The 72,089-nt window shown below is 37.6% G+C and overlaps 2 protein-coding genes across 2 annotated transcripts; both read left to right on the plus strand.

Annotated features, from left to right (window-relative positions):
- Window positions 1–283: 283 nt before the first annotated feature.
- On the plus strand, window positions 284–22,178 carry LOC121385853 (ubiquitin carboxyl-terminal hydrolase 3-like). The gene is made up of 15 exons (XM_041516644.1): window positions 284–532; window positions 6,287–6,347; window positions 6,823–6,957; window positions 8,362–8,466; window positions 8,761–8,842; window positions 9,434–9,522; window positions 9,941–10,057; window positions 10,622–10,735; window positions 11,556–11,776; window positions 13,640–13,720; window positions 14,314–14,432; window positions 15,036–15,155; window positions 15,941–16,014; window positions 16,894–16,934; window positions 19,642–22,178. The coding sequence occupies exons 1-15, from the start codon at window positions 445–447 to the stop codon at window positions 19,782–19,784; spliced, it is 1,590 nt and encodes a 529-aa protein (XP_041372578.1). The 5' UTR covers window positions 284–444; the 3' UTR covers window positions 19,785–22,178.
- Window positions 22,179–62,421: 40,243 nt separating this feature from the next.
- LOC121388620 lies at window positions 62,422–65,074 on the plus strand. Its single transcript, XM_041520038.1, has 2 exons — window positions 62,422–63,579; window positions 63,707–65,074. The coding sequence occupies exons 1-2, from the start codon at window positions 62,422–62,424 to the stop codon at window positions 65,072–65,074; spliced, it is 2,526 nt and encodes an 841-aa protein (XP_041375972.1).
- The last annotated feature ends 7,015 nt before the right edge of the window (window positions 65,075–72,089 follow it).

The following is a 72,089-nucleotide window of genomic DNA, read 5'->3' on the forward strand; positions in this document are numbered from 1 at the left end:
CATCACGTGACTATCTATTTTAACTATACGGCAATCTTCGGATGTCTTCGTAAGCACGAACTCCGAAGGTTTCCGATAAAAATGAATTCATTGCGCCAGAAAATACAGTTCCCAAAATAAATTGCCATCTGTCTGCAATATTCCATTAGACAGTGTAAAATAATGTCATACACTTAACAAAAAGAAGACGAACAGGATCTACTTTTCGTTTAAAATGTTTTGTCTTAAGAATAAGACTTTGATATTTGCCGTTGACATTTTAATGTATTAGTGAGCCGGCGGATGTGATGTCGGAAGCAAAGTCAATGCAGAAAAATCACAGAAGCTGTTAAAAAACTATTGTTATTACGTCCAACAAACATTTATATTACAAAATAAGCCCCTGTACAACTTATAACTACATAGGCTACTCTTTGCAAAGAGATCAAGCATTTTCTTTTGTAAATGGAGTGCCCACATTTGGAAGAAAGTGCAAGGATCACGGCGCCCTCTGTAAACTGTGAAACCAGTCATCCAGTGTTTTGTTGTTCTGGTAAGTGCACACTGAGGAAAATAACCCGGATTCCGACGATTTTAATACGCTTTTATTTTGTAAATTTGTATGTTTTTATAATTTTTGTAATCATCATTTTATAGCATTGTAATAAAAACAAAGAAAAACATTGACAAATTATCACCCATTCATTCATTGTTGTTTCCAAAAATAGCATTTAAAAGTTAGAAATGTGAAACGTTAACTACAGCCTAGTCTCCACTGTGACGATGTTCCTGACACCACCATACAATTTCAAAGAATAACTAAGGTTAAGAAATTAAAATAGTATGATGGCAAGATTTTAGATTACAAATAAACATCACATGCTAACTTTTGTTAGTCTGATACATCTGTCAACTGAGCTTGACATCTGATCACTGTTAAACAGGGAGTGCTTGTAGCCAATTATAAATAAAACAGGGAGTGCTTGTGACCAAGTTGGCCACATCATATTTCTGTGATATTTATCGTGAAAAACTGAACTGGGCTGCCCCATAAACCGGTCTTATTTACGTTTTTAAGGAATCGGAAAGAGTTTGACCTATACCCGTCTATATCAAAGGTTCTAAAGACTAACCCTATACCTAACACTACCTTAACCATTGAAAGGGGAGTACAGATCAATCTCATTCCAAGGAATCTGCATGCGATTGAACAACCCCTGCAATTGCCCATGGCAATCGGCAATGCCGTGGAGATTGCTACGGACATTTTCATTATGTGCAGCATTTTTTTTTACGTGGACTTTATTAGAATAAAATATAGTAAGATCCATGGTCTAGTGGATAAGCTGCCGGACAATCAAGCTGACGACAGTGGGTCAAAGCTGGCTCACACATTTGATTCATCTTTCTCATCTATCACCCTCTGCCTATCATTCTCATTATCTTAATACTTTATAAAACACTTTCCAATTTCTCCCACGATTTCAATATATTTCGACCCTTTCTGTCAGTTTCCTTTGAGCTGTTCACACCATCACCTACCTGTCTCAACTTCCTTCACGGGTGCAATCTCTGTGTATTTCGCTGCATCCACCTGGCATCCTTGTCTTCTGCTGCTAATAAAGCTGGTCTGAACCACATTACTAACTAACAACCGCTGGTAGTAGGGTTGCATAGTAGGTGGTTACATGTGCCTCTTAACAATGCTAGAAGTAACTACTGAACACTCCCCGAGGTGGTCAGACTAAGCATACAGCTAAAAGCTGATGGGGAATGGCAGGTGTGTGGCACAGGTAGCCACAAGAGACAAGCACCTGTCACAGTTGGAGAGACTGGGATGTGGAGGTGGACACGAAAGAAGTTGGAGGAGTTCCCACATTGGGAAGAAATGAGATGGAATTGAAAGAAGAGAAATATGAAACTGTTAAACCAGTCTGGTGGACTATTTATGCTCGGTCAGGCTGAACTCTATCCAAATTTAAGGAGTTCCAACTAGGTCATTGAACTCTGTTGGCTGTTCATAGCACATGCATTGCAGAGAGGTGACAGTTTATAAATTGTTGAACCATGGCTGTGGTGCATTGTGAGTGTTTTATTTTCAGTAAAATGTTCAACATACACTCCTACAAGCCTGATGATGAGATATTTGTCGATATACATATAGATCGTTCCGATAGTTTAATAAAAATTTCTAACCCTCCCCCAAAAAGATTTTAGCAATTTTATTTGTTTTGAAAGGGGGGCATTCAGTCTGTTATGGAAAATCAATTTTAATTCTATATTGCATTAAATTATTCTGACACTTTGATGTAATATAATAAAACAAATGCAGATTGAACTGGCACATCACTGCGGACTGACTACGCTGTATGCAATAAATTGTCTTTTCCTTATAACCCCATTGTTCTTGATTAGATTAGATTAGATATGTTTTAAACGTGCTCACATACCTTTATGGTTTCGAGCACGCCTATCCCCAGTCCGGCCTCCGATATAATCGGTGGTCTGACTCGGGGCAGGAAAAACCTAACTATAATAAAATTTTGAAATTTTAAACTGGAGGTCAAAAAGAGTAAATATATTATGTTGACATTAATAATTTTGAATGCGTTCCCAAAAGAAATACAGAAATCCCTACTCTACACCTATATAATTATTTAAAATTAACGCAAATTTAGATGGGGAAGTCTAAAAGTAAAAATACAAACATTATAATTTATTTTAAAAAAAAAATTGTTCTTGATCATGCATGTGTCATTCATGTGTTAACTATTAATTACTGCCACTGGTGTAAATTACTGCGTATTGGTAAACAAAACAGATAGCAAACTCTTCATTCTCATTCACTTACATTCCAGAGTTGCGAACATGTTGACGTTACAATTGCCGTGGATGCTGTTTTTCTGTGGGGAAATGTCTTGTTGTGGTCATTTTTTCAAATGCAGGGGTTGTTGAATACTAACGTCAAAATACTTTTGTTGAATTAAGAATACCTTCCCAAAGACAAAGTGCTCAAATGAGAAAAAGAAAAGTAGACATTGAAAATAGTTTTATACATAGGGAAATGTATACACGCAACCCCTGCAATTAAGAAAATGTCCACAGCAAAAAAAACATGCTGTTGAAAAAAACTCACAAAACAACACTTCTTAATCAATAAAAAAAACATGCAGTGATTTCAGTAGAATTCAGAAGTAATTGGCAGAGTAGCAAATGTAAACGGCAAAAGACCTACATACATCATACTTCCATCTGTATAAATAATTGAATCAGCAAGATTGAAAGTAGACAGCAAAATAATTTAATTAGGGTAACATAGACGTACAATTTCGCACCATAGATTATAAGTTGTCAATGCCGGCACCTATTGAAAACAGTAACATGTGACATCCAGTAAAAAAAACCCATCAATTATCTGCCAAATAATTTAATTTTTATCACTTTTTGACGAAGCATAAACTTGTGTTTTGCATGATAATTAATATAACCACATCATGAAAACATGTTTAAAAGTCTATGGTGTGAACTTGTTATGATCTTTGGAATATATGGAGCTGAAGTTATTGTTGGTACAATATTAATGTTCTGTCTGATGAATTGTATGTAGAGTTATTTCTTTTATTTGACAACCTATATTTTTCTGCTTTTAGGCTTATTTTTAGTATAAAGGCATACAATCATGTGTTTATTTACATATTTCATGGTCGATATTTTGCATGTATAATTCATATTTGGTCAGTTGCGGCAATCAATGTATGCCATTGTGTGTGTTTAAACTGCTTCAGTGGTGCATGCAATTTAATATGCATTAACACATCAGATATTATATATTCGCACCATCACAACCTACACCGACAACTTTTGACCTCCATTCATCAATGCCGAGATCTCGGAATGCTTTGTCGATAGCATGATACACACCATCAGCATGTGCATATTCTACCGGCTGGCAGCGCAGATATTGATAGTGGGCTTGTCCATTGATGACATAGCGAACACAGATGAGTTCAACTTCACTAACACTTGTGTCAGTTGTTCCATCAAACATGAGCCCCATCACTTAACAGTTTGATATCTGTTCAATGGTTGTAGCCGTGACATCTTCGTAGAGGTACTTGATGAATCACCGACAAGCATTGTCACATTGTTACTGGTTACCCATCTTAGCACCATTCTTTTCATGGAGTGACAATAACTTCGGGTAGACAGTGAAGGGGAGCTCCTTAACAACGAAGTAAGCTATATTAAATAGCTTTTCCATTGTGGCAATGTTCTTTTGTACTTGTGTATGACATTGACACTTCCATATGAGATTTCAATTTTAACTTTGACCGTTCTATCATGTTGATTCATCTACCCAAAACACATGTGACTATCAATCAGTTGATATTTATAATTTAATTGTGTGTTTCTTTGTAACTTTGATATAACTACAATTGAGGATTGATTGTTTGAAACTGGTGCTGAGGTTCATCTTATTGAGCACATGGACCATCAGTTGACTTTTGCCATTTGAATGTTTTTATAACTTTGATATGTGATTACATTGATTATTATTTGTTTGAAACTCATCTTATTGAGTATATAGTTGATATGTCAGTATGTTTTATTTGTTTTTGTTTCTGTGATATGTGACTAGATTGGTGAACGATTGTTTGAAACACTGGTGCTGAGGTTTATTTTATTGAGCATATCAATCAGTTGATTTTTTTTAAACATTTTATATTCTTTGTTTTGTTTATTTGGATATGGATGTGACTACAATTGATGTTTGGTAATTTGAAACTCGATTGCTAATGTTCATCTTATTGAACATAATATTCGTCAGTTGATTGTTGTCATTTGAGTGTGTGGGTTTTTGTTTGTTTTTTTACTGAGATTTGTGACTACATTGAAGATTTTATTGTTAAGTTCACAATCTTATTTTGTGATGCAATAAAGATTCTTCTAGTCGACTCCTGGATACTGATTTCTAACTCGTGTTATGTGATGAATGCGGGAAAAAAAAAAAAATATATATATATATATACATGGACATGTGGTATATCTGATGGGACAAGTAGTTTTATTTTTTGCATGTCCTACAGGACAGGTGCCTTAAAAAGTTAATGTAGAGCCCTGCAAAGTCTCATCTGCTTTGCAGATTCATTGCATAAGAGTTTTGGTGACATGCGGCACTTGAAAAACAATAGCCCTGTTTATGGACTAGCTGAAGAATGTCAACATTAGACTACGACATGCATTTAATCTATTCACAACAGAAAATGGCATGGATATTAACATTTGTTGGTTGATTTTGATTAAGTGAACAAGGTAAATATTATTTCATCAAATCATTACAATGCGCATGTGCAGAAACCACTTTCCGTTAATAGGCCAGTTCACAGTTACTCGGGGATAACCAGCAAACTCAATGTTTTTCATTGGTCAAGAGTTAAGACAATATTCCACTAAACTACAATGAATTACTCTCCTACCTTTATTTTTCGTTAGATTTTGTCCAGACAGAAATCTTGAAAAAAAACCCCATTACAGTGACACAGATTCCACATACTAGATGTCACCTATGGTGACTTTGGTGAGATTACATAGGGAAAAAAGGATGTAATTTTGTGCCGACTGCCATTTTACCTTTTTATGGAATACTCTGAAAGAGGGGTGAAAGGATGTGTCTGAAATTAACGTCATAACATGTTTTGATAAAAGCAAACATGATGACGTCATATTAATTATACTTAGCACTTCAGTCTCATGTGTGAAATCTGTGTCACTTTAATGGTTTTGTGTCTGGAAAAAATTTGGGGGAATTGTAACAGTAATTAAAGGTAGGAGAGTAATTTATTGTAGTTGTTAACAATTTGGTTAGGTCTTTAGTTGTCGATCACAATTTTTTTTAAGTTGTTCCAAGTTCTTGAGTATTGGTTCGTTGTTTTTAATAGAAGCATTTTCTGCTAACCAATTCACAACATTACTTTCAATTTGCTGACCAATCACACTGCCAACCTCTTTCAAATTGGCTGATTCAGTTCCTGTCAGGAAGTGCACATGATTGGTTAACTGTTTTGAAAAAAAGGTTGAGTTGGCAATCTGTATGGTCGACAAGATTGAATGCGATGTTGCTTAGTGAATAATATATCGAGAGTAGTCAATCACATAATATTACCAACCCAGAAATGGCACTTTATGAACTGTTTTGCATTTATTATGTACTCTCAACTTATTTTCTGGCAGAAAGCCTGAAAAAAATACTCATGCAAACACACTCGTATTAATTTTTAAAATTATTTTAATTTCTTTTATCTTTCAGTTTGCAAGGTTGAAAGTAGTCCCTGGATTTGCTTGGCTTGTGGAGTGGTTAATTGTGGAAGGTATTGTTTTTACACAACTGAATCGTTTTAATGTACACTGTCTTAAAGGATTTTAGCTGGAAAAAAAAAAAAAAAAATTGGTAATATTTTTGACATCCTGTTTTGAAAACCCATAGTAGGTGCTAGAAAACTGTTGGAAATTAGCATCTTTCAGGCTTTAAGCTGTCATTTGTCAAATTGCCAAATGCGAATTAAAGTTGAATTTGGCAGAACTATTTCTTTAATAATTCTCCAAAGAAGCTCATAAGAAAATGCCTCCCTATTTGTAGATCTGCAACCATTTTGGCTGTTTGGCAAATTGAAATGTTTATTTGGATACAAATTTTGTTAATTTTTTTTCCTAATTGTAAATAATCCTTTTGGTCCGGCTTAAACCTTGATGTTTATTTCATTAAATAGAATTAACACTGAATAATGTGAATGAACGCTCAAGTATTATTCTGTTTATATTGTTTTGATGTTAAAATCTGTTTAGGTTTGTGAACGCACACGCGAAGCAGCACCATGAAGAAATGTGCAAAGATGTACAGTCTGTATCAGAGGCAGGCCCTCTTCCAGGATCAAACAAGCATGCTGTTTGTATGGACTGCCATAGTTTTATGGCGTACTGGTGGGTTTTTAAATCACAGTTTAATCTTATTTGTGGGGAACTTTAAAGCTGCCGTCTCACATCTCCATCCTAATGTAAAATGCTAGCATTCTGTCTGTGCTAAGAGCAAAATTAAGTTGAACTTGAAGATCACTCTTCTGAAATGATCCTAGGCAAACAATCACGTGAAGTTTTAAATAAAAAATATTTAACAAATTATTGCGAGGCAACCAATTTTCCACACTGCTAAAAGTTTTCATGTGCGTGTAGAGGGGAGCAGGAGTGATCACTCACCTTTCCTGATGAAGACTAAACATAAATTTTAATAAATACATGTGATTTCGCAATCAACAGATATCAAATCTGTGATCAATTTTTTTTTAACATTAAGCTGTTAGTTTTTTATTTTCTGTCTTATTTGTCCATCCTGTTGTCTACTTTTTTCTCTCAAAATTAGATTTGAGAAACTTAACAATAATTTATACATACATACATACATACATACATACATACATACATACATACATACATACATACATATGACTTGACCTCTGACCTATGGCACTTATCCTTAGTGAAAAAGAATGGAACTACGGTAGAAAGTGTCAACCTACCTCTCAATCTAATTAAAATTAGCCCCACTATTACATGTGGATCTAACACCAGCCTGTTGGAGCTCATGTCCACCAATCAAAACCTTACTTGCAGAATCCTGCCAGTGATTTAAAAATAATTTGAAAGCATTCCTAATTATCCTGAGGGTATACGATATGTTTCATGTGAATTACGAATGCCTTATTTAGACGAGTAGAACTAATTTTAATCGGATTGCTAACAACACTGCGTAATCCCCAATGTCCAGGTAACATTTCGTCTGTAAATAATAATTTAAATATTGACCAATCACACTTCACCTTTTATAACGTTATTTGGGAGCATACAAATTCTAAAAATATTGGGCGAGTCTATTTTAGTAGCCGCGTACAGCGAACCATACCAATACATACGGGGTGGGTTGTCAGTCTTCAATTTTACATTAAAATTTATTTATTTATTTATAAAAAAAACCCTAACTAAATCAGTCTTCAGTTTTACATTACAAATTATTTATTTTATAAAATAAAACATGTTTTAAGGCATTCGTAATTCACACGAATAGTATACCCTCAGAATAATTCGGAATGTTTTCAAATTATTTTTAAATCACTGGCAGGATTCTTCAAGTAAGGTTTTGATTGGTGGACATGAGCTCCAACAAGCTGGTGTTAGATCCACATGTAATAGTGGAGCTAATTTTAATTAGATTGAGAGGTAGGTTAAGTATTTACCAAAATGGAGAACAATTTATTTTTACTTATCTGAACTTAGTGAACTATTTTCTACTTGTTTTTTCTTGTTTAACTGTATTATTTTCTTGTGTTCTAGCTATATCTGTGATGATTTTGTGATCAACGATACTGAATCAGGATACTTAAAAAATCTCAGGAAACAATTAGAATCCATATCTCCGCTGGGCTGTCACCCACAAAGGTAACATTATGTTGACCGTAATATTCATTTATATTGTATCTAGGGAGCAAATGTTTTGTTTCATAAATTAATTTGATACAGTGCATCTGGCAGTGCAAACATTTTCTATGTGTGGCTGAAATCAGACATAAAATCTTTGTCACTTACATGGAAAATTTAGCAAAAAGTCGCACAGGTTGATCTGTAGACTGGAGTATCTTTATCCCTAGATGTCAAATTTCATTCCCCAGTTAGCCAAAATGATAAAGGCAGGTGGTGTGAGCCTAATAAATGTTTTGTGTTTGTTTTGTACAGTGCTCAAAATCACAGGAAAGAAAGAAGTAGGAGAAGAGATTCAACCGAGTCTATAGAAAATGTGAAGAAAAAACTTAAAAAGGTTTGTACTTCTAATGCTTATCACTGTGTTTTCATGTCTGGGAAAGTTATATAAAACGTTGCTACTATTAGTACTAATTAAAAAGTGTAGCTTCTGTGTCGGCACCAGGTATTATTTCTAGATCAAAATTGACAAATGCTTTAATAGACGCTAATGCTACTGTCCAGTACTATGGTGTGTAACTATTCTTTTCTTTGTCGTTAATAGGTTTAGTTTGTAGAGCTTATTTAATGTCTTTGTCTAACCATTGTTCATAAGTTTTCTGTTGATAGCCCTATACATTAAAGTTTCCATCTAGAAGCCAGATGGCACCTATTTTTTTTTTTTATATAGATAGTATGAAATGTTTTAGTGGCAAAATGAAAACAGTGATTGCAGTGTAGAAGGCTGTATTGTGCTCTCTTCTTTTTTCTTCTTTTGTTTTATACGAGTTGACCTAACAATGGCAAGCCTATTGTCTGTATGAGTCCTAAGTTACTGATTAGTTTAAAAATAATTTTGAAAGTTTACGTTATTCATTCAATAAAGATCTGTGTGAGGCTTATTTGCTTGTTTTAGTTGTATCTGAATTGGTTTTAAAATTTGTTTCAGGATGAAAAATCTCAGCGACCTCACCGATCATCAGGCTTAAGGAATTTGGGAAATACTTGCTTTATGAATGCAGTTGTGCAGTCACTGAGGTTAGTGCTACAAGTTTTTGCCAAATTATCTATTAAACTTCAAATATAGCAAAATCCCAGTTATTGTGTATCAAAATATAAATTATAACATAAAATTATTTTGCCAAATTAAAATAAAATTCGCCAGTTTTTTAATTTCGCAATTGGCGAATTTGGTGAATGCCAGAGCTAGCCCAGCATGATTTTGCTAATATGCTACCAGAAATGATTGTTTCCATGAAATTCTGTTGCTCGACTAATATGTAAAACAGCTCGCACAACAAAGCAATGCACTCACGATGACCATCTCTAAGAGTTAGTTAAATCAAAAAGGGTGAAAAGGATCCTTGTTCTAATACCTGTTTGGGAACTGGTGGTGTGTGTTTCATTAGTATTCTTATGGGCATTAGTAATGTGTTGTTGATTTGTTTACTTTTAGTAATATACAAGAGTTCTGTGGCTACATCAAACAGCTGCCCTCGCTAGAAGACAAGGTGATGAAGAGAAAAACTCACCACACAAATAAGAAACGTGATATGGTCAGTGGGGAGACAGTGTAAGTAAAAGGTCTTGTTCTATTAGAATGATGGGCATTTACTTTTCCGATGGCATCTTTGACAATGTCAGCCTTTGAGTTTAAGTTTGACGTTTAGATCCGTTTCTCACAAACTGTAAGTCATATATCAATGAAACTTGGTTTGTATGTTTATCACAGTGCACTGAAAAAGTTTTTAGTAGGCGAGACATTTAATTCTTGTTACCACAGTGTGCTTTACCATGCTGTTCACAATTATCCACATTTAAACAAGTGTACAAAGCATACTGTTTTGTTTTTTGCTACACTTACCCCATCCTAAGAGTGTACATGAACAATTTTTGTATAAAAATATTGCCAAATGTTTAGCTGTTATAAATGTTTAGCTGATTTTTTAAGTTTATTTATTAAAAACAAAGAAAACGTCAAATGCCCTCATGGTAAATAGCATAACTATCAGCAGACTTGTGTACAAAATCTATTTCTGTTAATGTGAAAAGTGGCCTTATACATTGATGCTTTTAGAACTATCGACTTGAGGTGTGTTAAATAAGTAAATGTTTGTGGATTATTTTTTGTTTTCAGATTGCTCATTGAGGAGCTCAGAAAGACCCTGGTGTCTTTATGGCAAGGACAGAAAGCTGCCATCTCGCCAGAGTCTCTCTTTAATGTGATATGGAAAGTTGTGCCAAGATTTCGGTGAGTGCATCACTGAAGAGTTATTGGGGTTTTTATTGTTAGGGTTTTGTAAGTTGTGGGGGCGAGACCTAGCCCAATGGTAAAGCGCTTGCTTGATGCACGGTCGGTTTGGGATTGATCCCCGTCAGTGGGCACATTGGACTATTTCTCGCTCCAGCCAGTGCACCACGACTGGTACATCAAAGGCCGTGGTATGTGCTATCCTGTCTTTGGGATGGTGCATATAAAAGATCGCTTGCTGCTAATTGAAAAGAGTAGCACATGAAGTGGCGACAGCGGGTTTTCTACCTCAATATCTGTGTGATCCTTAACCATATGTCCAACGCCATATAACCGTAAATAAAATGTGTTGAGTGCATCGTTAAATAAACTATTTCCTTCTAAGTTGTGGGGAAGGATTTAGCTCAGTCGGTCGAGTTCTCGCTCAAGGTACTTTCGTCGCAGCATCGAACACCTCAATGGATCCTTTCAGCTGATTGGGTTTTTTCTTCATTCCAACTAATGCACCATAACTGGACAAAGGCTGTGGTATGTGCTTTCCTGTCTGTGGGAAAGTGCACATAAAAGATCTCATTCTGCATTAGGAAAAATGTAGCCAGGTTTCCTCTGATGACTATGAGTGTAATTACCAAAAGTTTGACAGTTGTCTCCCTTTGACTATTGTTAAAAGTTAGAGGTGTGTGCTGAGCTAGTATTTAGTTTGGTTAGTATTTAGCTGATTGACTGCTGTTTGGCTTATTAAATGCTGCCAACAGCAGGATGTTTATTGTTTGTGTTTAATTTAGTCATTGCAGTACTTGATTGCTGCTTTGTTTATCAGGGGCTACCAACAACAGGATGCTCACGAGTTCATGCGCTACCTGCTGGACCGCCTACACACAGAGCTGCTGCAGCTGCTGCCGTACCCCAACAACAACAGCCCCTTCATCGGACCAAAGGGCAAGTCGACCATCGTCACGGCAATATTTGGCGGTTTGCTGCAGAACGAGGTCAACTGTCTTATATGTGGCATGGAGTCAAAAAAACATGACCCTTTTCTAGGTGTGTAATACAATATTACCACTGGTCTGTGCCATATAGTTTTAGGGTTTTTTTTAAAAATATATATTTTTTAAATTGTTTTCAGACTTATACTACACTGGCCCCAACTTCTTAAAATTGTTAGTTGCTATATAAATAACTCAGGTTGGGTGTACGTTTTAATGGAAGATTTCAATATTTAAATTATTATTTACAGACGAAATGTTACCTGGACATTGGGGATTACGCAGTGTTGTTAGCAATCCGATTAAAATTAGTTCTACTCGTCTAAATAAGGCATTCGTAATTCACATGAAACATATCGTATACCCTCAGGATAATTAGGAATGCTTTCAAATTATTTTTAAATCACTGGCAGGATTCTGCAAGTAAGGTTTTGATTGGTGGACATGAGCTCCAACAGGCTGGTGTTAGATCCACATGTAATAGTGGAGCTAATTTTAATTAGATTGAGAGGTAGGTTAAGTAGCTACCTCCTTTCTTTTTCACTAAGGATAAGTGCCATAGGTCAGAGGTCAAGTCATATGTATGTATGTATGTATGTATGTATGTATGTATGTATAAATTATTGTTAAGTTTCTCAAATCTAATTTTGAGAGAAAAAAGTAGACAACAGGATGGACAAATAAGACAGAAAATAAAAAACTAACAGCTTAATGTTAAAAAAAAATTGATCACAGATTTGATATCTGTTGATTGCGAAATCACATGTATTTATTAAAATTTATGTTTAGTCTTCATCAGGAAAGGTGAGTGATCACTCCTGCTCCCCTCTACACGCACATGAAAACTTTTAGCAGTGTGGAAAATTGGTTGCCTCGCAATAATTTGTTAAATATTTTTTATTTAAAACTTCACGTGATTGTTTGCCTAGGATCATTTCAGAAGAGTGATCTTCAAGTTCAACTTAATTTTGCTCTTAGCACAGACAGAATGCTAGCATTTTACATTAGGATGGAGATGTGAGACGGCAGCTTTAAAGTTCCCCACAAATAAGATTAAACTGTGATTTAAAAACCCACCAGTACGCCATAAAACTATGGCAGTCCATACAAACAGCATGCTTGTTTGATTGATTTTTCTGAATTAGTAAAAGGTTTAATGGTAAAAGTGACAACAAGTGGTGCACACAGTAATACAACAATTATTCAGGGTTCGTAGCGGCCTTTAAATTCCTGGAAAGTCTTTGAATTTGAAATAAAAATGATTTTTAGGTCTTTGAATTGTAGTAAAAGTCTTTAAAAGTATTTACATTTTCACAAATTATGTATGTCCATTCCTCAAATAGTTTTTCGGACTTTTTTTTTGACAGTCGTAATTGAGATATTGAGCTGAAATGTTTTTATGGGTTTATCATGTAGAGTTACCGATCAAATTTTTACTTTTGTGGGGATTTGCCCATTTTTAATGCAAGATCAAGTTCAGTCTTTCATGGGAATTTATTCAAGGACCATAACTGTAAACAGAATTTAATTTATCCATGATTGACACAGTTATGGCCCCTGAACTTACAAGAGTTGTGGGACCCAACAGGAGACGTGTATTGCTTTAGCAGTATTCAGAATGCAAATGTGTTAGAGTGCGTCATTAAGTAAAACATTTCCTTCTATTTAGAATGCTTGTATACTTTTCTGAGAGAACTATTGTTGTATTCTGTGAAAGAACAGCTTTGTTTTTTTAAAGGGAGGAAATTTGTGGTGCTTTCTTGATGTTGCAAAGTGACATATAAGCTAAAAGTGGTCTAATATACAATACCTGTAATACTTGTTGAGAAATAATGGTTTGAAAAAAAAACACATATTTGTATGAGTAAACATTTGAATGTGTGTGGTTCATGTTTACCAAATGGTTTTTTTTTGTCAGATCTTTCGCTTGATATCCCGACTCACTTTTCTATGAAATCAACAAAACCCAAAGAAGGAGAGCCAGTGTGCACATTAGTAGGTAAGAAAAGATGTCACTGATTGTTCCATGCTGCATTGTTACTGTCAGTTTGACCAGCTCATAGCAAAGCTTTATGTGCCTTATATTTGTGACATTATTCTGAACCCAATTTTGGCATTTTAATATAGTCTTTTTGAGAAAATCATGGTCTTGTTTCAATTTTACATATTGTTTGTTACATGAAGCACAGTGTCCAGTGGACATAGTGTTTTGATGGAAACTTTTTCATATTGTTTAGTTGTAATAACATCAATAGACCTTCACTGTTAATTATTCCAAAACCTGCACAGAGACGTATATTGCATTGTGGAAATTAACTCTTTATATTGTCAAGCTAATAATAGAGATCATATTGATATAGGAAAAGAGCTAATAAGTCAATGACTTTAATTCTGCCATTTTAATTTTTTTTTTTCCCACATAAAGTTAAAAAAAGTAAATAAAAAAATAAATATAGTCATTGCATGTGTTTTCTAAACATTGTTAAATAAACACAGAATCAAAATGTAGTGGCCTAATGTGCATTATTTATTTTTGCATTGTGATATCCAGCAAATTTGACACTGTTGATTTCTTGTGTTTGCTCTTTTCAGACTGTCTGTCCAGCTTCACTGATGTGGAAGAGTTGGAGGATTCAGAACTCTACATGTGTAGCAACTGTAAACAGAAACAAAAATCTACTAAGAAGTTCTGGATACGCAGGCTGCCAAATGTAAATTATAAAATTATTATTTATAACTAGTTATCCTTTTCCCACTAAAGGTGGTTACAGGGGACAGTATTTCAAAATCTTATGTAATAGTAAATATGTTTTGTAATGGTGGTGGGTGGGCATGGGAGCCACTTTTTAATATTTGCCTGTGCTATGTGTTTTAAAGCAGTGTGGGTGGCAAACAGTTTCTAATGTAAAATAATCATGGTACGTTTATCAACTATAGACTGTCCCATCCTCTTCAGGGTTTCTGCCAGAGGGTAAAATGGGTATGGTGCCATACCCAAATTTTAATTTTTTTTAAGTTAATATTTTGACAAAATTAATGACTCTTATCATTATTGTATGATTTTCTTAAGCGTAACCCTAAATGTAACACATTTTCTTTGTGGAGGAGGCCCCCATAGCCCCTGTTGATTGTGGTTGCATTCAATAACATAGCGCCATACCGAAAAATTTCTTTCTGGCAGAAACACTGCTCTTAAAAAAATGTTTTTTGTAAATAATTTCAGTTTGGTTTGATGTAAGAAAAAAGTGAAAGCGTAAGATATATTTTTTGTGTGCAATTTAGAAGGACTATAGTTTCTAATGTATGTATTTCAGGTTCTCTGTCTTCATCTAAAGCGTTTCCGCTGGGGCACCTACCATCGGCTGAAGGTGGAGACCTATGTGGACTTTCCACTACTGGGACTCGACATGAGCAGATACGTATTAAATAATCTGGTGAGTTGGGCCTACAGTAGTAACAGTTAACGTAATGCATTTGGTGTGAACAATCAAGGCTTCTAGATCATGGTAGCTCCACTCCCATGGCTAGTGATATTTGATGTTGGGCTAGTAAATAACTACTATTGCCATGCCCAACGGCTAGTGAAAAAAAAGGGGTCAAATGTCTATTTTGTAAATATGAATATTCTGCCCCCACCCAACCTCCAATGTTAGTGTTTTTAAGGTCTATTTCCCTCTGTAGGTGACATATCTGATTATTACTATTATTTAGTAAAATTGTATTAACTTAGTAGTAGGTCTAGTGAATTGTTAATTGTGGCAGTAAATTGTTTTAATCACTGATCCCATGGATAGTGGATTTTATAAAAATTCTAGAAAGCCTGGAACAAGTTTGTACTGCTTCAAAGTTCGTCATGTACCACATTTTCATGAATTGGGAGGCAACATGTGGGGATGGAGTTATTTTTAATTTTAACAAAAGCATGATGATGCATATTTATTTCACTTTGTAAACTTGAATTGAATACCCAGTGATTTATTGCATACATAAAATTATCTGTATGGATTTATTTTTTAAGTTTCTGTATAATTTGATTCATAGCTTCTTGAGACCAGTTAAACACTAGCCCTCTTTTGTGTTATGTGCTTTGCCCGCGATATTTAATTCACAACCTCCTGGCCAGTTTATAGAGATGCTTGTAATCTTTTGTTAGCGTGCTGCTTCTCATACACTCGCCTGGCAAGGAGATTGATCATACTTACTACTGATTATTTTGCAGCATGAAACTAGAGGAAGTTCTGCAGGAAGTAACTTGTATGATTTAGCTGCTGTTGTTGTCCACCATGGATCCGGGTATGTACTGTGGTCTCAGCAAAACAATGTACCGTCCGTGTGTTGAAAAATATTGTAAACTGGTGCGAGTTCAATGCAGCTCGAATAGTAATATTAGAAATCATGAAGTGTCATACAGGAAAGCTAACATTTATTTCATGGCAATTTTAAACTACAGCTATTTGGTTTATGATCATGGTTATCAGGAATTGAATTGGGTGGTGGTGGTGGTATGATTACATCAGAATTGTAAAGTGATGTAATATGGATAATTAATTTGAGATTCCATCTGAACCACTGAGCTACAATCCTTGAGTCATTACACATGCAGATATTACTGCCCTGGACAGATGGTCCAGATAGCAGAAGTCTGTGCTCAAGACTGTGCTTGAACCTTGATTGGATATAAGCATAAAAATAAGTTTAAAATTATCGATTTTTCTGAATTAGTAAAAGGGTAAATGGCAAAAGTGACAACAAGTGCACACAGCAATACAACAATTATTAGTTCCCTACCGGTCCAAATGGAGGGTACTAAGTTTTATCTGTCTTGTCTGTCTGTCCATTCTTCAAATAGGCCCATTGGGCTATTTCTCGCTCCAGCCAGTGCACCACGACTGGTATATCAAAGGCCGTGGTATGTGTTATCCTGTCTGGGATGGTGCTTGCATATAAAAGATCCCTTGCTGCTAATCGAAAAGAGTAGCCCATGAAAATAAGTAAATGAAATGGATCATTAGGAGATAAATATGGATGGCAACTCTCTAAGGTGCACAAGGAGTAAACAATACATATTGATACAGGGATCAAACGGTTAATATCACCGTGCCAGCTTTAGTCTTAAGTCATTCCTAGTCGAACCTATTTGTATTTGTATGAAAACTGATTTTTGTTTTTCAGGGCTGGTTCCGGCCACTACACTTCATACGCATCACATGATGGTATGTAAATGTATATTTTTCTTTCAGTTCCTTGGCATTGTAGGTCTGATCAGTCTATTAAATGATCCTGTGATAAAAATGCCAACACTAGCTATATGGATTTTGGTATATTTATTAATTCTTCGCACAACATTTTGTGGATAATAATGTTTTTAATATCTCGCTAGACTACAGGGCTAGCTCTGGGTGACCAGAAAATTTCACCAAATTGTCTATTAAACTTAAAAAATTGCTGAAATACAGTAATTTACTAACAAAATATTAATTATTACATGAAATTATTTCGCCAAATTAAAATAAAATTTGCCAATGGTTTTTAAAATTCGCAGTTGGTGAATTTGGTGAGTGCCAGAGCTAGCACTGGACTATCATAGTGTTTTCCCTAGCTTGTTTTAGCATGGCGCAACACCATGCCTCAATAGTCTAGGGCCATCTTGCCATAATCAACACCATGCCTCGATAGTCTAGGGCCATCTTGCCTTCATCAACACCATGCCTCGATAGTCTAGGGCCATCTTGCCTTCATCAACACCATGCCTCGATAGTCTAGGGCCATCTTGCCTTCATCAACACCATGCCTCAATAGTCTAGGGCCATCTTGCCTTCATCAACACCATGCCTCAATAGTCTAGGGCCATCTTGCCTTCATCAACACCATGCCTCAATAGTCTAGGGCCATCTTGCCTTCATCAACACCATGCCTCAATAGTCTAGGGCCATCTTGCCTTAATCAGCACCATGCCTCAATAGTCTAGGGCCATCTTGCCTTAATCAGCACCATGCTGCCCTGAGATTAAAGAAGCTTTTTTCAGTAGTTAATTCTAAAATTGCCTTGATAAAACACCAAAAAAGGTATTATTAATTAATAAAATATGCCTTTTATATCTTTTGCCTTTCATTTATTAAAGCAAACACATAAATTACATTAATGCTTATTTCAATTAATTTTTGTCTATTTTTAATGAAATACAAGTGCCCCGGAAATGGTAAAAATGCCCCAAAAGTGTTTGGTCTACCATGCCTTGCCTAATTTCTAGGGAAATCACTACTATCAAGTTGGCACTTTTGGACAGATTAATTATGTGTGTTGTTGCATTGGAACATTAGCAGGGCTTCTAGATTATTGTAGCCCCACTCCCATAGCTAGTGATATTCAATGTTGGGCTAGTAAATAACTACTATTGCCATGCCTGAAGGCTTGTGAAATAAAATTTGTCCAATGTTGCAGTAAGTCTTATTTTGTAAATATGAATATCCTGCCCACACCCCAAACCCCCAATATTGGTGTTTTTAAACTCTATCTCCCTCTTTAGGTGACATGTCTGATTGTTATTATTATTTAGTAAAATTGTATTAACTTAACCTTTAGACTACTGGATTAATTTTTAACAAAAACCACGTTGAGTGGGTACAAGTTTATAATTTTTTACTCACATATATTCACTTAAATATTTTATAAATACATGAAATAAAGTTCATATATGAATCGTTAAGTATTATTTTCGTGAGTTTTTTGTAATTTTTATTATTTTTAGATCAACTAATGGTGATTAAAATTAGGCAAAAAATCGAAAAAGTTGCGTTTACTTACGGGCATTTGTGGCCAGCTGTCCAGTATTCCCGATAACAGTGGTTTTCTGACCAGAATTCTTTTTTAAACCCGAACTATGATTCATATTGCAATATTTGGTGATTTTCGTTGGTGGTAAAACGATCAAATTTATTATCAAATTATCTGTCACAATCAGCTATCGATCCCTGAAAATGTGCCGCCATTGTTGTCCAGTAAAAATACTTGCCAAAAACCACTTTTTGAAGTCAAAATTTCAATGTATTTTCAATTGAAAAAATCAAAACAAAAGCCACCATTTTGAAAACAAATTAAAATTATTTTATTATATTTCCGTTTCCGGTGAATGTCGTGTGCAAAACGGCGGGAAATACGAATTGGGGAATGCACTGTATACAGTATTTCGACTGACATGACGTGGGTCTAGATATCAGAAGGTTGAAGTAAAGTAGGGCTAGTGAATTTTTAATCGTGGCTAGTAAATTTTTTAAATCACTGATTCCATGGCTAGTGGATTAAAAAAAATTCTAGAAGCCCAGATTAGTTTACAAAAATGGGAAACGTCAGGGTTTTTTTTTCCCTCTGGAATTGTGGGTTTAGTGCCACCCAAAAACTGTTACTGTTTTTGTACTTTAAAATACGCTCACAATAACCCCTTGTCAAAACCTTGCAAAGTTTTCAAGAATTTTTGTACAATGTAATTTTTATCTCTGAATTTAAACAACCGTGACCATTGTTATCAAATTTTGTATAGTAATAGCTTGAGAAAACGCAGATATAGAAATGCATACCATATGTCCGATGCCATATAACTGTCTGTTTCTCGTTCCAGCCAGTGCACCAACACTGGTATATCAAAGGCCGTGGTATGTGCTATCCTGTCTATGGGATGGTGCATATAAAAGAAACTTTGCTGCTAATTGAAAAAGAGTAGTCCATGAATTGGCGACAGCGGGTTTCCACTCAATATCTGTGTGGTCCGTAACCATATGGTCGACGCCATATAACCGTAAATAAAATGTGTTGAGTGGGTCGTTAAATAAAACATTTCCTCTATTTCCATATAACCGTAAATAAAATGTGTTGATGAGTCGTTAAATAAAATTTCCTTCATTCATTAATTTGTTTGTTTTGTAGGTCAGTGGTACCACTTCAATGACAGTACGGTGACTCAGTGTGAGAAGGAGACTGTGGCCAAGTGTAAAGGATACATCCTCTTCTACGTGCGCAGGGAAATCAAGCTTCCAGAGTACCTCAGTATAAACGGGAACAAGAACTGACTTTCTCCTCAAGGGGAGACAACTTCGATGCTGTGCTGATCCAGCAAGCTGGCTTGTTGGAAATGTTGTCCGTTAAAGCATTTTCTGTTTGTGTGTAAATTAGTACTTAAGTATTTGGGGTTCATGGTTGAAATATTCTGTAATAACTGCCTGTTCTATTTTTTGAAGTATCTCATCTGGTAACCGGTGTGAATAGATTTTTTTTTATATAGTTTTTACTATTTCAGTTTTAAAATGTGAATACAAAAAGGATTTGTCGATACGCACAGTGTTCTCAAAATGTGTTGAAATTACAAATGAAAGACGAATTTACATTACATTGCACTTTCATAAGACAGACCGTTTGTGGGTTGGAGGAAACATTTTTCTATGACGAAATTTAATATTGTTCACAGTAGTCGAGACAGTCCAATTTTCTCCATTCTTAGTTTAATTTCTAAACTTTTATCTTATATAAATAGCCACGTCTTTTCATACTAATTTCTATAAGTGTATGGGACAAGTAATGTATATAAACAGGAATACAGGGTTACTATTTGTTTCAGTTTTTTTAATGTCGCCTAATCATAACAAAAATTATCGTGTTCCTTTAGATTGCAGAATAAAAATTAACATTCAAATACAAGTGATACCTTCATTAGCTTGGTGACCATTGTTTGTGCATTCACGATGCTGTTCATGTAAATAGTATTAAAACAGTGATGTAAATACTAGCTAGAAGCTGGCAGTAGCCTTACTATTGATACATGCAGAACATTTGTCCAACCAGATTCAAATGTAGATTGTGTTGGTGTTGTTATTGTCACCAGATACGCTTATTTTTGTCCCCTACATATATAATGTTAAAAAACTCCTGTTTAATTAAGTTATTGTGAAGTAAATCGGATACTTGAGCGACAGGTGATTTTGTATTTCAAACTGGCTAATTATTATTAAACACTCTGAAAGAGGGAGTCAAAATTTAGATTTTAGCAAGGCAAAATAATAAGAATGGTTGCTGGGAGTGTGTAAAGGTAATCTCAGTTCACAAAAGAGTTGGTGGTTTTATTGGTTACTGCAGGCATCAAAATAATGTGTCTGGTAACATAGGTTACCACACATCGGTATTTTCATTATTGTCATTCTTCTTCTTATTATAAAATCCCTTCAGAGACTCATACTTTGTTACTCATTCCTATCACTGTTCTCACTGTCAGTTCAGTGTTTCTACCAGAAAGAAATTTTTGGGTATGGCGCTATGGAATTGAATACAACCACAGTCAACAAGGGGTATGGGGGACCTCCCCCAGAAAGAAACTGGGTTACGTTTAGGGTTTGGGTTAAGAAAATCATACAGTAATTATCAGAGTAATTAATTTGTCAAAAGGTTAACTTAAAAAAAAAAATCTATAACTTTTTTTGGGGTATGTGCCATACCCATTTTTACCCTCTGGCAGAAACCCTGACTGATACTGTATCGGAGCAACGTTTTGTTCAGTATCGCATTGCGATTCGCTACACAAGTTTCGGAGATCGCTACACAATTTAAAATATTAAACAGTAGTTTAGCTAATCAGTTTTTCAGTTGACTACAAATACTGCTATACAAGATTTTAAAAACAAAGTGTTCCTTGTGTATGTGTATGTAAATAACATTCAGGTTATCAGAATTTATGTGGTATAGTTCAGTAATATGTCGAGAAAGATGTACCGTTCTGGACTTTCTTGACAGGTAGTAACCTGTTGGCAACCTGAAGGACTTTAATCAACTTATTTTGATGACCGTTACCCTGACAGTGGATGTGGGCATATGTTAAAGTAAAATTTATATGCCGTATATGTGCAGAATTGAGGGCAAATTTCTTACATATTTTTCAAAAAATACCAACACACTTTTGTGTTTGCATTTTACTGAAACGGGTGGACAATCTTGTTTATTGAGTAAATTTTACACAGATTCCACCTGCATGGTTGTGATTTTAACAACAAGCATACATGTAGCTATGTTGTCTTCTTCAGGTTTATTTGGTGTTTGTTTTATAGGGCGTCATACATTGCCGTTTTGGAATGCTTGCCTGACATGGGGCAGACCTTAAGTATCTCTATTTTGGAACGGTGCAAAAAATGTTCTCGTATTTAAAATTAACTGATAACCTGTTTCATTTTTGTTTTTTTCTTAAGCTAAAGATTTTTTTATAACATTTTGAATGCAGGTAAGTCCTGGTAATATAATAATGTTTGTATGTTATTTTAACACTTGTTTTGTATTTTGATCTGTTCACATGTTCTTTGTTCAGTGAGTTTCTGTAGTTATCTTCATATATAGCCATTAGCAGAGGTGTGCAGTGCAACAGATAGCTTGCAGTTTCGAACATTTTTTGCAAGTATGGGGCTCATTTTGAAGTTAGTGTGAACATATGCCAGCAATGAACTGGTATCTTATCACCTTCAGCAATTGTAGGGCCAGTAGATATGCCAGCAATGAAGAGTTTGACCCAATTTTAATGATAAATTATGCCATTGTGAATTCTGGTCTGTCTTAGGATTTGGGGTTAATTGTTTTTTTAAATTATAAATGAGTGGTGTTACCGGAGTCCCGATTTATATGATGATGATGATGATGAGAGTTTAAAAAAGGCCAGACTGGTTTTTTACGCCCAACAAGAATCCTTGTTCATTGCTTAAAGAGACCAGTCTAGACATTGTTTGGATGTAAAAATACCTAAACAGTCTTAAACTGCCTTGAATAATTTTGTTTTTTCGATTTCATATATATTGGAGTCATAATCCTTTCTTAACTTCTATTGCAGGCGAAATTAATAAAATATTTAAATTGTGTTGCCAATGAGAAGGAAAGAAATTTAATTTGTAGACATTTTTTAGTTTTGACACTTCTGGGCACATTATCACATAATTATTTTGAAAGAATCACCGAGAGTTGTGTATTAAGTAAGCTTCTGTATTGGTTAATACTGCATAGAGATTACCTGGAACATTGCTGGTTTATGGTTTGTAATAAGACTTGAAACCAAACAAAACTGGTGACAGATTATCCGGTATTTTGCTAGTTGCCCGAGTGTAATAAATGGGGAAACCAAATACGACTGGTTTCACAGCAAGTACTTTTGTTTAAAGGTCTGTATTACTTAGTATTGTGTGGTTTGCTGCATTGTAAAAACAAATTTGCTCAGAACCCTTTTGCTCTTTGCTGTAAATGTTAAATGTAAAGTGGTAAATTGTAATGCATTGGTCAAAGCTTGTGATGGGAGGAGTTTTACAACAAGGGAATGATTTTTATTTTGATGATGACTAAAACGTTTTATAGTTTTCTAGTTTAAATGAAAGGGCAGTAGATGTTTTTATTACTGCTACCGACAAATGTCATTCAGACTGTTATTATTATTTTTTTTTTTAATCTTGCTCTTCTTTTTTTGTTTTGTGGATAATAAAAAAGGAGATGGGTTTATTCCAAGTATTAAAAATATTTTGAAAATTAAAAGCTCTAATTCTTCTTCTTTTTTTTTTTCTTCTTTTTTTTAATAAACATTCCTGACAGTGCACCCAGCCTGGTTAATAGTTACTGGTATTGTAGTTACTATGTAGAAATATCTGGTGGATTGCCACAACTGTATAAATGTGTACAAATTGTAGAAATGATTGTTCGTACAGAAGAAGGAGAATATATGGAACTATTTTTCTGGATGCATGTGAGACTGGAAATATTTTTCTGTGTGTCGTGTCGGTTGGTACAAAGCTTATGTGCATGCGGTTATGCAAGTGTTTTTCTTTGTGTGAGGTATTCCATATTGTGACAAACTACATGAACAAACTTGATATATTAGATCGGTTTTTAACAATACACCTGAGGCATCGTCGGGAGACTGGAGCTCTTTGTGGTCATTTACTACACTGGTTTGTGTGTCTTAACATTAAATGTATGTGATGGGATAAAAGACGATGGAAACCAGTGAAATGATTCACTAGTGTTCTCCCTGCTGAATATGCTGATTAAGCTATTGATGATGCATTATTTTTGAATGATTAACCACAACATACTAACTGAACAGCCAGAGTTAACAACATGGTAAAATTCCACATAGCTGTTGCAAAAAAAAAAAAACTTGTAGAATGTTTGATGAATCGGTACAGCTTATATATTTACATGTGGAACATTGTAACTTTTGTTTTCTTTTCAGTTAACACATGTGCCATTGTGGTTTACTTAATTGAATGCAAGCTGTGAGTGAATTTTGCTTGAGGCAAATAAAGAATTGTGAATCAAAAAAACCTTTGTTTTTTTATTTTTTTTAAAGTTACATTCTCTGGTTACCATATTATAACATCATGTACAAATGTGAACTACAAGCACAAATGCACTTGTTTAACGACATCAAAGATAAAGCATATTGATTTAATAATCATCCGACCCTATACAACCGTAAATAAAATGTGTTGAGTGCGTCATTAAATAAAACTTATCCTATCCTTCTGCTGTTAGATGTCTAACATTTGGTAATTTGACATATAATCTTAGAGAGGAATCGGGTGCATGTGCAGGGGGAGGGTATTGAAGGTCGAAACCCTTACTTGCCCAAGCTTAAAAAAAATTGAAGTGTATTTTTTGGGGGAGCATGGCCCCATATAAATTTCGCTCAACACGGTCTATAACCCCAACCCCGCTGAAATCCTTGCACACGCGCCTTGGAAACCCGCTACATTTTTTTTTTTAGCAAGGGATCGTTTATATGTACCATATCACAGACAGGATATCACATATGGTCTTTTTGTATACTCACCGATGGGGATCGATCCTAGACTGACGGCGCATTTCCAAAAAACACCTTTTTAGGTTTACCGCCGTCGTGTTAGGCTATCGGTCTACAGGCTGGTAGGTACTGGGTTCGGATCCCAGTCGAGGCATGGGATTTTTAATCCAGATACCGACTCCAAGCCCTGAGTGAGTGCTCCGCAAGGCTCGATGGGTAGGTGTAAACCAGTTGCACCGACCAGTGATCCATAACTGGTTCAACAAAGGCCATGGTTTGTGCTATCCTGCCTGTGGGAAGCGCAAATAAAAGATCCCTTGCTGCTAATCGGAAGAGTAGCCCATGTAGTGGCGACAGCGGGTTTCCTCTCAAAATCTGTGTGGTCCGTAACCTGATGTCTGACGCCATATAACCGTAAATAAAATGTGTTGAGTGCGTCGTTAAATAAAACATTTCTTTCCTTTTTAGGTAATGAATAAAAATAACATATAGTCTTGTAAAATGTTACGTAAATCGAACACAGTACCCTCTTCCTCTACCCCTAGAGCGTTACGTAATTAGTAACACCCCCTTACATGTAACGCGTATGCCAACAGCTGGCCACTGTCAAAATTTCATGGCAAATCCCCCACTCGCCGACCCCTGGAAAGGCGTTGTACCATACCTCTATGGATATAAATATGTTTTGGAGATATGAGACGACCCCTCAATCAAGACAGTTAAATTTGTTCAAAAATTGCGAAATCTCACGTGATCTCTTGTTGGGGAATTCTATACTTGTGATAAGCCAATGAAAACCGAGATCGGTACGAGCCCGTCAAAAGTGTCCCAGTTTCAAAATACTGGCTTTGTTTTTGACCTGGATAAGCCAGCGGAGTGCGGTGTCATATATGCACAAAACGTAATTGGATTTTCTGTTCTATATGCTTAAATAATACAAATATGCCAGAGAATGTAGTTTTAAACTTGTTTATAAAATGCGAGTTTTACAAGACGGCTCAGAATGACACAGTATTATTAGATTTATACATGTGTTGGAACTTTTTTTAAATGTCCAATTTTTTAAAACGATTCTGATTTATTTCAGTACTTGTGCAAGCGTGCCCTAAACCACATTCATACAGCTATGTTGAAATGTTTTTAAATCGGGAGCGTCGGAAGTAATTAAACGTTGATATGATGAGATCTATACTATGCGAGCGCCATAGGAAGAGAAAAAAAAACCCGTTCCTGACCCAAAAAATTGGTATGGCCATTGCCGTACCGCTTCCGACGCCCCTGTAAATATTGAGGCTTTCGTTGAAATTATCGTACCCAGCCCGTCTAACAGGAGGGGACCATAACTTTCATCTCTGTCTGTCTGTCTGTCCCACAGAGTATTCCAGATGTTTTATCAGAATGCCTCGAGATCGTGAGTTGGAATTTTGTGTATAGCTTTATCATATACTACTAGAGATCTAATGGCCCTTGAACTTAAAAGATACAAACAAATTTTAAAAAATGTGTGGACTTTTTTTTTGGGGGGGGGGGGGGGGTTGGGGTGGGGGTAATGCTACAAGATCTAGAGCTAAACTTTTGTGTATAGCTTTATTATGTACAGAGCGGGACGTAGCCCAGTGGTAAAGTGTTCGCTTGATGCACGGTCGGTCTAAGATCGATCCCCTTCGGTGGACCCATTGGGTTATTTCTCGTTTCAGTCCGTGCTCCACAACTGGTGTAACTAAGGCCGTGGTATGTACTATCTTGTCTGGCATGGTGCATATAAAAATATCCCTTGCTGCTAATCGAAAAGAGTAGCCCATGAAGTGGCTACAGCGGGTTTCCTCCTTCAATATATGTATGGTCCTTAACCATATGTCCGACGCCATATAACCGGAATTAAAATGTGTTGAGTGCGTCGTTAAATAAAACATTTCCTTCCTTCTTATGTACAATTAGCTCAAATTTGACTTTCCTGAAGATTTACCCTCCTAGGCCCGTGAACTTGGGAGATACAAACATTTGTTGGGCCCAATGGACATTTATTGCTTTAGGTCTCACTACACAGATCACTTCCAGGTGAGAGTTCATTGATGACGGTCCACTATAGTTCCTAATTGTGACACATGTTATGGTTCACATATTCACTTCTAGGAAATGGCGAAGAACTAAAACAATATGTATGTTTAATGGTAAGCCTTCTGGCTGTATTTTACCCATGTTATTTTGTAATATTGTGCATCGACCTTTTAGGACATGGGTGTACAGCGCAAGAGACAGCCGGAGTGAATCGGTTAATGAACCACCTGTTCGGACCGGTACTACAGCCAGATGCGGTCATATAGCAAAAAAATCAGACGGAAATGTTCTCAATTTTGGAGTGAAAATAAATGCTTATATAATGTATGTTCGCAATGGTGTATGTTGTTAGTGCCAATGAGAACACGTTCTATTGGCAATCTTCGTTTGAAGTTGGGCAATTTAACATGGGTTTCAATGGCAGATGACATCTGTGTAGTGAGACCTTAGCAATAAATCAAAACTCTTGTTAGTTAGTCCTCTTCCGGTCCAACCAATTTACTTCCTGCTCTGTGATTAAAAAGCCTGCTACATGTAATACATTTTGTGACTAATATATAATTTAAATATACATGTGTGTGTGTGTGTATATGTATATATATCTATATATATATATATATGTACATACACATATACATATATACATATACATATATACGCATATATATATATATATATATGTACATACATATATTGGTTTATTTATTTGGTTTATTTTAATTTTTTATTGTTTTTATTATTATTATTATTATTATTACTATTGCTATTATTATATTATTATTATTATATTTTTTTTTGTAACGGAGCTATCGTACACAGGACCACACTGCGGGCGCGATTGCAGAAATTTTAGCAAGGGGGGGTCTAGACTGAGGTGAGCAACGTGTATAGAGGGTGACACGCTCCGCCGGACAATTATCGGGGGAAAAAACAACAGAAAACAAAATTTGCTTAAGGAGGGGATTGAGCAAGCGACTATTATTATTATTTATTTTTATTTTATTTATTTTGGGGGGATGAGGGGGGAGCGAGGATTATTTTGTTGTTTAATCTGTTTGTTTGTTGTTTGTTTGTTTTTTGTTTGTTTGTTTGTTTGTTTGTTGTTGTTTTTGTTGTTTGTTTTTTTACGGAGCTCCGTACACAGTATCACTGCAGATGCGTGTGCAGGGATTTTAGTATGGGGAGGCGTACACGGAAGCGAGCGAAGTTTACGGTGAGGGGTCGAGACATTGCTTGTACAAGGAGATGGGTATGTGCCTGCACAGACAAAAAACATTGTGGCACAATCATTTTTGCTTAATACACAACATAATGTCCTCTAACCGTACCGATCTGCGAAACTAGCTAAACTGTTAGTACTGTTACCGAATCATAGTTATTAATTATGCTTATCTGTAACAATAATGGTACACTGACGGTTCGAAAACATAACACGTTTCCTTCCGACTGTTTCCAGTTATAAGCCCCCGCTGTTAGTTTGTGTACTGTCCGTAGTTGGTGTGTATTTATTTTCTTTTTCAGATAATATTAGAAGCTGATAATTTTATTTATTTATATGTAGGCCTATTAATTCATTCATATATAATAATAATAATAATAATAATAATAATAATAATAATATTAATTATTATTATTATTATTATTATTATTATTATTATTATTATTATAGTACTGCAGGGGCAATATTACGCTATTCATATACGGTAGCAGGGTAAAATGGCTATGGCGCCATACCCAAATTTTATTGCAGATTTAATTTTTTAAAGTTAACCTTGACAAAATTAATGACTCTTTATTATTACTGTGTGATTTTCACAACCCTAACCCTACACCTAACCCATATTATTTCTGGGGGAGGCCCCTCATACCCCCTATCGACTGAAGTTGCATTCAGCAAACACATTGTTAATATTTAATTTCATAGCGCCATACCCAAAAAATTATTTCCGGCAGAAACACTGGGTAGGTGTCTATGGAAAACGTACACAAAAGGGTTCGCTAGATTCATATTCAACCCCCATTCCCCTGTTTGTACTTAATATGTATTCCTCTTGTTCCAAGTGATTCAGCAATATGGATCAATCAAATACTTATTTACCGCCTATATACATTATTGCTGTGTTTATAGGCAGCCCTCGTTAGCGGAGGCCATATACACGGCCGTCGTATATATAGCCACTTTGTATAAAAATACCGTCTAGTTCACAGTATTTTAATTTTTTTTTAGTAATTCCTATTCCAAGCCATTTGTAATTACCCATGGGCTTATGGCATGTTTTATATAATAATAAATTTGACATACTGAAAAATGAATGCGGTGTTTAGGTGTTTAGATTTTTCCGCGAACAACAAACGATAAATTTATCTGTACATGCAAAGGCCTAACTAGTCGATTCGTCGCCGTTTAAAATGCTCTGTTGCTAAAATAAATTAATGTATAAGCTTATTTTCATTCAGTACATGTTTATATATCTTTTCATAACTTATTTTTATTGTTTTTCTTTCGATTTACCCTACGTCACATAGGACGGTCAAGCGTTCTCGTTACACGAGCTTGGCAAATCGTTTTGACATTGCAGTTATTCGGGGGTTGCCCATCACGTGACTACAAAAATAATACGTCACACTCTTCGCTCCAAATAGCCGTTATTTTTTCTATTCATTAATTAGGTCAACCATCCGTGACGGAGCGCCTTTAAGGCAAAGATGAATTTTACTTGTAGAGTGTATAAAATCGCATTTCAGGATATCTAGTTTTAATTTTTTTACAGAAAATTTGCTTTGCGCTCTCGATCTGTCCCAATCTAATTAAAATTAGCTCCACTATTACAAGTGGATCTAACACCAGCCAGTTGGAGCTCATGTCCACCAATCAAAACCTTACTTGCAGAATCCTGCCAGTGATTTAAAAATAATTTGAAAACATTCCGAATTATCCTGAGGGTATACGATAGGTTTCATGTGAATTACGAATGCCTTATTCAGACTAGTAGAACTAATTTTAATAGGATTGCTAACAACACTGCGTAGTCCCCAATGTCCAGGTAACATTTCGTCTGTACAATAATAATTTATGGGTATGGGTAACTATATTTACGTGCCCCTATCCACGAAGGTTCAGGCACGCCCACTGCGGAATTAGCCTCTGACTTCGCCAGTTGAGCATTCAGGGGGGGGGGGGTTAATATTTAAGTTTGAAGTAGGCGGAATTTGGAAAAAAGCCATTTATTAAGCGCGGACCGACTAGCAAACACTGGGTAGGTGTCTAGAAGAAAACACCGAGTGGGAGCCGTGTTCTGATTCATATGAATTTCGATTCCTCTGTTTGTTTTTAATAAGTCTACCTCTTGTTGCATACCGATACATGATCTGCAATATAAAATTTTAAAAAAATGGTTACCGCCTGCTATACAAAATTTTGTGGTGATAGGCAGCAATTTAACGGGCGCCATATACAAAATGCGTTAGACTATATATAAAAAAATAAACATAAAAATACCGAACTATTCACAACATTTAAAGTTTAACTAGCCCAATAAAAGAGGTTAGTCCACGGATTTGTAAAGCTTATGGTTGTTAGGAGGTTGGGGGCTATAATAATAAGTTTGGCGTCCATAGTGGAAATCAATGAATGAGGCTGCTTTCTTTGTGTTGACTGTATTCTGTCGCCGCCAAGATTTTGAACGGCGATGTATTGATTTGTCCATCTGCAAAGCAGCGCTGAACTATCTTCGATTCCGGCGAACGGTTAAAACTGCGGTGATATCCACGTAAAATAAATCGATGACAGCATATTCCCCTTCATCGGGCTCATTCAGTACATGTTTATACGCTATGTTTCGGCTAACTAATGAGCTGGTTTTTCTCCTCGATGTTGATCTTCATTATCTGATGGAACATAGGATGGAGTTTGCGGCCTTCGTGTCCATGGTCCCTCAAATCGTGTTCAACATTCGGCAGTTGAGTCGGGGGACTTGGCTTGGCTGTGGTGGCACTCGGGGGAGTGGTCGCCTTCCTCTTAACAACAGCCGTCTTCCGGGCCTGGGTCTCAACGGATGTCCACCATTTAATCGGAGCGCCTTTAAACCAAAGAAGTGAAGGCACTTGTAGGGTCGGCTATAAAAGTACAGAGCTCTGAGTCAGGCATATCTAGTTTCCTCGGTTCCTGCAGAGGGGACGTTTGACTGGGGCCGACCACTTCGATCTTCGTCTTCCTCTTCAGTTGGGCGGCGTTGGGCGGTCCAGCATTACGGAGTGGCTGCCGGCGGTTTAGCCGCCGGTTTTTGTCTCCCCCTGCGCCGCCGCTCGCAACCTCCTCTTCCAGAATCCTTTCTTCGGTTTACCGGGTCCCCGTACACCAAGGTTCACGAAGGCCCGTGACCCGGTATACGATAGGTTACTCTGAACACGAATTCCGTATGACTAGAGCAATCCCCCCAATTGGGGGGGATTGCGAGACAGCAACTGGCTGACCCCCGTCTCCATCGAAAGTTAATACTGAAATGAATAATAATTTAAATATTGACCAATCACACTTCGCCTTTTATAACGTTATTTGGGAGCATCCAAATTCTAAAAAATATCGGGCGAGTCTATTTTAGTGGCCGCAGTACAGCGAACCATACCAGTGCGTACGGGGTGGGTTATCAGTCTTCAATTTTACATTAAAAATTATTTATTTATTTAAAAAAAAAAAAAAAAAAAACAAAAACTAAATCAGTCTTCAGTTTTACATTACAAATTATTTATTTTATAAAATAAAACATGTTTTAAGGCATTCGTAATTCACACGAAAATGTCGTATACCCTCAAGATAATAATTATTTTTAAATCACTGGCAGGATTCTGCAAGTAAGGTTTTGATTGGTGGACATGAGCTCCAACTGGCTGGTGTTAGATCCACATGTAATAGTGGAGCTAATTTTAATTATATTGGATCTGTCCGCTCCCCCCCCCCCCCCCCCCCAAAAAAAAAAAAAAAAAAAAAGAAGAAAGAAAAACTTTGCTTCCGCCGTGCCTGTATATTGGTATTAAGTCTTGATTTTTACACCAACTTAACATTTGTTTAACTTTTGAAAGTTCAGATGACATCAGATCTGGTTTTTCACTTGTACACAATATCACGAGCGATGATGTATAATGATATGGTTGAACTAATAGGCCTACAGGTGTACGGGTTACAATTTTATTTTTTATTTATTTATTTATTTATTTATTTATTTTAATTAAACGAGAATTCCCGAATCTGAATAACATTTATTCATATTAGTATTACTGCCAATAGCAGCACCGGATCCACTGTAAAATCGAAGAGGGGTCACAACGAGGCTGTCATCGTGGCGGATGCTTTATATTGTTATAACTGACCGGGGCGGATGCGTGATTTTTCTAGGGAGGGTGTGCAACGCTTAAAATGGGCCATGGCACCTACAGTATTCAGAAGTAGACAAAAATGGGGATTTGAAATGAATGTTTAACAATACCCCAGCCCATCGGCTATTGGGTGTCAATACACACTAACGTTAGTAACATGAATCATCTATATAACAATCATCCACAGAAATATCAAGCTGACCCCACTACAAATTAAAAAATGCATTATGTTCATCTGCTAAATACTGATGTTTTTCGGAGAACTTTGAATTTTGAAGGGGATGCGCACGTCCAACACCCTCAATGGCAGTTCTTTCGATTAAATTAATGCAATACACTGAATTGAAATGAACTGAATTAAAGTTTGTTTCGTTTAAAGACACCACTAGAGCACATTGATTATTAATCATCGGTTATTGGATGTCAAACATTTGGTTATTCTGACATGTAGGCTTAGAGAGGAAACCCACTACATTTTTTTTTTATTAGTAGTAAGGGATCTTTTATATGCACAGTACAGACAGGACAGCACATACCACACATTTTGATATACCAGTCGTGAGGCACTGTCTGGAACGAGAAATAGCCCAGGGGGAAGTACGGGGGTCATGGGCCTACTCAGTCACATCTCCCCCCTCCCCCAAATGAGTGTGGACCCTCGATATACAAATCTGGCTACGCTCCCCCACCTCCGATTTCATCAGTCTTGACAAACAAACTAACAAACAAACAAACAAACAAACAAACACTTACCTCTGATGACATATCCACCCAACAAGTCATTAGGTAGTGTTAGATCCATATACATTTTACATTTAAAATAAATATGCTTATAAATGTCAAACAGCGATCTGTTGGTACATTTCTGATTTTAAATTATATTCAGAAGAATGTACGTAGTATCGCTTTGACATCAATAAGCATATTAATTAAAACGCCAAGGCATTGTTGACGTCATGTTTTTATGGTAACGTTTCCGGCAATTTTCGTAACTCGAAATACAACTGAAATGCGCACCCCCACCTCAACCCCGTTCTATATGCGCTGGCCAGGGAATATAGGTAGACCGGCCTCCGTGGCGTTAAGTCATCAGTAGTATAGGGGCCTGTCTGGGGTCATGACCTACTTTCCCGTGATCACGTGACCTTGGTAGGAGACAATGGGCTTTTGTGTAGGAAACAATGGCCTTTGTATAGGGGGGTGCAGGTGTCTGACCTTGGTAGGAAACAATGGCTTTTGTGTAGGAGACAATGACACAATGGTCTTTGTGTAGCAAACAATGACACAATGGCTTTTTTTGTGTAGGAAACAATGGCCTTTGTATAGGGGGGTGCAGGTGTCTGGTCTCGGTAGGAAACAATGGCTTTTGTGTAGGAGACAATGGCACAATGGCCTTTGTGTAGGAAAACAATGGTCTTTGTGTAGGAGACAATGACCTGGGTACAGGTGTGCGATCATGGTGTATTCAATTCAATGTATTGCATATTACCAAACAAACTGGTGTCAGCAAACAAATAAAAGCAAAGAAACAACAACACATTAATAATAACAATATGTACAGGCCAGGTGTAAGTCTGACGTTGGTTTTGGCTTCATTGTATAACGTCTACTGTGTTGTTGTATTTTTGTATTCACAGTGGACATAGACGTGAATGTTTTTGTCACAGTGTTTTATTCTAGACACCCAAAATAATAGCCGTTAAAAGATTTCTCGTGGGGAAGGACTGTAACTGTTTTGCTGACTGTTTGGTTTAAAGTGAGGCTTTCATGTCGCCAGACAAAATGCGTGTGTGATGATTTTCATTCATTTATATTTCTTTAGCACATTGTCGACGTTTTTTTTCTTTGTTGCCGTCATTCAGCCATTCATTCAGCCATTCATTAATTCGCTTTATAATAGAGGAGTACTTTATCAGACCTCTTCATCAGCCCTCATACAAAGGCATTTTATTACGCCTCTCCGAGTGTTTATGAAACCAGGTGAACTGCAAAAGACATACCGACGCGTGCCCGTCTTAAGTAGCAGAATAAATTTGTTATGGTTTGCACACTGACCGTCAAAGTTTGTTTGTGTTTAGCGACATCACTAGAGGACATTGATTTATGAATCATCGGTTATTGGATGAAAAACATAATTTTGACAGTTTTAGAGAGGAAACCCGTTACATTTTTTCCATGAGTAGCAAGTGATCTTTTATATACACAATCTCATACCCCTTATGGGGCCAGTATTTCATAATTAAATACAAACTTTTGTGTGTATGTGTGCGTGCGTGCGTGCGTGTGTATGTGTGGTGTGTATTGTGTGTGTTGAGTGTGTGTGTGTGCGTGCGTGCGTGTGTGTGTGTGTGTGTGAAACACTACAGCCCATTCCTATGAAGAAAGAACGCGTGACTGCAACTCAACGCTCCAACCTAACCTATGCTCTTTTAACTACATTTTAGACACGAGTATTTCCCAAGACTACAAGCCTTTATAGACAACCAGTGTATTATGTCTGGTATATCAAAGGCCGTGGTATGTGCTGTCCTGTACACACAACTCTTGATACTATAAAGTAGCGGCAGAAATATTAAATCACAAATCTAGTTATAGAGTAGAATACACAAAAAACAAACGCAATGGTTGAGAGAGAGAGAGAGAGAGAGAGAGAGAGAGAGAGAGAGAGGGAGAGAGAGAGAGAGAGATGTCACACGTGATTAATCCATTAGTGTAAGTCGGCGACACGCGCGCCGCCATGGGTTTAACAAGTAATACGTGTTAACCAAAGGGAAATAGCTGCATTTTTAAACAGAAAATTTCTCTAGAGTACTAGCCTTCGTACAGGGCTTTTTAATTACCAAATGGGTAAATACAGTGATCGATCTAGCATCGATCCCCATCGATGGCCAAATAGTATATAGCCAACCAGTGCATTATGTCTGGTATATCAAAGGCAGTGGTATGTGCTGTCCTGTACATACAGCTCTTGCTACTATAAAGTAGCGGGGTAGAAATATCCAATCACAAATCTAGTCATAGAGTAAAAAACACAAAAAACCGCAATGGTTTGGTTTTTCATTTTTTATTTCTAAATTACAATCACTATAGACAACTACACATGCAATGGACACACATTGGGTTACATCGAGAGGCCTTAAGGGTGACACGTGAATAATATGAGTGTTCATTTCTGTTCATCTTCGTCGTCCTCCTCATCGTCGGTATCGTCGTCGTCTTGTTCGTCAAATATTCGCCAATCCATGAACGATACTGATTTAATTTAGAACGAATCTGAGGTCTGAGATCTCTGTCTGGATTCACAAACTGTAGAATTTTTCTCGTGTTGGGGCCTTTGTCAAAGTAATGCATATACGTCAGAAAGCGAGAGTACGTGTCTTTAAATAACTTCCATTGCAGTGTCTTCATGTTTCTTTCGATGGCATCTTGGGACATGTTTTTTCTTCGTAGCGTTTCCTCTTGCTTTCGAAATAGTCACGATTGATGTCGAATTCACGCTCGATCATCAGACGTACGCCTTCGTTTTCCAGATCGGACGACGGCTCTTCATTTCCCTCCTCGCACGTTTTCACGTGTCGCTGCAAGTCACTCCCGTCTTTAAAGACCAGACCGCACGTATCGCAAGACTGCATCCTCTTGACCTTTTTCAGATAGGGCTCTACCTCATCTTCTTCTTCGTCGTCGTCACTTTCGTAGGCGGGTATGCCTGGTAGTTTTCTCTTGAATGCGTTTCTTTGCATGATTTGCACGTAGAGCTCTTTCTCCGACGGTGGTTGAAACTCTTCTGAGACATTCGCCGTTACGCTCGTGCTTTTATACCATTCGGACGGCCCCGTCTCTAAAACCATTAGGTCGAAGGCGCCAATGTTCGGGCGTGGTCGGTTTCAAGTCCACCAAGAGATGTCCGTAGGGCCTGTGGGTAGCTTCCTCAAACCGTTGCATGAAATGACCAGTATTTTCCGGATACATCTGCCGTGCCAAGGTTAGGACTTGCTGCTTGTCGATGGGGTTGTTGAACAGTGCCAGGTAATGACAGTTTCTTCTCTGTGTCGGGTCTTTGCTGTTATAGAGGTTCTGGTTGATGGCAATCACAGAGAGGTTTCTGTGATGACTTCCTTCTGTGAACAGGTCGGTGATACGAGAATCTTTTTCCAGCTGTAGACATCAGGTCGTCCAAACACGATGAGATTTCTGACTCTGGGATCCAAATAATGATCCTTTTCCAAATTCTCGGGTATGCCTTGAACAAATTTCACTCGAGCAACCATTTTGATCGTATCATAGAGAGGTTGCCATCGTTTGTAAAGCCAGATGATGCGCTGAGGAGGCGGCTGGATTTTACCATCCCTTAGCAGTTTGTACAACAAAAATGTCTTTCCACACGACGTGGGTCCCGACACGATCATGGTGAAGGGATGTAGCAATCTTAGGGGATGCTGCTGCTGTGGTGGTGGTGGTGGTGGCGGCTGCTGTGGTGGTGGTGGTGGTGGCTGCTGTGTGGTGGGTGGTGGTGGTGGTGGCTGCTGTGGTGGTGGTGGTGGTGGTAGTGGCGGCTGCTGTGGTGGTGGTGGTGGTGGCTGCTGTGGTGGTGGTGGTGGTGGCTGCTGCTGTGGTGGTGGTGGTGGTGGTGGTGGTGGTGGCTGCTGCTGTGGTGGTGGTGGTGGTGGTGGTGGTGGTGGCTGCTGTGGTGGTGGTGGTGGTGGTGGTGGTGGTGGCTGCTGTGGTGGTGGTGGTGGTGGTGGTGGTGGTGGTGGTAGACCTTTAGCATGTTTTTGTTGAAAATGTCTTAACATGGCGTCTCTCCGAGAGAATGTGAAACCACATTCTGAACATGTGCTCTGCATGACGACTCTAAATGAAATGACCATATCTGACCCACATAGTTCCTTTTATAGTTTATTTAGAAATGCTTCTGCAGTTTCGGGGCTTTCCAGCCCGTACCACTTTGTTGTTGTTGTTGTTGTTTCCGTTTCAGATCGGCCTTGGCTTGCTCTACCACCTGTTGTGTTGGGGACACCATGACGACTTTGGGTGTCGGAGGCTTGTTCTGTTCCTCTTTTTCTTTTTTCCATGTAGGGTCATACAGTTCTAAACATCGATCTACACTGTACATCATCTGACTTTTCCACCACGTTGCACTGGAAAATGAGGTTGAAGTTTACCTTCTGCCTGCAGTTTACCTTCTGCCTGCAGTTTATAGAAACGGGTCCACTTATCCACGTCGGGTACATATAACTTGTACTGGTCTGACATGTTGCTCCTCTGAAGGTTCTACCTCAAATGACGAGTTTTCCAAAACTATTTTACATATATACCTTATGACGCATAAAGATATGGTACAGGAATGTTTGAATGTGTGTGATACGTATGACCAGTGCCCCTCCTCCCAGGCACAAATCTCATCGTGCGAGCTCCCAAAAAAACATCGTTACCAACATATTACCCTTTACCAGTGTCACTACCATAGGGACACGTCCAGAGACACACTCATGGACTCAGGACATAACTAAAAAAAGCTGTGTTGCAGTCACGCGTTCTTTCTCCATAGCAATGGGCTGGGAGTGTTTCACACACACACACACCACACACACACACACACACACACACACACACACACACACACACACACACACACACGCACGCACGCACGCACGCACGCACACACACACAAAAGTTTGTATTTAATTATGAAATACTGGCCCCATAAGGGGTATGAGATTGTGTATATAAAAGATCACTTGCTACTCATGGAAAAAATGTAACGGGTTTCCTCTCTAAAACTGTCAAAATTATGTTTTTCATCCAATAACCGATGATTCATAAATCAATGTCCTCTAGTGATGTCGCTAAACACAAACAAACTTTGACGGTCAGTGTGCAAACCATAACAAATTTATTCTGCTACTTAAGACTGGCACGCGTCGGTATGTCTTTTGCAGTTCACCTGGTTTCATAAACACTCGGAGAGGCGTAATAAAATGCCTTTGTATGAGGGCTGATGAAGAGGTCTGATAAAGTACTCCTCTATTATAAAGCGAATTAATGAATGGCTGAATGAATGGCTGAATGAATGGCTGAATGACGGCAACAAAGAAAACGTCGACAATGTGCTAAAGAAATACAAATGAATGAAAATCATCACACACGCATTTTGTCTGGCGACATGAAAGCCTCACTTTAAACCAAACAGTCAGCAAACAGTTACAGTCCTTCCCCACGAGAAATCTTTTAACGGCTATTATTTTGGGTGTCTAGAATAAAACACTGTGACAAAACATTCACGTCTATGTCCACTGTGAATACAAAAATACAACAACACAGTAGACGTTATACAATGAAGCCAAAACCAACGTCAGACTTACACCTGGCCTGTACATATTGTTATTATTAATTGTTGTTGTTTCTTTGCTTTTATTTGTTTGCTGACACCAGTTTGTTTGGTAATATGCAATACATTGAATTGAATACACCATGATCGCACACCTGTACCCAGGTCATTGTCTCCTACACAAAGACCATTGTTTCCTACACAAAGGCCATTGTGCCATTGTCTCCTACACAAAAGCCATTGTTTCCTACCGAGACCAGACACCTGCACCCCCCTATACAAAGGCCATTGTTTCCTACACAAAAAAAGCCATTGTGTCATTGTTTGCTACACAAAGACCATTGTGTCATTGTCTCCTACACAAAAGCCATTGTTTCCTACCAAGGTCAGACACCTGCACCCCCCTATACAAAGGCCATTGTTTCCTACACAAAAGCCCATTGTCTCCTACCAAGGTCACGTGATCACGGGAAAGTAGGTCATGACCCCAGACAGGCCCCTATACTACTGTCATCGGATTACAGGCTGGTAGGTACAGGGTTCGTAGCCCGGTACCGGCTCCAACCCAGTGCGACTTCTTAAGGGCTCAATGGGTAGGTGTAAGGCCACTACACCCTCTTCTCTCTCACTAGCCCAACTAACAACTAACCAACCCACTGTCCTGGACAGACAGCCCAGATAGCTGAGATATGTGTCCAGGACAGCGTGCTTGAACCTTAATTGGATATAAGCACGAAAATAAGTTGAAATGAAATGAAATATAGGTAGTGCAGGGCTAGGTGCAGTAATAATCCATTGTCCATTGTCCGTCAATGGCAGGAAGGATGATGTACAGGGCTATGTGCAGTAATAATACATTGTCCGTCAATGGCAGGAAGGATGATGTGCAATAATAATCCATTGTCCATTGTCCGTCAATGGCAGGAAGGATGATGTACAGGACTATGTGCAGTAATAATCCATTGTCCATTGTCCGTCAATGGCAGGAAGGATGATGTACAGGGCTATGTGCAGTAATAATCCATTGTCCATTGTCCGTCAATGGCAGGAAGGATGATGTACAGGACTATGTGCAGTAATAATCCATTGTCCATTGTCCGTCAATGGCAGGAAGGATGATGTACAGGACAATGTGCAGTAATAATCCATTGTCCATTGTCCGTCAATGGCAGGAAGGATGATGTACAGGACTATGTGCAGTAATAATACATTGTCCATTGTCCGTCAATGGCAGGAAGGATGATGTACAGGACTATGTGCAGTAATAATACATTGTTCATTGTCCGTCAATGGCAGGAAGGATGATGTACAGGGCTATGTGCAGTAATAATACATTGTCCATTGTCCGTCAATGGCAGGAAGGATGATGTACAGGACTATGTGCAGTAATAATACATTGTCCATTGTCCGTCAATGGCAGGAAGGATGATGTACAGGACTATGTGCAGTAATAATACATTGTTCATTGTCCGTCAATGGCAGGAAGGATGATGTACAGGACTATGTGCAGTAATAATACATTGTTCATTGTCCGTCAATGGCAGGAAGGATGATGTAAATAACATAAAGAACATAAACAATATCTAGGCATTAAACTGCTAGACATTTTAATTTTTAAAATTATTTTTGGGGGTCAGTCATAATGTAGCATCAGATATTAACCTGTGGGTCATCATTACTGGGCGTTTCAATGAATACAAAAATAAAAAAGGTAGTACAATGAATTTATATGGATGTGTTTTTTTAAAATTAATTTTATTTGCTTGTTTGTTTTTCGTAGTTTTTTCAGGGGTGTGAAGGGGCATATAATTTTTACACTTCACAAGAACAATGACTATTTCGCAACTTTGAGACTACCGCTTTAAGTGAATGTACGTTAAACCTGCTATCTCGAGTTTACCTACATTATTTAACAATTTAGAATAAACCATCAACATTAAAGAGACATTCCTGTGTTTGCTGCAATGTCCTTGCTGCTAATCGGAAAGAGTAGCTCATGAAGTGGCGACAGCGGGTTTCCTCTCTCAATATCTGTGTGGTCCTCAACCATATGTCTGACGCCATATAACCGTAAATAAAATGTGTTGAGTGCGTCGTTAAATAAAACACGTCTTTCTTTCATTGCAGCCTGTTTATTCAACCAAAGTTGCTTTGTTTAATCAACCGAGGTTGCCATCTTTAATCAACCGAGGTTGCCCTCTTTAATCAGCCGAGGTTGCCCTGGTCAGGAAGGGTTTACTACCATATAATATATTATGCCACACGATATCTATACGAGGATTTATTTTGCCCAGTATGTGTACTCGTTTATAGTTCATTGCCACAGGCAATTAATCTCAACATTCCACTTGACAGTCGTACTATCTGCTAACAAGCTCATCAAAATCATTTTTTTCCCTTAGGCATTATATTAAATTCGCAAATGTTTTGAATCTTAACTTCTCACAAACCGCGCATATCTCTCTCTCTCTCTCTCTCTCTCTCTCTCTCTCTCTCTCTCTCGCATATTGGGAACCATTGCATATTGGGAATCGGAGCGAGACGTAGCCCAGTGGTAAAGCGCTCGTTTGATGCGTGGTCGGTGGGCACATTGAGCTACCGTATTTCTCGTTCCAGTCAGTGCATCACGACAGGTTTAAGGCCGTGGTATGTGTTACCCTGCCTGTGGGATGGTGCATATAAAAGATCCCTTACTACTAATGGAAAAAGAAAGTAGCGGATTCCTCTCTAATACTATGTCAAAATCATTAAATGTTTGACATCCAATAGCCGATGATTATAAAAATCAATCCGCTCTAGTGGAGTCGTTGAACGAAACAAACTTTATATATTGAAAATCTGTCACACCATCATCAGTAGTAGGAAACGTGTTGTACACCAGTACGAGTAGCGTTATAGGCCCGAAGGAACGATATCTAAAGAGTGTGTGGGCACAATCTCGGGGGGGGGGGGGGGGGGGGCATAGTCTCTCTATAGGGAGGGGGAGTACAAACCACATGTTTAACTTTATTTATATAGAGTTTGACACAAAATCGTACATTTTCGTCCTCAAGCGGGTTAGGTTAGTAGTAAAATAATACAAAATTGAATTTACTATTTCCCTGGAGTAATAATTGATTTACCGTTATGTAAACTGCTAGTTTGAAGAAGAACAAGAAGTTTGTTTTGTTTAACGACACCACTAGAGCACATTGATTTATTAATTATCGGCTGTTGGATGGCAAACATTTGGTAACTTTTTTACAGATACTGATATTCTAAACAGGAAAATATCTTTAATATGTCATTTTAGTCATCAAAAAGGAAATGTAAATCCGACACCACGCAATACGAGTGTCTTGTATGATAATACCCGATAGCATATAGCAACCAATGAAATCGTAATGTTGCATTGTACGATAATACCCGATTGTATATAGCAACCAATAAAATCGTAATGTTGCCTTGTACGATAATACCTGATTGCATAGCAACCAATGAAATCGTAATGTTGTCTTGTCATAGTCGGCTATTCTCGTGGCTATTGTCGTACGAGGCATTCGTATCGTGTAGAATGGCCTTTAGTCGTAAACATATTACAACCGGCCTCGGTGGCGTCGTGGTTAGGCCATCGGTCTACAGGCTGGTAGGTACTGGGTTCGGATCCCAGTCGAGGCATGGGCTTTTTAATCCAGATACCGACTCCAAACCCTGAGTGAGTGCTCCGCAAGGCTCAATGGATAGATGTAAACCACTTGCACCGACCAGTGATCCATAAGTGGTTCAACAAAGGTCATGGTTTGTGCTATCCTGCCTGTGGGAAGCGCAAATAAAAGATCCCTTGCTGCTAATCGGAAAGAGTAGCCCATATAGTGGCGACAGCGGGTTTCCTCTCGAAATCTGTGTGGTCCTTGACCATATGTCTGACGCCATATAACCGTAAATAAAGCGTGTTGAGTGCGTCGTTAAATAAAACATTTCTTTCTTTCTTTCTTTTTCTTTTAAACGTTACAAATCAGGGCCCCGTTCCACGAAGCGATCTTAGCCCTAAGATCAACTTAAGTGCATAGGGTAGCTATGCGCTTAAGGTAATCTTAGGGCTAAGATCGCTTCGTGGAACGGGGCCCGGGGCTTTAGACTGCACCCAAGTCACAACGTTCCGTAAAGGGTGTGCCCAAAATACGTATGCCCAAAAAATGTGCTCAGAATAAATATAAACATATCGACTACTAAACAGTTTCAACTCAAACACTACTGAAAGATTAATCCTAAATTAGCTTGAAATAACTCAAAATGCATTTCTGAATATCTACAACCATTCAAATGACTTCCATTTCATACTCTCAATTAATTAGATTAATGTGCTCCTTAAAGATCTCGCTATGCTCTGAACAATAATACTTATTATATATACATACACACACACATACATACATACATACATACATACATCAATACATACATACACACACATACATACATACATACATACATACATACATACATACACACATACACACATACATACATACATATATATATATATATATATATATATATATATATATATATATATATATATATATATATATATATATATATACATGTGTTCTATATATATATATACCGGACACCCTTGGGACCAAGACAAATATCCGGTTTTAAAAGGGATCCGGTTTAGAGAGGTTAAGTTCTGTGTTGGTTTTTAGAAAGGGATTCTGTAAAACGTCCGGTTTTGAGGGAATTCCAGTTTACATATGGTCCGGTCTTGAGAGGTTTCGCTGTATATATATATCTGTTTCCATTACCATAGTTTCACACCCAATAGCCGATGTATTTTTCGTGCTGGGGTGTCGTTAAACATTCATTCATTCATTCATTCATTCATTCATTCATTCATTCGTATATATATATATATATATATGTGTGTGTGTGTGTGTGTGTGTGTGTGTGTGTGTGTGTGTGTGTGTATGTATGTATGTATGTGTATATATATATATATATATATATATATATATATATATATATATATATATATATTGTGTTCAAATTAGTGATATCTAAAGCCCTGCAAATGGCAGCTAACTGTCCCTTTAAACGGTTTAATACTTTGTTCAGCAATCAGGGTGGCGTCATCTCGTGGAATTAGTCTTCTCGCAAGCCTCAGGTTGCAGATGCACAACCGATAAATGTGTTCTCGAGTCGTTACATACAGACAGACACATTATGCCATACATGTGGTCTACCGTATGACTTCAGTTTGAACTCACCCACAGAGCTTTGGGCCACTGCTAAATTTTGGTAGGGCCGTTTTGTGTTCATACCCCCGTCTTATCAAAATTCAGATCACGTAATATCTATAGACATCGCATCTTTAAATACTATATTTAGCGACATCAAAGATGGTGCATTTTAGTTTTAATTGTTTATTACAGCACTAAATATGCTTTTAGCAAGTAAATGGTTTAATAAATAGCTTCGGGTTACTGTTAAATTTCAAAGGGATTTTTGTTTTTTAAAACCACAATTTTATTAAAGAAAGGACGAGGGGTGGGGCCTGTGCCACCCGTTTGAGGACGAACATGTAAATGAAGATAAAAATGAGCGAGGATTGTGCCCCCCCCCCCCCCAACCCACCATAATGCCTATGGCCCCCTCGATAGAGATTGTGCCCCCAACCTCTCTAGATATCGTTTATACGGGCATGCAATGCCATTCACAATTAACAGCTTCGCTAACTCTCACATGCAATGTTCATTAACAGCCTGCTACTTAGCGCATAGCGTTTGATGTCGGAAGGTTATCGTTGTATTGGGTGAAGTCAAGAAGATCGGCAAACACAACATTATAAACAACGGATTACCACGAATTACACGGGCGAAAACAGGATAAGGATTACGACAACACGACTGCTTTACGGCGACAACATCTAAACAATATGGCCACCCCGAATGCGTCGCCGTTTCAAGTTAAATGGAATTACGTTTTCAGTTAAGTTTATAAAAGCGAAATTTGGTTCAACAATCTTGTCTCCACCCTAAAGGTGGTAATATAACTTTACATCAGTTCAAGAACATATGTTTTTACCATCTTTTCCAACTTAAAATTCTAAATGGCCTCGTTTGTTTGTATACATGTAAACAACTCGTCTATTTTACCATCCAAGGGATGTATTAAAGGTGGTCTTGACCTTTATGCAGAGAAAAAATAACGAGGCTATATTAAAGAAGAACCTATACAACTCTGCCAATTAACCACGGCAGTTAGCAAATGCCTTGGTGTTTTTCAGTTATCTGCGGCATTTACTTTCAAAACTTTTCTTAAAGGGACATTTGCTGAGTTTGCTGCATTTTTAAGTTGTTATTGACTAAGAGAGACTTTTTAACGATTGTATTGACATATCAGTGGCTGCATATTAAACGTGTTTTTGATCGTTTTAATATTTATACTAGGCTAAATTTATTTTATTTCCTAAAATATAATTTTTTCGTACGTACGAGATTATTTGTAGACAAAATCCAGTTTGGGCTTCTTACAAATATTAAGACGACCAAAAACACATTAAATATACAGACACTGATATTCTAAACAAGAAAATATATTGAATATGTAAGTTTAATCGTAGAAATATTTTATTAGTCGAAAACATCTTACAATGCAGCAAACTCAGGAATGTCCCTTTAATTATCTTTTTTGTGTGTAATACTGACAAATTAAACTCCACTCTACATATTAACCTATAAGCGTGCTACTGAAAAAATAGCAAAGGATCTTCTATATGCACCATCCCACAGACAGAATAGCACATACCACGGTCTTTGATATACCAATCGTGATGTACTGGTTGGAACGAGATATAGCCCAATGGGCTCACTAACAGGGATCGATCCGAGACCGACAGCGCATGTGTATATAAGTCGTTGATACCCCAGACATCGTCTGTTGAAGTCAAGTTTCTTTGGACATTGGTATGTTACCCACCCATCCACTCCCTTTTCTCCCCTTTTTTCCCAGAAGATAAAGGGGCGATACGTAGCCTAGTGGTAAAGCGCTCACTTGATGTGCGGTCGGTTTGGGATCGATCCCCGTCAGTGGACCAATTGGGTTATTTCTTGCTCCAGCCAGTGCACCACAACTTGTACATCAAAGGCCGTGGTATGTGCTATCCTGTCTATGGGATGGTACATATAAAAAATCCCTTGCTGCCAATCGAAAAGAGTAGCCCATGAAGTGGCGACAGCGGGTTTCCTCCCATATGTCCGACGCCATATAACCGTAAATAAAATGTGTTGAGTGCGTCGTTAAATAAAACATTTTCCTTCTTTCGTAATTAAAGTGAAGTGCAAAAAAAAAAAAAAGTGCCTAGACATATGCTTACAAGACAATACCTCACAACACAGACCCTCATAAGACAATTGCTCACAAGACAAAACCTGACAAAACTTTTTTTAAGGAGCAAAAACTTGTTAAACATGAACAAATTAGGAAATTGTGTTTAAAGACAAATAATACCTCTAATGACATTTGATGACCTTTGTAGTTTAGTCCGCCTCAGGTTACACCCGGTCACAACTGATGAGTCCATTGTAGGTACTGTTTGTATATACTGGTCATTTTCTCTTAACTTTAATTACCGTTTCAATTTTGTATGTGTTATTTTTATGCCATGTGTTTTACTCCGACTGTTTATATTTAATGTGTGTCAAAATCGGCTTAAAATGCCTACATGACATTGAACAAATTAAAATATATTAATTTGATTTAATAAAAAATAACATTCGCGTTTATCTCTTCTGTTGCTTCTATAGTATCTTAATATTTCCTGTAAAGCCCGTCTTGTCACCGTAAAATATTGTTATTATATGCCGTTGTGTAACGGCCTGAGTTGTAATAAAGTTCTGTTCTGTGATATTTCTGAAACAGAAAAATCAACCTCCACTGAGGGGTTTCGAACCACAGACTCTCAGTGCGAGAGTCCAGCGCTCTACCATATTCCCCCCCCCCCCCCCCCCCCCCTCAAATGAAGCTACGTCCCGGAGCTGTGGGCCACGGGCAGTTGAACTATTACGGGTCTGAGTGGGTTATAATTGTATTTTTGTGTTAAGAACACACTCAGTCCCTACGCCAGCTCCATTTGTAACAGAAAAATCAACCTCCACTGAGGGAATTCGAACCACAGACTCAGTGCGAGCGTCCAGCGCTCTACCAACTGAGCTAATAGGGAAATTCCCACCAGCTACTGTCAGTAAGAGCACTTTATACCAACACTACTACATACTCCCCCCTCAAGTGAAGCTACGTCCCGGAGCTGTGGGCCACAGGCAGTTGAACTGTTACAGGTCTGAGTGGGTTATAAATGTATTATTGTGTTAAGAACACACCCAGTCCCTACGTCGGCTCCATTTGTAACAGAAAAATAAACCTCCACTGTGGGGATTCGAACCACAGACTCTCAGTGCGAGTCGGTCTACTGGCTGGTAGATACTGGGTTCGGATCCCAGTCGAGGCATGGGATTTTTAATCCAGATACCGACTCCAAACCCTGAGTGAGTGCTCCGCAAGGCTCAATGGGTAGGTGTAAACCACTTGCACCGACCAGTGATCCATAACTGGTTCAACAAAGGCCATGGTTTGTGCTATCCTGCCCTGTGGGAAGCGCAAATAAAAGATCCCTTGCTGCTAATCGGAAGAGTAGCCCATGTAGTGACGACAGCGGGTTTCCTCTCAAAATCTGTGTGGTCCTTAACCATATGTCTGACGCCATATAACCGTAAATAAAATGTGTTGAGTGCGTCGTTAAATAAAACATTTCTTTCTTTCTTTCTTTCTCAGTGCGAGAGACCAGCGCTCTACCAACTGAGCTAATAGGGAAATTCCCACTAACTACTGCCAGTAAGAGCACTTTATACCAACACTACTACATACCCCCCCCCCCCCCCTCAAGTGAAGCTACGTCCCGGAGCTGTGGGCCACGGGCAGTTGAACTGTTACGGGTCTGAGTGGGTTATAATTGTATTATTCGATGTTACGTGTGTTATTTCTAATGTGAATCTCTGACTGACTGTTTCGATGTTATGTGTTATTTATAATGTGAACCTCTGACCGACTGTTTCGATATTATGTGTGTTATTTCTGATGTGAACCTCTGACCGACTGTTTCGATGTTATGTGAGTTATTTCTGATGTGAACCTTTGACTGGCTGTTTCGATGTTATGTGTGTTATTTCTAATGTGAACCTCTGACTGTCTGTTTCGATGTTATGTGTGTTATTTCTGATGTGAATCTCTGAACGACTGTTTCGATGTTATGTGTTATTTCTAATTTGAACCTCTGACTGTTTCGATGTTATGTGTGTTATTTCTAATGTAAACCTCTGACTGACTGTTTCGATGTTATGTGTGTTATTTCTAATGTAAACCTCTGACTGACTGTTTCGATGTTATTTGTGTTATTTCTGATGTGAACCTCTGACTGACTGTTTTGATGTTATGTGTTATTTCTGATGTGAACCTCTGACCGACTGTTTCGATGTTATGTGTTATTTCTGATGTGAACCTTTGAACGACTGTTTCGATGTTATGTGTTATTTCTAATGTGAACCTCTGACTGTTTCGATGTTATGTGTGTTATTTCTAATGTGAACCTTTGACTGTTTCGATGTTATATGTGATATTTCTAATGTAAACCTCTGACCGACTGTTTCGATGTTCTGTGTGTTATTTCTAATGTAAACCTCTGACTGACTGTTTCGATGTTATTTGTGTTATTTCTGATGTGAACCTCTGAATGACTGTTTCGATGTTCTGATTGTTTCGATATTATGTGTGTTATTTCTAATGTGATATGTTTTACTCCAGTATATAAACATTATGCAAAAAAAGTTTTGTATTGTGAGCAATTGTCATACAATCGCAAAAAAAAAAAGTTTTGCGAGCGCAATGGGTTTGGTTTTTCTTCTTCTTTTCATTTCACTTCTTTTTTCTTCTTCGCATTCGTCTTCTTACAGAATTCATCCGTAGGCTACAGATTATCCCCTTGTCGAACCCCTCTTCCGGTATACTACGTCAAAAAGATATTATCTGAGATGCCGTGAGGCCACGCTACAAATAGTACAGATGCTTAAGCGTGGAGTTTAAATGCAATAAAGATCATATAAAAAATAATACAGATCGTACACACTAATAATGCCCCAAGTTAAGTATGGATAATAATTGCACCAGAATGTATATTTAAATTCCAGTTTTGTAGCCTTGGGCATCCTGGCGTAAGATGACCCAGCTTATCAAACGATCTAGATTCGACATGGCAATTACCCTGTTAATCATCACTTATTTACATGCTCATGGCACCATGTAATGCTGTACTCGAGTAGCAGCAATTTTTTTTTTTTTTTTTTTTTTTTTTTTTTTTGGTAGGCGTACGGGCTCCCATTTTTGTAAGGGGGCGGGAAGGGGCAAACCGATTTTGGCCCAAATTAAATAAAAATGCCCGAATTTGGATAACAACATTTATTCATATTAGCATTATTGCTAAATAGCTATATTGGGTTGCAAACGAATCACTACGAATTTGTACATGGACTATAACTGATATTATGAGGAAAACAATAGGGTGAAAAGGTTTCAGGCCAATTAATTTTGCTAGAATATCGCCATCGTTTTTGTCCGAATTTAATGATTTGCTCAAACACTGCAGGGGTTGTCACTGCCCCCCCCCCCCCCCCCCCCCCACACACACACACTCCCCGTCTCGTACGCTTATGTTCACACTGACAGTTAAAAGCTTTGATTTTGTTCAATGAAACCACAATATCACATTGATTTATTAATCGTCGGCTATTTGAAGAAAAAAAAAGTTTCTTTAAAGTTGTTTTGTCTAATGACACCATTAGAGCACATTGATTAATTAATCATCGGCTGTTACATTGTTGATGTCATGCAGTCTTAGAGAAAACCCGCTATGGTTTTTTTCTCCATTATTTGCAAGGGGTCTTTTTTATGTACTTTTCCACAGATTTATACACAACTGTCTAAGAAGAACCCTCCAGATCCGTTGGTCAGACACCATCAGCAACATAGACTCAGGGAGAGAACACACCAACTGACTGCTGGCGATGAGATTAGAAGCAAAACGATGGTCATACACTCCGGAAACCAGCATCGAATATCACCAGGAAGGCTCTGACATGGAACCCACAAGGCAGAAGAAAAAGAGGCCGCCCAAAGAACACATGGCGAAGGGACCTCCAGGTGGACACCAAGAAGACAGGATACACCTGGAGGTAGCTTGAAACCAGAGCCCAGGACAGACAAGTCTCGAAAACTGAAGTCAATGGCCTATGCCCCATAAGGGACGACGGGCATAAGTAAGTACGTTTCCACAGATAAGACAGCATAAACCCCGGCCTTTGAGAGAGAAAATAGTTCCGTGTCCGATACTGACGAGGTAAAACAGCAGAGGCTCCGATTGGTAGTAATATGAAGAAAAAAAACCAAGTTTGAAATTTGTTTTGTTTAACGACAACACTAGAGCACATTGATTTGGTAGTAATATGTGACATTGATTATTATTGCAAATACTACATATTGTCCACTGAAAATAAATAAATACATTTTTATTTGTTATACAGTTGTTATGAAGTATAAACAAGGGGCTAAAACCATGTGAGGGTAACACTAAAATGGCCCACTGTGATTTTCATAAAAAATCATGATTGTTAATAAAACATTCATCAAATCCCATAAAAAAGTGTATGTGATCCCCAGTCTCCCCATTATCTTGCAGGTAGATTAAATGTTTATTGCCTGGGTGTGTTGACACGCTGCTTTTGTTACACACCCGTTGGTGATGTATAAATTCCTATAAGCCTAGGGCCGTAAATAGGTTTAAATTTACTTAAAACCTGGTTTTAAGGACATGTAAGAAATAAAATACAACATTCGTATCCGTTACGAGTCCATTTATCTTACAACTCGTTGTTTAAGCACGCATCCAACTTGTTTTAAAACAAATCGTTGTAAGATAAATGGTATCTACCCATTAGCATTAGGTTCACCTCCCCACCCCACTGTCACATTTCCCCATTCGCATTAGGTTCACATCCCCACCCCACTGTCACATTTCCCCATTAGCATTAGGTTCACCTCCCCACCACACTGTCACATTTCCTCTTTAGCATTAGGTTCACCTCCCCATTCCACTGTCACATTTCCCCTTTAGCATTAAATTCACCTCCCCACCCAACTGTCACATTTCCCTTTTAGCATTAGGTTCACCTCCCCTCCCCATTAGCATTAGGTTCACCTCCCCACCTCACTATCACATTTCCCCTTTAGCATTAGGTTCACCTCCTCCACCCCACTATCACATTTCCTCTGTGGTTTAGGCTTGACTCATCCCTTCACGGTAATCCTGTATCCGTTATCGGTACATTAACTTGAATATTCCTTGTTTCGTCATAATGATTAAACCATCAACTCATCACCATTCCCCGTGCACCAAGCATACTTGGTGTAGTAGGACCCACGTGCCGCGGTGCGCGCGCACGCTATCAGCTTCGTAAGCCTTTGACATGTTCGCGTTAATTTTTCGTCACGTACATTACCTCAAAAATGATAAAGTAGCTCGTCCTAAAAGTAGTCGTTTAGTAAAACTTTACAACCGACACATTCACATTTATAACCAATCACAGGACTTCTCTATCAAAAGTGGGGTGCACCGCGAACTTTGTCCCAGCTGGAAGTTATTTGGTTTAGTACTACCTATATCAGGCCTCAGACCACAATTAATTTCGCAATATGTTTCTATATAGCCTTAGTGGCTATAACATTTTTATTAATATCAGCAGGCCCGTGGATTTTTGTATGTACCTTTGCCTTTGCCTGCCTGGGGGACACATACCCTGAAAAGGACAACCCCTGTTGTCCAGCTCTTTCTCCCAGCATATTGGTTTAAACAAACACACCCTCAGGCAGGAGTACACCCATTTCACACAAAAAGCACTACTTTTGCATGGGCCGGAATTACCACAAACAAGTCTTCAGTGTCAACAAGTTACACATGTTTACAAACTACATGCTCTCTTCAGTCAAATAGTTACCACTTTAGAGCTGTCTGCCATGAAATAATCACAGTCAAACAGCAGACTACTTGCGCGGACAAATTTCCGGATTTTGGACAATCAAATGGGAAGATAACTGTAATCTGAGGCCATATTTGCGCATAGTAATAGTAGAGGTGATGATGGTGGTAATAGTAGTAGTAGCAGCAGACGTAGCAGAACCAGTAGCAGATACAGCATCACAGCATCAGCAGCAGCAGCAGTAGCAGTAGTAGTAGTAGTAGTAGTAGTAGTAGTAGTAGTAGTAGTAGTAGTAGTAGTAGTAGTAGATATTTTGGGAATATCTCTGAGACCTTTTACTGAATACAATCTGTCTGTTTCTTTGTCTTCATATGGCTACATCTTAGTTATTATTAGCAGAATTACATTTTTATATGAATTTTCCCTCTTTGGACAGTACATAGCACAATGTTTGATATGCTAGTCGTAAAGCATTGGTTGGAACAAGAACATTGCAACTGCGCGGGTTTCATCAATGGTGTATCATACCTCGTCAAAAACAAAATGGAGGGGAGTGATTAATTGATCCCTAAACTTAGATTATGGGGAGTCAGTTAAGACATTACCATATTGGGCATTGATATTTAAGCGTTTTGTTGTAAAAAAAAAAAAATAAAACAATTATAATAACAATTTTTTAAATAATAATTCACTTGCCAAGGGGATCTAAAAATTACTCTCCTTAAACTAGTCTCATACCAGACGTAGCCCAGTGGCAAAGCGCTCGCCTGATGCACGGTCGGTCTAAGATCGATCCGGCCGGTGGGCCCATTGGGCTATTTCACACCACAATAGGCTTGGTGCTTATAAAACTTTTAGAGTCTAGACTCGATACTTTAATAAGAGTCTGAGAGGTGAACGTCATGGCAATGCTGTACAAATAGCATGCATGTGACGTCATTAGCAATTGCGTCTGGACTCAAAAAGTTTTATAAGCACGGGCCCTGGTATTTCAAAGGCTTTGATATGTGCTATCCTGTCTGCGTGGAATGGAGAATATAAAAGCGGGTTTCCTATCTAAGACTGTATGTCAAAATTACTAAATGTTCGACATCCAATAGCCAAGGAATAAACAAATAAATAAATGTGTCCCATCGTTCAACAAAACAAAATTTAACTTTAACCTTTGCGTTTCGAGATACTTTACGATGTGCTCACATTATGCATTGATATCATTTCAGCGGATATATAATCTTAGTGATTTAACACTTCAGGTGTATATCATAATGTATTATCTTCCTTGTTCAACTGACGCACCTGTTACACATTAAACCGGCTTCGGTGACATCGTGGTTAGGCCATCGGTCAACAGGCTGCTAGGTACTGGGTTCGGATCCCAGTCGAGGCATAGGATTTTAAATCCAGATACCGACTCCAAACCCTGAGTGAGTGCTCCGCAAGGCTCAATGGGTAGGTGTAAATCACTTGCACCGGCCAGTGATCCATAACTGGTTCAACAAAGGCCATGGTTTGTGCTATCCTGCCTGTGGGAAGCGCAAATAAAAGATCCCTTGCTGCTAATCAGAAAGAGTAGCCCATGAAGTGACGACAGCGGGTTTCCTCTCAAAATCTGTGTGGTCCTTAACCATATATATATATATATATATATATATATATATATATATATATATATATATATATATATATATATATATATATATATATATATATATATATTAATCCTGGATTAGGTCCTGTTTAACAAACTTACGACATAAATCTACTGTCGGGGAATGAATGAATGAATGAATGAATCTATATACTGTTTGTTCCCCATAATCTATCCACTGAAGGTTTACGCATGGTTAACCAGGTCTGAGGACTAAATCTGGAGCAGAATAAATCTATTGCTATGTTTGGTCGAGATTTAGTTCAGGGCCCAATTCCACAAAACATCGTAAGCTTAGTTTTGCACGTAAACGTAAATCTACGACTAAACCACATTTCTTATTACTATCATAGCACAACACGTACAGCTAGAAGTACACATATTTAATTTACGTTGGCCCTTAGAATGCAACATCTTCCGTAATGATGTAATTTTCTGCATGAAATAGATCTCAAACACGTGTTCACATGTAAGACCGGTATAACTGCTGGTCGTTGACGTACATTTACATTGTTTTGTGAAATTGGCCCCAGGTGCTTTTGTCATAACCTCGAACTCCCATGGTGTATCCATTCTCTGGTTGGGTTTCCCCTTTCCCAACCAGTACCACACGACTGACATAGCAAAGGTCGTGGTGTGTGCTGTCATGTCTGTGGCAAAGTAAATATGACAGATCCCTTGCTACTAATGTGAAAATGTAATGAGTTTTCCGTGATGCTTGATATCCAATGATTAATAAATCAATGTGCTCAATAAAACAGACTATAACTATTTCTATGTTTATAAATTTATAACGGCTTATAGAGACTGGATGCGGTGATTGCGTACTGTTCGGCTAAATCAAAAACAAATAAAAATACATTAGTTTTAATGAGAGCGACTATAGTCCGTACCACATGGAACGCCTTTTTTATACTATGGAATTTACTACAAGTTATTTATTTCTAAATTGCATACAAAATATGTTATTTTGTTTTGTTGTTTTTTTTTTTTTTTTTTTTTTTTTTTTTTTTTGTTATTTGCAAAACACATTCACTTTTCTTGTTACGTCAAACCTAACTGAAATTATTTACAAACTCCCCCCCCCCCCCCCCCCCCCCCAAAACGGTTTATATGCCCAACTCGCAAGCCGCAAACGGACCAGGCGCAATTGAAATTAATGTAATACATTTAATATGTATATCGATTTATTATTATTTATTTTTATTAGCCCGACCGCAATCACGCGCCGCATCCAGTCTATATGAGCCTTAAGCTTTGGTTGTTATTGTGTTGTTTTTTGTGTTGTTTTGTTTTTGTTTTGTTGTTGTTGTTGTTGTTGGGTTTTTTTTGTGGTTTGGGGTTGTTGTTTTTGTTGTTGTTGTTTTTTTTGGGGGGGGGGTGAGGGTTTGGGGGAGGGGGTGGTTCGGTGGGGTTTGTTTTTGTACTTTCAACTTTTTTTAAATTTATTTTTTTAACAAGTTTATTACCCCAAAACAAACATGATAATATCAGGGATGGGTCCCTGGTGTTACTACCTTACAGTCATGTTATGACGAATACGAATAACACAGATATATATATACGGTAATTATATAACATATTACAACTGTTACAGTACTAATATACTTAAGACTTGTTTCTGCTGCTGAACACAAATCCCTCTGTTTCTAAACTTACCACGAACACCGATGGGTGGTACCCGACTAAACGGAAACACACGACTTCGTGTCATCATTTAAGGTTCACGAAAAGTGATCAACAAACCCAACAGGCTGGACACGAATTGCTTTTCAGGAATGATGCTTACTAAAACAAAGTTTCCACCATGTAACTTCCATATTGGAATGTACACACGATTTGTCAAGATACTAAGTGCATGTCGATCGTTAAAAAAAAAAAAAAAGAGGAGAAAAGAATAAAAAAGGGACACTATCTTGAATTTGCTCTCATTGTAAGATGATTCCGATTAAAAAAAAGAAGAAAAGAGAAAAACCCCAAAACATTTTGAATGACAAATTACACAATAACTTTACTTAAAAGTTTTAAAAGTTTGTTTTCTTTAACGACACCACTAGAGAACATTGAATTATTAATTATCGGCTATTGGATGTTTAACATTTGATCATTCTGACATATAGTCTTTAAAGTTTGTTTTCTTTAACGACACAACTAGAGCACATTGACGTTTTAATCATCGGCTATTGAATGTCAAACATTTGGTAATTCTGACATATTATAGTCTTAGAGAGGAAACCCGCTACATTTTTTTTCATTAGTAGCAAGGGATCTTTTATATGCATCATCCCACAGACAGAATAACACATACCACGGCCTTAAATATACCAGTTGTGGTGCACTGGCTGGAACGAGAAATAGCCCAATGGGGAAGGGGATCGACACTATACCGACGGCGCACCAAGCGAGCGCTTTACCACTGAGCAACGTCCCACCCCTTAATTAAAAAAAAGAAAAAAAGGTGAAATATCATTGACCATAATATTTATAGCCATTATAGTAAATATTTCTATGGATATTATGGCAACATGGACAGAGCCGTACTAACAAAAGGTGTGTGTGTGTGTGTGTGTGTGTGTGTGTGTGTGTGTGTGTGTGTGTGTGTGTGTGTGTTCTGAGCTGACCGAACAGTGGTTTGTCTAAATGCGCGGCAAAGTGTAACTACAAACATTTGCCAAGTCTCAAGTTGTTGACGCAAACAAGGCAAATTAACGAGATCACTGCCAGTCACTTCAAGACATTCCAACATTACGTGAACTCACCTAACACAATCGTTAAAATTAATTTGGAAAACAAACAGCAAAGAAGAAGAAGAAAAGAAAGAGGTTAAAAAAAATAGAGCAAAAAAAAAACATAAAGCGACAAGATACAGGTAAGAAGGCACCGGCATCGGTGGTGTCGTGGTTAAGCCATAGGATATAAGGCTGGTAGGTACTGGGTTCGCAGCCCGGTACCGGCTCCCAAACAGAGCGAGTTTTAACGACTCGGTGAGTAGGTAGGTGTAAGACAACTACAGCCTCTTCTCTCTCACTAACCACTAACAACTAAGAAATAACCCACCGTCCTTGACAGACAGCCCTGATAGCTGAGGTGTTTGCCAAGGACAGCGTGCATGAACCTTAATTGAATATAAGCACGAACATCTATTGAAATTAATTAAATGTAAGAAACCTTTTAATAAAGCTTATATACTGGAAATTCGGAGGATGTGCCCCAAACTATGATAAAAAACCCCGCTTGGAAGTAAAGTTTGTTTTGTTTAACGACACCACTAGAACACATTGGTTGATTAATCATCGGCTATTGAATGTCAAACATTGGGTAATTCTGACATATAGTCTTAGAAAACACACTGTCTTTTTCCATTTGTAGCAAGGGATCTTTTATATACATCATGACACAGACAGGATAGCACATACCACGGCCTTTGATATACCAGTTTTGGTGCACTGACTGGAACGAGAAATAATCTGATGGGCTCACCGACGAGGATCGATCCCAGACCGACCGCACATCAGGCGGGCGCTTTACCACACGGCTACGTTTTGTTTAAAGGCACATTCCTGAGTTTGCTGCAATTTTTAAGATGTTATCGACTAACACAGACTTTTTAACGATTGTAATTACATATCAAATATATTTTTCTGCATAAAATATTAGTGGCTGTATATTAAACATGTTTCTGATTGTTCTAATATTTGTACTACGTTAAATTTCATTTTATTTCCTAAAATGTAGTTTTTACGTACGTACGAAATTATTTGAAGACAAAATCCAGTTTGGGCTTCTTACAAATATTAAGACGACCAGAACACATTGAATATACAGATACTGATATTCTAAACAAGAAAATATATTTAATCTGTAAGTTTAATCGTAGAAACATTTTATTAGTCGGAAACATCTTACAATGCAGCAATCTCGGGAATGTCCCTTTAACGACACCACACGTTGTCAATCCTGACACCTCGTCTTCAAAGGAAACCTGCTATATTGTGTTCCAATATTCCACCTCAGTTATACTTATTGTTGTAGGTCTACTAATATCCAATTAAGTTTCAGGTACGCTATCCTGGACACACACCTCAGATATAGTCCGTCTGTATCAAAAGGGAACCGATGAATTATCATATAACTCTATAAAGAATAAAGTTAAAATTCATATGAAAACATATTGTTAATTGTTAAACCCATACCAACTCAAATAACATTGAAAAAAACCCCAAAAAACATTTCAGTGTAAATATAAATGTTTCTTTACAAATGATCGTCAAATTGTTAAGGTAAAATAAGTTTACAATGCAGGTATGAAGATAACCGACGGGATAGCCAAGTTCTACCTTTAGTCTCTATGTACTTCATTATCGAGTACTGTTGTAGTATTTTGTCGTCACCCCTGTAATAAAAATGAAATTAATCTATATAATTTGATGGCAATTTATTAAAGCCGCACACCCTAGTTCCATCCAGCGAAAATAAATTATAATTTGGTTAATCTACAAACCTGTAACACACTTAAATCACGTTTTTATCAAATGGAGTGAAAAAGCAGGTTTTATATTGATAAATACCATGGGAATCCCCATGTCCCAATTGCTTGAAATAATTTTGAAAGTTTGTATTCTGATGTCACCGGTAGATGTCGCTCGAAGCACAACAATGCCTACGTCACGACAAATTTCACAGACTTGGGGTGCGTTCTTTTCACCTCTCCTGGACATGTTCCAACTGTTCTGTCCTGGTTGTATCCCCTCTCCAGATATCGTAGGACTTAGCAAAATTATTGGTTTTAAGGGTTTGTAACGTTTTGTATTGAGATACTTACTTGTCTGAACTTTATTGTTACTGAAAATGTTCACGAACTGTGATGAAAAATCTCACAAATGAACAACAACAAATCGGATGTTGATTGCGCGAACCGTGCACGAGAAAACAAACCGAACCAAAATGATAACGGTCACGTGGTATACCAACGTCTGTGACATTGAAATGGAAATATCCCCTCTAAAAATAGATTAGACCTTGTCTGCTCAACGTTTTTTTCTCAGACGCGCGTGAGTTTTTCAGAAATACGAAAAATGCATTTTGTGGTATTACAAACACCAGGATTACCAGGATTACCAAAAAACACTTCAGGTGAAAGGAAATGTATATTCTAAATAATAAAAGGTAAGTAAAGTGCAATTTTATTTGTGAAAAAAATGGGTTTAATAGCGAAAAACAACGCGTAATGGTTAACAACTAGCCGTAACTAGGGTGTGTCCCTATAAGAAACTTTTTTTTTTTTTTTTTTTTTTTTTTTTAAGTTATAGTAAAACAAAAATTAGTTTTTACTTGATATGGGTTTTAAATTATGTTTGAATATAAGTTTTAACATTATTCATTATAGAGATATATGCCAATTCATCAGTTCCTTTTTACGCAGACGGACTATATCTGTCCAGGGTTAGTGGTCATACCCCTCCCCATTTTAAAATACGCCTGCACTGTTAAACAATTGAAAATTTGTCGATTACCTTTCAGTAATGGATAAAAAAAAAAAAACTATTTTATTACCCTTCCAGAATCACTAACGTTAAAATCTATACTTACATATTTGATACATAATATCTTTTATTGGTGTATTTTAAGTAGGGGCCTCGTCTCCATTATTTTTTCAGGAATGGAGAGTTACGAGGACATTCCTCTATACACTCACTCGCTGTGGCGGGGAGCCGGTACCATGGTGCGAACCCAGAACCTGCAGTCTTTAAGTTAATGGCTCAACAACCACGCCACCTAGGAAGTTTTTTGTATTAAAAAAAAAAAAAAAAAAAATCTATTCATTATTAATTTTATTAGTAGCAAAAGCTCTTTTATAGCACTTAATTTACAAACGAAAAAAACAACCTAAAAAAACAGACGGAGAGACAGAGACAGAGAGCCGCTTTAAACACGGCCACAAACTCAAATATGAAGTACATAAATCATCGCCTCTGGACATCGGTTCTGGAACATTATGGCCAACTTTTGATTTAATCTTATGGGTGGGATCGTAAGACTTGTGGGAAAAAAGCGCGAGATTCACACAAAGTATGTGAGATGTCTGGAAATGCTACGAAGAAAAGTCCATGCGAAGTTCTTGTAAACTGGAATGACCACTAAACATTCTATTTGTGGTCAGTGTAACAAACCGTGCCTTTTGCAGTGTAGCACAATCTAAACTACTAAACAAGTCCTATCAATAAATAAATAAATAAATAAAGTAGGTGAATTAATAAATAAATGAATAATGATGACGATAATGACGTAATGGGCTAATAGCAACACACTATGAATAGCCTTAATTGGAATATTATTCATATGTATAATAAATTAAATTTATTATATTGAAACTTGAATCTCGAGTATATTATTTTGTAATAATTAAAGCATTTAGAATAGACCATCTATTTATTATTATTATTATTATTATTATTATTATTATTATTATTTTATTTTATTTGTGCAAAACTAAAGTGTGCTTTTATATCAATGGCAACGAGATAAATACCCGTCGTGGTTGGTAAGAGACAAGGACTGGGATGTAGAGGAGGACAGAAAAAGAAGTTGAAAGATAGGAGCTGCCAAGTCAGGAAGAAGTGAAGTGGAAATGAATTCGGATGAGAGAAAGCACATGGAACGGTGGGATTGGGAGGAGGGGGGAGAAAGAAAACAAAAAGAGAAAAAAGAACAAATAATGAAAGGAACATGTGGTAATTATGACTCGTAGTCATCAGAGAAAACCCGCCACATGTTTCCCTCAGCAGCAAGGAATCTTTTATACGCACTTTCCTCCAACAGACAGGAAAGCACATACCACAGCCTTTAACCAGTTGTGGTACACTGGTTGGAACGAAAAACAAATCGAATCAGTTGAATCGATCCACTGAGGGGGTTCGATCCTGCGACGCAAGTACCTCAAGCGACTGAGCTAAATCCCGCAAACTGTATAGTAACCGCCGCCTACATAATTTTATTTATGTATGAATCGGCGAGGGAGGTGCGACTGACCAACCATGAATAAAATAATTATGGTGCCTTTTGCCAAATACACCCCCCTCTACATACCCCCACCCCCACCACCTGCCTCCCCCTCTTTCACATGATCAGTTTTGAAATAGTCCCATGTTTGTTTCCGCTTTTTTTTCTTTTCTTTTTTTTTTCTTTTGAGGGGGTGTTCGTTTTTTTAGAGAAGGGGAGCTCAGTAGGCTACATATCATCCCATTCCCGAATTCCAGGAAGTAACTGACGAGTAAATACAGCGTACTAACCTGTGCACACACAGTTAATCATTCGATGGACCACGATTTACTACCTTGTCAACGTAATAACTTTATCTCATATTTCCGTGTTGTAGCGTTTGTTTCAGTCGCAGTGTTCATTGTTTAAATATTTGCTAGACTATCATTTTTATCTGTGTCTCTTCGTGGATGAAAACATAGTACCTTCTTGCTTTGTATATAAAATATATTTATGTATTATAGCACCTTTTGTATAAAAATATATTAATGTACTTGAACACCTTTTATGTAAACATCAGGGCTCACCATAGACCAGTTAGTCAACTGTTACAAAGTGGCTACAACATTAAAGGGGCATTCCTGAGTTTGCTGCATTGTAAGATGTTTCCAACTAATAAAATATTTCTACGATTAAACATACCCGGTACATATTAAATATATTTTCTTGTTTAGAATATCAGTGTCTGTATATTCAATGTGTTTTTGGTCGTCTTAATATTTGTAGGAAGCCCAGACTGAATTTTGTCTACAAATAATCTCGTACGTACGAATTTTTTTTTTTTTAGCAAATAAAATGAAATTTAACCTAGTACAAATATTAGAACGACCAGAAACATGTTTAATATACAGCCATTAATATTTTATCTAGAAAAATATAGTTGATATGTAATTACAATCGTTAAAAAGTCTCTGTTAGTCGATAACATCTTAAAAATTGCATCAAACTCAGGAATGTCCCTTAGATGTAGATGGCTAATAAAAATATTATGTTAGCAACTTTTTAATCATTTTCAAGGAGATACCCCAATATGTGAAAATTGCCTAAAGACAGTCCTTTCCAGTGTGATCCCTGCAACATATATCTTGATATCAATCTACCTATATTTAACATTTTACATGTTCACAATTTAATACTAAAACTTAAAACTTAAAATTAATAATCAATTAGTAAAAATGTAAGCAAGGAAGAAAACAATACAAATTAAACAACTGAAAGTAATTATAAAATTAATATATTTTAGAATAAATTATTTAATAAATCGATTGCACTAAAGAGACTACTAGTATCCCGAATTTGCTGCCATGACAACGTGTTTATGACTGAATTTCGTGTTAATAAATACATCATATAAAATTATTGAAATTAGGAACTAAAATGACGCTTGAACTAGGCCTACTATAGACACTGGTATTTTAAATAAGAAAATGTATTTAATATGTAACTCTAGTCGTAAAAAAAGGACTTCTTAATCGGAAACATCTTAACCAAAATAGCAAACTCAGGATAGTCTCTATAATTGACAATATATGTATGCATTTAAAACAAAATAATTTGTCTATTCATCCCATTGCAACATAACTTTGGCTATAAAAAGCAAACAATAATTTATTCCTTTTATGTCTGAAATATGCACACCCACAAAAAATAAAATCACGTAAATGATGAGAGATAGCAAGACATTTGAATCACAAATATAGTCAGGATCCGTGTAGTACATAAATTGTCAGCAGTCAGCTGTATGTATCCGGACATCTCTAGTTTTGAGCGTGTGACGTTTAGGCTCCGCCTTGTAGCTATAAAAATAACGTCAACCAGTCTCCAGCCAATACAGAGCGTCCGGATAGGGCAAACAACAAAAAACCGAGGCTCTGTGAAGCAGACGACAATTGACGTTTTGCCGCGAGACTGTCACGGACACTGGTTAGTGGTGGTGAAGTGGGCTCCTGAGTTCCTCCTTTTGTTTTTAAGAAAGCACATTTATCTCTGGATTGGTGTAGTTCTGTAGAGAGTATACCAACGTTTTGGTGAGAAGCTCATTACGACCCAAGAGAGGAAACGGTAATAAAGAGCCCATCCTGCTATCAAAAGGAAACGAAAAAAAAAATATATATATATATATGTATGTGTGAAAAATAATAAAATAAAGTAAGAAGTGTGATTCATTAGAGGAAACCAATGTTTTGGTAGAAGGATCATTACGACGCACAAGAAAAGAAAAACAGTAGCAAGAAGCCTCTCACTCTCGTAATATATATTTTGATAAAACATTCACTAGAGGATATCAACGTTTTGATAAGAAGCTCGTCACGATATACGTGAGGACTCGTAGCCCATACCTTCCGCTGTTGAAGAAGAGAAGGGACCCATAACAGATATCAGCATCATGGGATTAATACAGCTCCTGCTCCTTACAGCTATGGTCATTACGACGGTCAAATGTTCCTACTGCCACCAAGACGTCAACTGCTTTCTGCCCCATTGCTCCTGCGGCACCTACAGCAGCCCCCTGCCCGTCAGGGACACCCCGCAGATAATTTTTTACGGATTCGACGATGCCCTGAACGGTCAGATGGCCCAGCATTATCGGAAGCTGTTTTCTTCTGATCGCAAGAACCCAAACGGTTGCCCGATATCGATGTCCCTGTACGTCCAGCACGCCTATACGGACTACCGGCTGGTGAGGGAGTTCTACAAGAAAGGGATGGAGATAGGAGTCCACAGTGTGACGCACACCAACATAGACACAGAGGCGAAACTCGCAGACGAGGCAGAGCACCAGAAGAGTAATCTAGCCCAACTAGGTAGTGTCCCAAAAGACGAAATCGTTGGATGGAGAAGTCCGAATCTAAAGACCGCGGGAGACAAACAGCCCTCGACATTGAATAAACTTGGCTACACCTACGATATCTCTTTGACATACACTGTTGGAAAACGGCATCAGAAGAAACCGTGGCCCTATACCCTAGATTATGGTTTTCCTTACAACTGTCAGATACCGCCCTGCCCAAAGCGAACAACTAGCCACAAAGGGTTTTGGGAGGTTCCTATCATAGCCTTAATGGATTACAAGGGAGCCTACCCATGTGCTTATGTAGACGGATGCTACAATTCACCTACAACGGAAGAGGATTCGTTCGAATATTTGTGGAAAAATTTCGAAGACAACTACGAGACGCGAACACCACTGGGCTTCAACATGCACGCGGCATGGTTCCAAAGACCGCACAATCTGGCAGCGATGGACGGGTTTATAAATGAAATGACGAAGAAGGATGATGTGTATATTGTGTCAGTGCAAAAGATGCTGGAATGGATGAGGCATCCAACAAAACTTTCAGAATTGCATAAACTGGAGGCTTGGGGTTGCAAGGCTGTTTCAAAGATCAGAAATCCTAACAATGTACGATCAGCATCAGCTGGCAGAACAGCCTGGCCCCCATACCCAACGCCCCGTCCCCCACGCCCAACACCCCGTCCAGTTATCACCAACAAAACACCCAGACCGATACACTGGTGGAGAACAAGGCGCGTACACTATCCTGTGAGAAGGACAACTCAGAAGCCAAAATTCCAGGGCCATAAACAGTCAACGAGTTACCTCCCCGTGGTGGAATAAGAAATCTACGACAAGAACTACAAAACGCCCTGCGATTAAATATCCACAACAGTCCAGCATTATTTCTCCGTGGTGGCGTAAGAAACCCACCGAGAAGGGAGATAATTGGCGGGAAGAAACAAAGGCATCCTCTTTGCCTAAACCGATCGATGAACGAAGATGCCTCTGGAACTGGTGCAAACGCCAGACGACCGCGCCACGCTACGTTAATAAAGTAACAACTTCGCAACAACAACAACGGCAGCAACATCAACAGCAGCAACAACAACAGCAACAACCTCAGAAAAAGCCACGATTTCCTACACCTAAGCCACCCCGTTACTGGAAGACAGTCAAAACAACTGAACAAACAACCAAAGCGCCGATCTGGAGAAGACGAACATCACGTCCAAAAAACAATGACGCATCCAGGGAGAAAGACGTGCCGAAGACGTCCAGGTCTGCTCCAACGACCCCATCAAGACATTCCATCTTTGCCCCGCCATCAGCTAAATACTGTGTTCAAGAGAGGACCTGCAAGCTTCCTGCTTGCCAGTGTCGGTCGTTATCACCACCGGGTGCATTGCCAAGCACTCGCGTGCCGCAGATGATTTATTTCACATTTGATGGACCAATTAACCAGAGGTCTCACCCTTTTTATCTGAAGATCTTCAACAAAGATAGAAAAAATCCAAATGGCTGTCCCATCAGTGCGACTTTCTTCGTGTCCAAGAGAGGTAACTTCATTCCGTATTTGATGTCGCACGTGAACAACGGACACGAAATTGCAATACAAGGAGACGAACCGGGCGCCTATAGACATTCAGCAAACGGGAAATATGACTTCTCTAAAGAACTGCAATACATGTTAACAAAACTACCGGTGACTCCCATATTGGGTTGGCGAAGTCCCTCCATGAGACCTTCCGGAGACACGCAATTCAAAAGCCTTCTTGACAATCAGATGCTCTACGACAGCACGCTGACGACCAGAACAGCAAGCGGTAATCTCCCCTGGCCGTACACTCTAGACTTCCGGTGGCAGGACGCCTGCTCCGTGGGCGGATGTCCCACCAAAAGTTACCCTGGCCTGTGGGAGATCCCGGTGAAGCCGCTATTGGACGTGAAGAAACTCTACCCGTGCGTGTACGCCGATGGCTGCATGAACAACCCCTGGACAGAGGATGACACATTCGAGTACCTGATGGACAATTTCTGGAAGTACTACGAGGGCAACAGAGGTCCCATGGGCATCAGCTTCAGACAGACCTGGTTCTCCCACCAAGTGTACCGACCCAACGTCAACGGGCTCATCAGGTTCATCGACAAGCTACTGACAATGGACGACGTGTACATTGTGTCCATCAAACAGCTCGTGCAGTGGCTGCAGCAGCCCACGCCGCTGTCACGCATGAAGTGGTTCGCGCCATGGCGGTGCTGATGAAGTCTTCCACGAACATGAAAAAGGGATGAAAGATTTTTTATATATATATATTTTTAATGGATTTTTTTTCTATTCGGTGGCTTCAAAACATTTTTAAACAACTTGCAAGGTAACTAATAATATTGTGCATTATTTTAGGTTTTAAGTTGAGTATATTTTTGTTTATGTTTCGTTTATTTATTTATTTATTATTTTTATTTTATTTTATTATTATTATTTTTTTAATTTTACAATTTTATTTTTACTTTTCTAGATAATATTTATTCTATTAACTCAAAAGACTGATTTATGGTAGATTGTCTTCTCAAATTGTTACTGTTACTAAATTTTATTGTTAATCAGATTCGATTTTTTAGTATTAAGCATATTATAGAATGTCTAACGCAATACATGCAGATAATAAAGGGGACGGTCCTAACTTTGTAGCTATTTAACTTTTTAAACTATTATATTACAAATTAATTACACTTTCTTCCTTATAGTATCCATGGTTGTGTATGTAAAAAAAATTCTGTCGTTCTAATGTTTGTAGTGGCTAAAACTGGATTTTTACCTCCGAATAATCTAAATATAATACAAATATGACTACGAAGTTAGGAATGTCCCTTTTATTTCATTAATACGGTTTCCCCTTAACATGTTTAATCTATAATACATTATTTAGGCTGTTTCTTCGTCTGGGTCCCATCTCCACTCGACCTCACCTCACCTACCTCTATCTCTTAAACGCAGTATCAAAGGTTTTTGACTCGGACAAAGCAACACACACACACGTATTAACAAATATTAAAATGAACATACTATAATTAATGCAAATTATTAATTTTAAAACGAATACATGCTCCATAATTGTTTTTCAATTAATTTTAGTTTAATTTTATGTTTTTGTTATTATATATATATATGTATATATATATATATATATATATATATATATATATATAAAACAACAACAACGTTTTATTAGTAAAAGTTAAACAATAAATAATTAAATAAATAAATAAGGTAAAACATTTGTACAGATTGTAGATAAAATATTGTCAATGTTACCTTTTCCGAGATCACAAAACAACTACATATTTTAAATATAATTCACACTATTTCTCGAAATAAAAAGTTTGGATCAACTCTATACTGTATATAATGTATAAGAGGCAGCTATGGTACTTTTAACACTTTAGATAAAATTCTAAAAAATGTAGGCACCCAGTTCATAATGTTATCTCATCCAGTTGACAGTTCCTAGTACTCCGTGATTGTGGGGGAAAAGAATGTAAACGATCCTTTGTTCATTATAATCGAAAGGAATTTACTGTAACAAGTTTCATATGTTTAACATCAAATACCTGCCGATTTGTCAGTGCTAAACTTCCCTTGGAATTCCGCCTCATGTCATCCCCCCCCCCCCCCAAAAAAAAGAAGGATTTTCTGGATCCGCCGCTGAATTCTAAATTGGTTATTTTCGATTAGCAACAATATTTATGAGATTATTGAAATTTTAGGTTTGTAAAGTTTGCTTTGGACATCAGTATATATGTATGATTTTGTACCAGGATTAGGATGTTTAGCAGTTGACAAAAGGGTCCAATAAATCTATATAATAGCACCTTTTTTAACCCCGATATCCGTGAGCCAAACTTCCTTATCGCGTCATGCAACGTTACTTATAGGGTGCGTGGTACAAATCGGTTATCGCGGTTATCGCACACACTTACTCGTGTTATGCATGGTTATTTGCATCCTTATGATTTTTTGATAAAACATAAGATAGTCACTCGTGCCGACGTATACTCGGGACTATCGGCTGTTAATCAAAACATCAAAATTGTGCAACTAACCATGCATATCACTCGTAACTTGTGTTATCTGCTTTGTCATAATTTCAAATTAGCTGTTCCTGTCTTTTAGTATTACCGACATACACCTGAAGCCAAATTCACAAAGAATCGTAATTGTATACGTTTACGATCAGAAGTAGTACGTTTACAAGTGTTTCGTATCTCTTTCACGTAAGAGAAATTATGACAATAGGTTACGGTAAGGACAAAAGTGATTATATTTCGCACTGTATTATTTGTAATAATTATTATAACAACAGATTTTCAGTCGTAAATGTATACGTTTATTGCCATCGGTATGTTCAAAATTAGGCTAATAAATCTTTACCTTTATATTATTCATATTCCGTATTTACGTAATTTTCGTCGTAAAATAGATATCAACTACCTGTAAACATCAAGTTAAGATGTGTTGTGAATTTAGCCCCAGGATCTGTAGTTAAATTTTAAAGCAGCAATATCGCCTCATAATCACACAACATCGTTTCCTAACGCAAAATACAAATATCAGTATAGTCGAAGGCTAATTTCATTTCAACTTATTTTTGTGCTTATATCCAATTAAGGTTCAATCACGCTGTCCTGGGCACACCCCTCAACTATCTGGGCTGTCTGTCCAGGACAGTGTGTTAGTTGTTACTTGGTTAGTGGTTAGTGAGAGAGAAGAGGGTGTAGTGGCGTTACACCTACCCATTAAGCCCTTAAGAACACGCTCTGGGTTGGAGCCGGTACCGGGCTGCGAACCCTGCGCCACCGAGGTCGGTTTGAGGGCTAATAAGCCTAAATTCGTCTATTTTCGCAACATTTGACACAACAAACAAAGACTGTTACCAAAGGTGTGTTCAGGAGGGTGAGCAGGAGGTGGTCGCTCGCTACACTGGTCTTCACGCCTAACGTTAAGTGAATATGATATGACATTAGACGATGGTACTAGTTAAATGGTTCGCGAACGCTTGGCCTTTTTAACACGCCACATCCTTTGTAATATATTGTTATGAAAGAGGAATCACTTGGTGACGGTGTCCGCGTTTTGGTCGTTAACGGCGAGTTAATACATTGGTATGTGCCTAGATTAGCGTCTGCATCTAAAGAATAATTTGCATCATGGTTAACTCTAAATTGTTAAGTAATCAAAAATGTGTTTGAAAGGGCAGCTTAAAAAGCTAAATTATTCACAGCAACTCGTATAGGTGATGGTATTCTTTTACGAAGTAAAAATGGCTACCAATTATAAATGCGATAAATTATTAATTGCAATTTATTCGTTCATCAATTTATTCTTCTAAAGATAATATTACGGGTAAGCTGGGATTTATATACTGGTAATCTAAACACACCTCATGTTTTAAAACCGCTGTCCCTGGTTTTTCTAAGATACGCACATAATATTATGTGAACAACCGTCTGTTTTAAGGCGAGTCCACACTATACGAGAATAACTACGTGAATAGCCAATTGCAAGCGATGAAATCATAATATTTGTGTCTTGTTAATCGGCTATTATTGTAGCTATTTTCGTACGAGGCATTCGTATCGTCTGTCGTTACTTTTACACAAAATGCAAATGCCAAAATTAGTAATTTAACCAACTTTTCCTCACGCCATCTTTTGTAATTGCCTGTCATCTAAGAACACGTGTGCCCAATTCGTTTTTTCTTTGTACCATAAAATATGTTTGCAATAGAACTCGTGTAAAACAGACTCATAGCCCCTCCCCAATATGAGTGGCCCCCAATATAAAATTCTGGCTACAGGTCCTGTCCTGGTCAAAGGAGCCGGTGAAAGTCGACACCTGCGCCCATGACAGGCGTGCGCTACATCAGCTTACTATGAATGTGCAGCCCTAAGACCTGATCTGGTCTGACCTAATGATTTAACCTAAACGTTTGTATGGTGTAATTTAACGGTAAAAAAAAAAAAAGAGTTGTAAAAATCAAAACTATAATACATTAGTAAAAGCTGGGGTCAGCGACTGTAATATTACAAATCAGAAGTAGCTATTTTTTTGGTATGTGATCATAGTTTAAAATTTTTTTTTTTATATGTATTTATTCTTATTTGTTTGGTTTTTTTGTGGTTTTTTTTTATATACTCTATAGTGAATTTGCAGAGATTGAAATATTAATTGGTCTAATATGACTGGTCTTGGCAGATGTATTTTGTTGTGCTATTTAAATAATAAACGGTTGTTGTGTTTTTTTTGTGCGTGGGGGTTTCGTGTAACATAAGTCTTTCAAAGATGATACCTTTCTCCACTGATGTAATATTTAATTCAAACTACAAGTGAAGTAAATGCCAGGGATGAAAGCGGCCCAAAAAAGGCTAAACTATTTTTCAGCTGAGGACACGCGCCTTTGTTTGTTTTTTATTGAATTTTTTTGGCTTGCCAAAAAGGCGGAATTCCGCCGAAACGCGGCCAACTTTCATCTCTGGAATGCACTAAGGAGTGAAAGTTATAGATAAAACTCATACAATTTAGAAAGTTATCCTTTTAAAATATTATTTTGAAGATCATCCTTTTAAACTATTATTTAGAAATAATATTTGCTAATAATATTTGGGGTCCATCTTATACCCCAAACTCTGCCTAAGTACAAAAGAAGAAGATTTTTTTTTTTTTTTTTTAAAGGATTTTACTCAGGTCTGTATTATGTAAATGTTAAGGCCAAATTAATTTGTTCTACCTTTAATAATAAAACAAATAATATTGTGTCAGCCTTTATCTTAATAAAATTGGGATTACTAATTAATGATTACAGCTACTAACTTGTTTTCCATCTTTCAAAATGTTCACAGCAGACATATTGTTTTGTATAATTTTCTATTTTTATATACATTTGTAATTACAATCTACTTAAAGGGACATACTCTAGTTTTTAAACACTAAGGCATTTTTTTTTTACTATTAGAGCCGTTTTTAATAACTGAAATAATACTTTATTTAGATTTTATTGTTTAGATTATCCATTTCCGTACATTCGAAGTGTTTTTGGTCATCCTGGTGTTTTTAATATCACACAATGCATTTCTCATATTTTTAAAAACGCATGTGCGTCTGAGAAGTAACAGTTATGGAGTCGAGTTTTAGTCTATTTTTAGAGGGTATTTCACCATTTCAAAGTCACAGACTCATGTTTCCCTCAATTGTAACTTTATCCAAATGTGTTACAGGTTTGTAGATTAACTAAACTTAGTGTGTATTTTCATTGGCTGAAACTAAGGTCTGTCTCTTTAAAATGACATTGTGCATGAATTTCTGTTGGTGATCTTGGCCTGGGTTTTTTTCTATAGACGGTCACACATGTCGTTGTAACAAGACTTAGTGTTGAAATCTTGTCTGTTGTGGTGGAAGGTGTTATAAACTAAAGTTAGTGTTTATTTATGAGTTAATTTTCTTGTTATTTCTACTATTATTTAATTTATAATATTTCACAAACTGGTGTTTATAGGCTAGTTAGTTGTTTCCTGTCAAACCATTTAGATAATAGTATATGCATAATAATTGTTTCTGAATTGATTATTAATTTTAAATACAAGAGTTTTGTCAATAAAACATTTTGATTTGGAGATTTTGTTATTTTGTGATAATATTATATATATATATATATACTGAACAGCACAAGAAACGCACCCCCACCTTACGCCCCTGAACTGATCAATGTCTTAAGAAAATTTTAGGCACATTTTGTCAGTCTATTTACCAAATCAGTTTCATCACGAAGGGGCGGGACGTAGCCCAGCGGCAAGCGCTTGCTTGATGCAAGGTCGGTATAGCATAGATCCCCGTCGGTGGGTCCATTGTGCTATATCTCCTTCCAGCCAGAGCACCAAGACTGATATATCAAAGGCCGTGGTATGTGCTATCCTGTCTATGGGATGGTGCATATAAAATCTCCCTTGCTACTAATGTAGCGGGTTTCTTCTTTGAGACTATACGCCAAAGTCACCAAATGTTTGACATTCAATAGCCGATGATTAATAAATCAATGTGCTCTAGTGGTGTCGTTAAACAAAACAAACATTTTGCATTACGAACGCGGTTTATTTCTGTGAAAAACATCAAAACACATTGTAATGTTACCTTATCTACCTTAATACTGAACCAACATTTTGGGATACATTTAAAACCACTGAAAATTTCAATTCATTCTTCCTGAAGATATCAGCTTTGTCATGGAAGAGGCTGGAAGTATGTATATAGAGAATAATACACGAGTGGCCGTTAGATACCATTTATCTCACAACCAGTTTTAAAATGTATCTAACGAGCGAAAGCGAGTTTGATACGTTTTTAAACAACGAGTTGTAAGATAAATGGTATCTAATGAACACGAATGTATTATTCTATTTCTTAAATATCCCCCAAAACCAGGTTTTAAGCAAATTTTAATATCTTTTTCGACTAAAAGTTATTTACAGCCGTTGCACTTGTAGCTAACTTACGCGTCACAGACCCATGATTGTCAGGTTAACTATACGTCACAATGTAATTGATTTCCATCGTGTAGTTTTTCATTGGATGTATGGCAGTGGTGACCTAGGAGCAGCCAGTCGTATGTATTGAAATTGTTAACACAAGTACATGTGTAAACAACCATCTGTTATAAAAAATGACGCATGGTGTTCTCACCAACGGGTGTGTAAGAATTCGTAATAAAATGAATTGGTGTATAGATACATGAAAGGAACAAATAGTTTAAGTTTGTTTTGTTTAACGACACCACTGGAGCACATTGATTTATTAATCATCGGTCACTGTATATAAAACATTTGGTAATTTTGACATAGAGTCCTAGAGAGGAAACCCGCTACATTTGTCCATTAGTAGCAAGGGATCTTTTATATGCATCATCCCACAGACAGGATAGCACATACCACGGCCTTTGATATAACCCGTCAACGTGCACTGGATAGACGGGGATCAATCCTAGAGCAACAGCGCACCAAGCGAGAGCTTTATCACTGGAAGGAACAAAGAATGGATGGATGGATGGATTTATGGATAGGATGAGATGGAATGGATGGATGGATGGATGAATGAATCGATGTATGGGTGGATGGATGAATCGATGTATGGGTGGATGGGATGGGTTGGATGGATTGTATGGACGGATTGATTAATGAATTAATGAATGAATCGATCGATGGATGGACGGCCAACACGTACAACTGAT

The sequence above is a fragment of the Gigantopelta aegis genome, chromosome 2, assembly GCF_016097555.1.
Source record: "Gigantopelta aegis isolate Gae_Host chromosome 2, Gae_host_genome, whole genome shotgun sequence".
Classification (NCBI taxonomy): domain Eukaryota; kingdom Metazoa; phylum Mollusca; class Gastropoda; order Neomphalida; family Peltospiridae; genus Gigantopelta; species Gigantopelta aegis.

Excerpts from the sequence above, each read along its gene's own strand:
- LOC121385853 (XM_041516644.1), top strand. The coding sequence starts at position 445 with ATGGAGTGCCCACATTTGGAAGAAAGTGCAAGGATCACGGCGCCCTCT. Across the intron at positions 8,843-9,433 it reads TGAAGAAAAAACTTAAAAAG|GATGAAAAATCTCAGCGACC; the intron begins GTTTGTACTTCT and ends AATTTGTTTCAG. Across the intron at positions 10,058-10,621 it reads ATGGTCAGTGGGGAGACAGT|ATTGCTCATTGAGGAGCTCA; the intron begins GTAAGTAAAAGG and ends TTTTGTTTTCAG.
- LOC121388620 (XM_041520038.1), top strand. The coding sequence starts at position 62,422 with ATGGGATTAATACAGCTCCTGCTCCTTACAGCTATGGTCATTACGACG. Across the intron at positions 63,580-63,706 it reads CAAGGCGCGTACACTATCCT|TCCAGCATTATTTCTCCGTG; the intron begins GTGAGAAGGACA and ends TATCCACAACAG.